The sequence below is a fragment of the Lithobates pipiens genome, unplaced genomic scaffold (genome assembly GCF_037356315.1).
Source record: "Lithobates pipiens isolate NorthernLeopardFrog02 unplaced genomic scaffold, aLitPip1_a1.2 Scaffold_16, whole genome shotgun sequence".
In the NCBI taxonomy this organism is placed as follows: domain Eukaryota; kingdom Metazoa; phylum Chordata; class Amphibia; order Anura; family Ranidae; genus Lithobates; species Lithobates pipiens.
In genome coordinates this window covers 113,374,921-113,435,868 of record NW_027507748.1, presented here as the reverse complement: position 1 = coordinate 113,435,868, position 60,948 = coordinate 113,374,921, and the positions used below count along the sequence as shown (strand labels likewise).

The window sequence follows — 60,948 nt, the reverse complement described above, 5'->3', positions numbered from 1 at the left end:
GCTAGTAGGTGTCCCTCATTCCCATCTCAAAATGTTGGGAGGTATGTTAAACCCAAGAATGTAATATATTACAGCTTACCAATCCTTAGACGTTTTATTTTTAATTTTTTTTTATTTATTACAGGTACTTAGATCACAGCTCCCAACTGTCCCCGATTTGGAGGGACTGTCCCTGATTTGAAGCAATGTCCCTCATTTTGGTCTGATCTATATAGATGTGTAGCGGATGACTTTGGACAAAATGTCATACGCATGTAAATTTATTTTTTGCTTCAGAACAGTAGGGGTTCTGAGGGTTAATTACGTAGGTTGACCTTGACATCAGTCTGGCCGGGCTGTGTTGGAAGTTCTGCCTGGTCATGTGAGCAGTGAGGTGCATGTGACAGGCCAGAACCAGGCCTGGTTGGAAGTTTTGAGCATCAACCTTCTCGGAACCAATCAGTGTGAGTGCCGGGCCCCGCTGGGGAGTCTGGGAAGGGGTACTTAAGATGTGTGGGTCACGTGTTTAGAGAGAGGCGTTCATGAGGCCCGTGTGGTCTGTTCTGGTTCCAGGACCGGGGTAGCCCCGTGAGGGGTCCCGGTTACGGGGTGTTCGACATCCCGCAACATGTTCCTGTTAGAGGCCCCCAATAGACCTGCCTGGTCTGGGGTAGGGATCCGTCTGTTCCTGAGTCTCGGAACTTGCTGGTCTGGGGTGCAATAACTGAGGGAGGATTCAAGGTGTCCGGGTGTGCTCTCGGCTTGGAGAGGCACCAGAGCTTGAAGTGACCGGTGGAGGACTCTTCAGAGGAGGGCTAGCAAGTGGCATCCTGGGAAGTGCCTGGTTACTGAGTTGGGAAGGACATTGAGGAATTCACCTTTTCCAGTACCATTGAGGAGACGGAAAACGTTCCAGGTACTGAGGTTCCTCAATACCTGAGGTTCCTGTACACCCTTAGTTACAATTTGTACACATTCATAGAATTGCTTCAAGTTTCGAGTCAATGTGCTGACTGCCATGATCTCTGGCTAGAGATCTGTTCAGCCTTGAAGTACCCAACTGCGAGTGGCTACTCTCTGGGTGGAATTAGAGACTTTGCTAGACCTAAAGTTCAAGGTGCCTGAGTTCTTCACCTGTGCCCTCTGTTCCCACAAGAGACTGTGTTATTGGATGTTATTACTGCAAAATAAAACCTTTCAAAAGGACTTTATTTGTGGCAAGTTGTTGGGTATCAACCCTGGGAACCCCTAGAAGTGGAAGAGCAGGCCTAGAGGAGGTAACTGGTAAGCCCAATAAGTCAAGGCCGCCCTGCAAGGGTTTCTGGCCGCTACAGATGTATATAAAATGCACGTTGTAATCTATCAGAAAGTGTTTTCCAGTGCTAAATTTTTCCTCTGATTCCTAAATCGCAGCATTTGTAGATTGCAAAAGCCAATATAAAAGAATAGTAGTGATAAAAAAATCACTTGTGGGTTTAACTAATCTTGTTTTTCTTTTTATAATTCTCCTTTAAGGGGGCGTGGTAAGGGGTGTGTCCTATGCCTGCATACTTTTGCTGATAGGTGTCCCTCATTCCCATCTCAAAAACTTGGGAGGTATACAATACAAATGGTACAGGAGGACCCTGCTCCTAGAGCTTACATTCTAAAGGGAGGGGGTGGTGATAAAGACCACTGAATGCAGATGTAAAGCACACAGGTACAATGAATCTGCCCTTGTCATGTTTCTCAGTGAAGCCAATACACAGCTCTGGGCACTGTTCAGCGCCAGATAATTGAAATTATATGTTCCATGGTGTCAGCCTGAGACCTTTCCCTGACTCAAGATGGCCGCATGCGCATCGTTTATGCAGAACTTTGTATTGGCTCCCTGATCACATGATTCGTCTGGCGGTCACGTGCACTCAGAAGCGGCCAGGACGATGAATGTCAGGACGGTGTGGAGTTTGGGGAATTTGTCCAGGACTGCCTTACGGGGAGCAGCTCTGCGCTGTGTACAGACTGCCGGCAGGAGATGGGGAGGAACGCGAGCACGGGGTCTACCAAGCTGGTACAGCAGGGGCTCACCTCTGTGTGTTATGGGCGCCGGTAGACGGGCAGGATCACGTGACAGCTACCTGCGCCCTCCCTTCATCCTAATGAGTGCCGCAGGTAAGTGCGGCGTGGGTGTGGCCCCCTGCTGACCATAATTGATTATGACAGGCTGCTGTAAAATGAATTGGAGTTACATTTGTGTAGGGCCCCTGTATACAGGAAGTCCATGGGGATACAGTGCAGGCCATGTATGTCATTTCTAGTTTCTACCATGGAGAGGACAGCATTGGCCTGCCATGTGCACGCTGCTTAGAACGTTCATAGATAGGAGGAGAACTGTCACATGACCTGTTCAAGGTCAAATGGCCGCCTACATCAGCAGAGGCCGGTGTTCTGGCATATAGCGTACGTCAATCGGATAGTGTCCGCCCCGTACGGCGCAGCGCTTGCACAGTACGGAGCAGAAGGAGATTCGGAAAATCTCCGAAGATGAACGGTGCCTGCGCTATGAGTGGAGGTGCTAGCCCCACCATCCAAGTGGACATAGGGCTGCAAATATTAGAGGGCCCCTCGTGGGCTCGCTTCTCTAGCCGCGCTTCGGGCACGGCCTTGCTGCGCTCGGCTCTTTTTATTCCAACTCTATGTCCACTTGGATGGTGGGGCTAGAACCTGGACTCACGGCGCAGGCGTCGTTCATCTTCGGCTATTTTCGGAATCTGTGTGTCCTGTGTACTGCGCATGCACAGTACACAGCGGACACTATCCGATGGAGGACACAATGTGATAGGACACCGGCTGGTCTCTTCTGTGTCCAGGATTCCAGCCCATGATCACACTTGTTATGTACACTTATTGGCTGCTGTAAGCCGTACGCCTGCATCCTCGAATATTACAGGCATAGCCCACTTTATGTACGCTCGCAAGTACGGACACATTGGCGTCTATGGAAAATCTTGGTCAGCTTGACATGGCACTGCTCCTGGTTTTAACATTGACGTTTATGGGAAATCTTTGGCAGCTTGACATGGCACTGCTCCCGGTTTATCAGATTTTGGGGTAGGCCAGTAAGGATGAGCTCAGGCGTGTTCACACACTCCACGTGCAGAGCCCGCCAGGAAGTCTGCGCAGTGCTGCGCTAATCACAGGCAGTGAGGCATTTCCCGATCTCTGGAACCGCACATCACGAAATGTCTCGCTGCCTGTGATTACCACAGCGTTGCGCTGACTTCCTGGCGGGCTTTGCATGTGGAGTGTGCGAACACGCCCGAGCTCATCCCTATCGGCCAGCTTGCCTAGTTAATCAGTTATGCCTGTAAATGACTATTGCAATGCAGTACATGCATTGAGAAGTGATAAAAGGTATTGCTTCACTTTAAGTACATTTTCGTTTTATATACATGCTCTGGTCCCATTGTGTACCTAGATTGGTGTATGCCTGAACACAAGTAATCCAGATGGAGAATGGCAGAAGAGCTGGACAAAGAAAAGGTATTACACATTTGGCGTTTTAGGGTCTTGGGCAGAATTGCTGCAAATTGCCTGCGATCTAAAATCGTACTGCAATTGCAAAACGCATGTCCGGGTACCATTCATTGTCAGTGGCACCTAAATGTGTTGCAGTTTTTCTCACAATTATTGTGGCAAGCTGCAAAACATAAAGGTTGTTGCCCAAAAAGGAACGGGATTAAAAATTAATGGCACCTGAACGCGTGCTTTGCGACTGCAGTGCAATTTGATTTGCAGCGATTATGTCCAAGATCCCAAAAGAGCCAAACGTGAATGGAACTTGAACCTCATTAGGACTGTCTGCTAGGGTTGCCACCTCATCCCTTTAAACCCGAACACATATGAATTACACAGGTTCTGAGGCTAATTAAATTTAGGTAAGGCACCAAGTGAGTTTAATTACCACCTTAATCAGCCACAGAACTTGTGTAATTAAAATGTGTTGGGGCTTAAAGGGATGAGGTGGCAGTCCTATCGTCTGCCCACATTGCACTGCGGACAGGTGGCTCCTACAGGTACAGCGAAGTACCTGTACATCACTGGCCTCTTCTGGCAAAGCAGGGAGAATAAACAAAGATTTTTAGTAAAAAGCAGCACATAATACACACGTTGAGCCCTCATTCACATTGAAATCGTGCGACTTCATCTGAAGTCGCAGAATTTCAGTGCGACTTCTTCAGGTATGTCTTGAAAGGCATTTGTGTGGTTTCATGCACAGATGTCTATGGAAGTCACCAAAAGTAGTGCTGGAACTACTTTTGCAAATCAGTGTGGCGCCTCAAAGTTGTCTCGCACCAGTTGGATTGGTGCCATTGCCGGCAGTAGGCTGCAACTTGTCATGCAATTTGACCTGTCAAATCGTTTCAATGTGAATGATGGCTAACACTTGTTAGGCACACATTTAACCCTTTGATTACACCGAGATGTTAACCCCTTTCCAACCAGTGTCATTAGTACAGTGACAGTGTATAGTATTATCACTGTATTAGTGTTACTGGTGATGTTGGTGTCAGATTGGAGTCATTGTGCCTCATTGTTAGTGTCATTGGGAGAAATTGCACCCTGTCATTGGGAGGAATTGAGACCCATCACTGGTGTCATTGGGAGAAATTGTTCCCCTTCATTGCTGGTAGTGAGGGGGATTATGCCCCATTGTTGGTATCAGTGGATGAAATGGTGCCCCAAGGGCTGGATAAAAGCAAGCAAAGAGAGCTGCATTTTGGAGACGACTGGACTATAGGAAAAAAAATCTTTTTTTTTTTTTTTTTTTTTTTTTTTTTTTTTTAGCATGAAGATATAAGGAGCAGATAAAGAATTTCCATGTGATTCCAATCCTAACTGTTTCTGTTACTTCTGACTTTCAGCATTTTCTATTTTCTCGAAACTTCACAAAGAGGAGGAGGAAGACCTTTCCGAGTCGGAACAACAGATAGTTTACCTGTTAAAGAAGGCCAAGGTAAGATTGAATTTAGGGGTAGCAGACCTTATATTACGGTATGAATAAAATAAAGCTGTATGTGATTGTGATACATGTTAATTTATGTATGCACGCTTTCATGCATCCACACTTCCCTGAGTTATACACCTAAAAGGGAAATCGTCAGGACACAATATTATGTTTTTTTTTTTTTTTTTTTTATGTTTTTTGGGACTGGAGATAGGAAAGTAAAACAGACTACACATTGGGGTTGATTTACTAATACAAGATTGCAAAATCTGGTGCAGTTGTGAATGATAGAAAATTAGCCTTCAGGCTTTTATGAATGATTCCCATTTAAGGATCGGGCATGGCTGCAGAGATCAGGAAATTTCTCACTGCCTGTGATTAGCACTGTGCAGTGCCGACTTCTGGCGGGCTCTTCACATGCGGTTTGCGAACAGGCCTGAGCACATCCTTAATTCCCATTAATAACAGCTCTGCTTCCTATAACACTGAGCTGTGATTGGCCCACAGAAATCACATGGTACCTTGGCCAATCACAACATCCTGTACCAGGGGATTAGCTGTAGCCAATCACAGATCGCTAAGTAATCGCAGCTGTCATTAATGTAACTTATTCATGACAGTTGAAAACATTGCTGTTAGAATGTTAAAGTACATTTTTTTTTTTTCAAAGATATTGATATATATTAGTAATGTGTGTATATTTTTTTTAACATACTCTCACTAGTGTGCCTTATCACTGCTACACCAGTCATATGATGATGTTGTACTGCGCTGGTGACAGTATGTAATAGAAAAAAAAATTGTGAAAGGGAAAAAAGTTTTATTTTCTTCATTTTCCAAATAACAACTTCAAAAAACTTGCCATGCCTTACTAAATTCGTCACACTGTCTACTTTCCAAAAATGGGTCATTTGTACTGTCCTGGAATTTTAACAAGTTGAAGATCAGGCCTTTTCTGGAACTTATTGTTTGCAACATTAAATTGGTATTTTTTTTTTTTTTCTAGAAAATTTTTTAGAACTAGAAAGGCACCAAAGATTCAGCCACTGGAACATATCGGCCGGAAATGGTGTTATCAGCATTTTGTCGATGAGAGAAAAAGGTGCTGATAATGGAGCTGAAAACGCACACAATTTTGCCGTGATTTTACTGTTCTAATGGTGTGTTCTAGGGCTGAAACAACTAATCGATTATGAAATGAATCGATTACTATTTTCATAATCAATCAGTAACAAAATGAGGTTAATGTTAATGAGTCTGATGATATTTACTAGATTGACCCTTTAATAGTATAGCTCTCCTCTAATAGTATATACACTATATCTCCTCTAATAGTTTATACAGTATATCCCCTCTAATAGTATATGCAGTATATATCCCCTCTAATAGTATATAGCCTCTAATAGTATATACAGTATATCTCCTCTAACAGTATATACGATATATATCCCCTCTAATATATATATATATATATATATATATATATATATATATATATATTACAGTATATCTCTTCTGACTGTTATTCTCAGAGTGGATTAGATATTTTGCTCCCTAACCATATAGTTGGTTATTTATATTTACTACTGCATAGAGATATTTAAGAATAAATTGCTTTTAAAACTTTACATATTAACGAAATTATACACCACACTTTTTTTTTTTTTTTTTAAGGTTATTAACCGATGAATCGATTAATCAAAACAATAATCTGCCAACTAATCGATTATGAAAATAATCGTTAGTTGCAGCCCTAGTGTGTTCTTCGTAGGTCATGTGACTCAAAACTACATAAAAAAAAATGTAACGGGTGGGTTCTTGCTGCGCTTTCAATGCATTTTAACAGGAAGGTGCATTTTTGTGGCTTTCTAACTGACCAAAAATGTAGCAGGCAAGATTTTTAACACCACAACAGACGCGCAATGGACCATTGTAAAAACATACATAGAATTTAAAGGGATGCATTTTTCTTGAGCTTTTCTTGCAGTAAAGGTGCCAATTACGACCAACAATGAATTCATATTCATTTAAAGAGGAAGTAAACCCTTTGAAACAACTTGGACCTATAGGTAAGCCTAGATTAAGGCTTACCTGTAGGTCCAAGCAATATCTCCTAAACCTATATGGTTTAGGAGATATTTGCCCGAAAATGGGCACCGCTGTCTACGGCGCATGCGCCGTAGACAGCGGCGCGCAGGCGCACTAAATGCGGCAAATCCAAGAATGGATTTGCCAAATTTGTCGACTCCCGTGCGCATGCGCGGGAGTGACGTCATCGCGGCTTCGCCGTATGACAGCGGCGGAGCTGCGAGGCGCGACTCCCATGCGCGGGAGTGACGTCATCGCGGTTGCGCCGCTGTGATTCGTCGGAGCTGCGAGACGCCACAAGCAACATGGATGCGGCGGACTACAGGGGACAGCGGCGACTTCGCTGGCTCCTGTGTCAGGTAAGTGACACATAATGAGCTACTATGCGATGCATAGTAGTCCATTATGCTTTACCTTTGCAGGGAAAAAAAGAGGAAGTAAACCCATCAGGGTTTACTTCCTCTTTAAATAGATTATATTAATAAAAAAAGTTGAATACAATAAATAAAAAAACCATAAAAACACTAAAGTTAGCCCAATTTTTTTTTATACAATATGAAAGATGTTATGCCGAGTAAATTGATACCTAACATGTCATGCTTTAAAATTGCGCACGCTCGTGGAATGGCGAAAAGCTACGGTACTTAAAAATCTCCATAGGCGACGCTTTAAATTTTTTTAAGGTTGCCTGTTTAGAGTTACAGAGGCGGTCTTTCGCTAGAATTATTGCTTTAACGATCACGGCGATACCTCGCGTGTGGTTTTATCACTGTTTACAATTGCGCGGTTGTGGGATGCTGTACCCAAACAAAATTGATGTTCCCTCCCTCCCTTGCACTATAAACAAAAAGAGAGACAATTTTGAAAAAAAATACTAACTTTTTTACTTTCTGCTATAAAACATTTCCAAAAACAAACAACAAATTTATTCATCAGTTTAGAACGATATGTATTCTGCTACATATTCTTGGTAAAAAAAATCGCAAGAAGCGTATATGGATCGGTGTTGTGATATTGATTGAAAAGTTATTGTGCCTACCAAATGGGGGATAGATTTATGGCATTTTTATTATTTTTATTTTTTTACTAGTAATGGTGGCGATCTGTGATTTTTTTTTATTTTTTTTTGGGGATTGCGGCGGAGAGATCAGATACCTAACTGACTTTTTTGTGAACCAGTGACATTATTACAGTAATCCGTGCTAAAAATATGCACTGTTATTATACTAATCACACTGGCAGGGAAGGGGTTAACATCAAGGGTGATCAAGGGGTTAAATGTGTTCCCTGCAGGTGTTTTCTAACTGTATGGAGGACTATGTGATTGGAGAAATGCACAGATCTGTCTTCCTGCTTAGCAGAAAGAAAGGATCTGTGTGATCTCCCCTGTCAGAACGTAGATCTGCCTTGTTTATACAGGAAGATCCCCATTCTATCACTGCGGGGAGCGATGGCCGGTGGCCATCAAGTTGGATCCGCTAATTGGCTCCCCCGCTGGCTAATGGGGGCACATGCCCACAAAAGCGAGTTCCCGAGCCGACGCACCCCAATGGTGATTTGCCATCTGAACATGCCACCTTGCCGCAGTATGACGGTGGCTGGTCGGCAAGTGGTTAAGATAAAAAGCCTTCAGTGTGCAGCAGCCCCCCTAATACTTGCCTGAGGTCCATCTCTGTCCAAGATTCTCTTTCCTGATTGGCTGAGACACAGCAGCGGCGCCATTGTCCAAAGTGAGCAAGCCAATGAGAGGAGAGAGAGAGGGCAGGGGCAGGCTGGGTCTAAATGGACACAGGAAGCTGTAACTTGGCTTGGGTGCCCACCCATAGCAAGCTGCTTAATGTGGGGGCACTGAACAAGAGGGAGGGGCCAGGAGCATAGAATAGGGACCCGAGAAGAGGAGGATCCGAGCTGCTCTGTGCAAATCCACTGCAACAGAGCAGGTAAGTGTAACAGGTTTCTTATTTTCATAGGGAAAAAAACGAGCCTTTACAATCACTTTAAGAAAAAAAAAAAAAAAATCCTTTTCTCTGTCTTAGAACCGGTGTTCTGTCAAAAGAGCCAACTCATCAGAATCTCCAATTGTCACTTCCTTTTTCTCTGCAGCAACAGTAATTGCAGATTTTGACAACGTGCCTGTTTACACAGAGCACAGCCACCATATACACTACAGTAGACAATATAAAGAGTGGGCATTTAGTACGCCCACTAGTAACCAACAAAATGGCCGCCTCCAAGGAGGCGACAACTTTTTTACTGGTTAGCCATTGTTGTATCAAAACAGCCAACTCGTTGTCTACCATAGCTTATATGGTGGCTGTGTTCTGTGAAAAGAGGCATGTCGTCTAAATCTGCAATTACTGTTGCTGGAGGAAAACCAAAAGTGACGTAATTGGAGATTTTGACGAGTTGGCTCTTTTGACAGAACAGAAGTGACGTCAGAGGTTGCTCCGGTCCTCCAAGGGCATAGAGCTGGGTGGGGGCCATCTTGCCCTCACTCAACTTCCTGACAACCAACGGCTGCACCGGAGCGTTTCCGGGTTTACCTTGGCGGTCGTCAAGTGGTTAAGGATCTCAAGAAATTAAATTGCCTGTCGGTACATCAGGATTGATTATATATTTATATACTATAATATTTCTCAATCATAGTTTATAGACATTATAACTTTCACACAAACCAATCAGTATACACTTATTGGGATTTTTTTTTTCCAAAGACATGTAGCAGAATACATTCTGGCCTAAATTTATGACGAAATTTGAATTTAGTGGATATTTTTTTAGAACAGAAATTAGAAAATATATTATTTTATTTGTTTTTTTTTTTTGTTTATATACGAAATAAAAAAATAAAAAAACTGTGGTGATCAGATACCACCAAAAGAAATCTCTATTTGTGTGAAGAAAATTATATATAATTTATTTGCGTACATTTATTGCATGGGTGTGCAATTGCCAGTTAAAGTAGTGCAGTGACGAATTGCAAAAAATGGCCTGGTCATGAAGGAGTAAAACCTTCCAGAGGTCAAGTGGTTAAGCTTTGACAAAAAAAAGTATAAGCTGATTGGTTTTTATGCAGAGCTGCACCAGATTGTGCACTCTCCAATTTTAGTAAATCATCCCCATTGTTGGATCAGCTGTCGCCCTACATTTCTAGAAGATGTCATGTGGTTTTTAATCCTGAAGTTAGTTTACATATTTTTCGGGTTTACTGAAAAAAGCTTAAAGCTGAAGGTTGGCTAAAACAAAAATTCTACAGCTTTAGTAACATTTCTGACCTGTAATGAAGTATATCCCACGCTGTGCAGGCAGCTGGATCCTGGAGGAATCTTCTTTGCAGAGATGCTTGTCCTCTTCCTGTCTCTAAACTCCTGGAGCTGCAATGGCTAGTAACTTTGATGGTCAGATCAAAGACCAGCTGTACTGCTGCTGTAGTAAATTCTGGGACTGATCAAGCTCTCCCCATTCACAGATTGTGTTACAGGCAGTGTAATCAGTGAAAGAACTTTTCTAAAAGGAGAAGGAAAGAGGATGATCATCTGTACTGCTCTTCTACCTGAAGACCCCAAACTGACATTCAGATATAGGAAGAGAACAGGCATCCCTGCACAGACAATTTCACCTGGATCCAACTGCCTGTACATTAGACACCCCGCCTGACTGGTAAGTAAGTTTGCACTAATACCGATATCAGTGGTGATACTAAGCATTTACACGAGTACCGATACTTTCAGGCTCGGTTCTTTCAACGGTCAGCGGGATTCCCCCACCGACAGCTGAAATGTTAAAAAAAAAAAAAAAAATAGCTGGCAATTACCGGTTGTTTAGGAGCAGGGCTGCTGCTTCCTTAACAACCAATGATTCATTTAGCTGTTAGTGGGTCCCCCTTTGACAACTGAAGTGTAAGAAAAGTCCCAGCATGTTGGCTATCAAAATATAAAAAAAAAAAAAAAAGCAGTCGGGCAATGTTTATAAACATTGCTCAGCCAATAAAACAGAAGGATAAAAAAAAGAAATATTGTTTCATTTTTTTTTGTCCTACTGTTTATTCATCTACGGATCAAAGGGATGAACTTCAATCTGCAGATGAAGTCAGTTTAAAGCAACCTTTTTTAGCTAAATGTTTGTTTAACCCCTTATTAACCATTCATTTACTCCTCGTTTTCCTTCCCCATTTAATTACTTCCCTGCTATTTTTATTTTTTTGTTCACTTCTATTTTATAAATAAAACTATTCATAATTAAAACTTTTATTTAAAATTTTTTTTTGCTTTAATATTTTTACATCTTTAAAAAAAAAAAAAGTGTATTTAATTTTTAAACTACTTTTCAATGCTTTGCTTTGTTTGCTAAACTTCAGCGTTAAAACAAACGACTTGTGTTTTTCCTATGTTAAGCAAAGCAATAGGTTTACCTTACTGCCCCTCCACAGCAGCACATACTCTCCTTTCCCTGTTATAATAGTGCTGGTTCTTGGTTTTTAGCCCAGTGCTGTCACATCTGAGGGTCCTCTGCCTTGTGTTTGCTCGGTTAACGTGACTCAGAACTTACACTGAGCTCTCTTTTCTTATTTCTGACAGCTAAAGAAGCAGTAAGGAAATTAAAGGATAGTTAACATATGTTGCTGGAGAATGGGGCATTTCCAAAGTTCTGTTAATTGGTCCGATGACATGGGTCTCATCCTATTTCAGTGGCTGCTGGGATGGGGGGGATCCCTTCTCATGCACTAAATGGTGCTCAGACATTGATGTGTGAGTGCCCTTCAGTGCGGTAATATTCTGAGCACAGGCCAGTAGGGCTGCAACTATTGATTAAAATCACATTAAAAATGCTGCGCTATCAAAGGTATAAGCATAAAGCCTCTGAACTGGTAAAAATATATCCTCTTCACCGTGGTAATAATAATCTATAAAATATATGATGAAAAAAGCCCCCCCCCCCCCCTTTTTTTTTTTTTTTTTTTTTATAATTTCACAATTTGGATCTATTTAGATTTCCACTGACTTATTTGATTTAATATTTTTCATCGCTATATGAATGCACAGTGTCACTTTATTATTTAGCTATTAACCTCCCTGGCGGTATTCCTGAGTCTGGCTCGGGTGAGATTTCAGTACCATAAGCGGTATTCCCAAGCCAGACTCGGGATCCCATCACAGGATCCATGGAGAGGGTTACTTACCTTGCCCCCTGGATCCAGCGATGTCTCCCCGCTGTGATCAGCGAGCCGCTGTGTCTCGCTCAATCTATCACCGTGCCGAGCTCCGTTCCCTGCGAACGCTGCGACGCAGGGGGACAGAGTTCGGCACCAAATTCTAAAAGTAAAAAATACAGTATACATATATATATAATTACACATCCCTTTTGTCCAGTGTCCTGCATGCAGTGTTAAATTATAAATACTATTCTTTATGCCAGGAAACTGGAGATTGTCCATAGCAACCAAAAAATGGCCGTTTACATCAAAAGTGCTTTTAGACCAGCTAGAAAACAGTGATAATAAATTATAATCACTTGCAGAATTGAGCGATAGTAATTTGTGGGGAAATTCGTCATCAAACACTGAAAGTAATGACAGCGACAGTTCTGCAACTCGTCACATTTCAGTGTTTTTAAATTCATTATTGAATAATTTTTATTATTATATGTTATAATTATAGTTATTTAATTATATAATTTATGATTTCGTATTTCAAATTTTTATCATACTCGGGATGCCAATTAGACTCTTCTTTGGATGGATTTAAGTAAATTATTTCTAAGAATTATAGGCCTACAATATAAAACGCCAAATTTCCATGCAAAATAATTGTACCGCTTTCAGCACCTAAAAACTGAAATAATCATACCGCCAGGGAGGTTAAGCACTTGTTGTTTTATATATTTTTCATCATATATTTTATAAATTTTTATGGTGTGGTGGTGTATCTTTCTTACGGTGTAGAGGATATATTTTTACCAGTTCAGAGGCTTTCTGCTTGTACCTTTTGATAGCGCCGCGTTTTTAATGCAATTTTAGTACTTTTACATGGTTTATGAGACATGTTTACTGCTTGCAGCTGATTCAAAGAGGATTTATTGGTTTATTATTGTTAGTAGAGGCTCACAGGATGTTCTATAATTGCAACTAACGATTATTTTCATAATCGATTAGTTGGCCAATTTATTCTATTAATCGGTTTATAATCTTAAAAAAAAAGTGTTTCATTTAGTTAATATGTAAAGTTTTAAAAAAAGGGCAATTTAGTATTAAATATTTGTATGCAGTGATAAATATATAACCAACTATATGGTTAGGGAGCAAAATCTCTAATCCACTCTGAGAATAACAGACAGAAGAGATATATTGTATGTACTATTAGGAGGTTGAGGTGTCCTTTTATGAAGCAGTGCAATCTATTCACTGCTTCATTCTCCGGCATTCACAGAGGAAATCTTTCTCCTCTGTATGCCAGTTTATAAAGCGGAGTAGATCGCTTCACCCTTGGAGGAGTGAAGCGATCTACAAATGCTTCTAAGACTGGAGAACGGCCCCTAATACTGGAATCTCGTGAGACTTTACGAGATTACAGTACTAGAAATTCACGATACACAGAGATGTCAATTTATTAAGCAGTGATAAATTATCACAGCTCAATACACTGACACGGTGTGATTAATGTTAGTAAAATAAAGAGTCCCCCTACATAATATATACATGTGTACACACACACACACACACACACACACACACACACACACACACACACACACACACACACACATTATATACACACACACACACATTATATACACACACACACACATTATATATACACACACACACACACACACATTATATATACACACACACACACACATTATATATACACACACATAAATATAAAAAATAAAAGTGCAGCGCTCAACCTCCTAAATAATGTGAAAATCATTTTTTCACATCATTTAGATTCACAATATTTAGATCCCCATTATTTGGGTTTTTTACTAAAATTTATACATTTTCTTAATAAGTCACATTTATATTCAGAGGTTAAGCGCTGCACTTTTATTTTTTCTGTTTCGTTGTGCCCAGTATCCTGGTTATAGTGATCAGCTGCTGATTTTTAAATAAATTTTTTTACTAAGCGCAGATTTCCTACTTCACACACATAAATATGACAGGGGGACATGGTTACAGTGTTGGGGGGGCTCTTTCCTCCTCAGATCCCCCCACATTCTCTCTTCACTCCCCGGTTCTCCACCTCTGAGCTGGTGAATCGGGGAGTGTGACACAGATCGCCAGTGAAGCGCTGAGATCCCAGCTTCATAAACTGGCCATTACTGTGTCATTCAATGAGGATTCTCAGCGTGTGGAGATAATCGGCGGCAGAACAAGTTCAAACACTTCTCCCCCCGATTATATCTGGTTTATAAACTGTTTATGGGCTGTGATCAGCGGCGATACTCTGGATCTCCACTGATCACTGCTTCATAAACGGACACCAGAATCTGGTAAATATCATTAGACTCAGATAAAAAAAAAAAAAAAAAATTATTTAAAGAAAGGAAAAGAAGTTTAAGACTGTTTTGCAGATTTTCAAACAGAACTGTAATATATTATATGCTGACCATACAAAAACATTTGTGTGTGTGTGTGTGTGTATATATGTAAGTGTATGTGTGTGTGTGTATATATATAATATATATATATATATATATATATATATATATATAATATTATTATTATTATTATTATTATTATTATTAATCATTAGTAGAGTCAAATCGATGTTTGTTTGTTTCCAACCACAGTGAAGTGAAAATTTGTAAATAGAAAACTTCTTGGTCAAGGCAATTTTTAGACAGTGTATGTGGTTTTGGTTAAGAAATTACATTCATTAAAAAAATAAAAAAAAGTTTAAATGCAAGTGAAAAATTTCAAACATTCTTTCAGTGAATGTACAAAGATCTCTCATATGAAAATTCTCTTTTGAAAATTGATCCGTGTGGCCAACATAAGGCTTGGTACACACCTATGCAGTTTGCTTTTGATCTGTTTTTGCAGTGCTTTTTGCTGTGCGTTTTTGATTTTTGCGCATGTGATTTTGCTGCAATTTTTGTTTTTTTCAAAAAAAAAATTTTTTTAATGCTTTTCTTTTGGTCAATTTGTTGTTGGGCAGATTAAAAAACACAAAGTGCTTCAAAAATGCATTACATGCTTTTCTGCAGCTTCTTCATTGACTTATATCGAACCAAAAAAAAGCACAGTTTTGCATTGAAAAAAGTCCTTGACCCTTTCCAATTACACAGCAGCTGAAAGAAGCCTTGATGTGAACTCGTCCCATAGTAAACCATGTTAAATGAACTGTAGTGTTTCTGCAAAAAGCACCAAGAAATACATAGGTCTGAACCAGGCCTAAGACGTTTCGTAACATCATGGGGTTAAAAAAACTAAAACGAGCCCTTTATAGTACAAAAAAGTGCAAATAATCACTACTGTAAGGGATTGAATTTTTTTTTTTTCTGTGGAACAGTGAAAGTAATATTTACAGTAGCAATTGTTTGCTTTTTTAAGTACTAATAAAGGGCTGATTTTAATTTTTTTAAATTTATTTTTACCTCATTATGTTACTGGCCGATTAATCGATTGTGAAAATAGTAATCGATTAATTTCATAATTGATTAGTTGTTGATTAATCGATTAGTTGGTTCGGCCCTACAGGCCAGTAAGATGATGTCCCCCTAGGAGGCAGGTCCATGACAGCCTGGGCTCAGAAGTAGGTTGAACAACGCTGGCTGTCATACAGCCTGAGAAGTGGTAGAATAGTAATATTGCTGAGGTCATCTCCAGAATAAAGGGGAGTATTGCGGCAAAAGCTGCTTTTATTTTATGTACTTTTTTTTTTTTTTTTTTTTTACAATAATGGCTGAGTTTTAAATAATAAGTTCTGCTATAAAGTGAATCTGTTGCTTTGCCTTGCTGCAACATAACCAAAAATGATTATATTGTTTTACTTTCTCTGTTATTTTGATTTAGCTCAGCATAATGAAAGGCGAGATGGATGAAGCAGAAGAGATTTTACATGGGACTCTTCATCTGGCTCAGGAAAACAAAAGCAAGCGTGCCATTATTTACACTTATGATCTGGTACGTCTGTTTTCTTTATACAGCTAGCTTAAAAAAATAAAATGTTATATCCCTAGTACTAGGAGGTCTCATTGTGTGAATGCAGGCTGGTGTACATCATCTTGCTCACTTGTAGAGCTGCCATGACGCGTCGACGTAATCGACTACGTCGACGTGCGTTCTGGGCGTCGATGCGTCACAGTGGTGGCAGTGCTTAGTATCTAGCGCTGCCCTCCATGCCGCCGTCCCCCCTCTCTTCTCCCCCGCCGTCCCTCTCTCTTCTCCCCCTCCGTGCCGCCGTCCCTAGGGGTGCAACTGATCGTCACCGATCCGTGATCCGAACGCACATGCCGCGCTCCGCGGTCTCGGCCTTAGGAGAGGCCGCAGCTTCGGCCTAGCTCCGAAGCGGCGGCCATCTTTCTACACCCAGGTGTTTACAATGTGATCGCTCCGACGGAGCGATCACTTGTAAGCAAACCGGCGTCATGACATGATGCCGGTTTCTCTCTCCCCTCTCTGTACTGATCTGTGCAGTGGAGGGGAGAGGTCGGATGGAAGCAGCCATCCCTCCATACCCAGCCAATACTCTGCCAGCCCGATATCTTGCCAGTCTCTGCAGTGCAATACTCTGCAATACAATACTCTCACTCTGCAATGCAATACAATACTCTCACTCTGCAATGCAATACAATACTCTCACTCTGCAATGCAATACAATACTCTCACTCTGCAATGCAATACAATACTCTCACTCTGCAATGCAATACAATACTCTCACTCTGCAATGCAATACAATACTCTCACTCTGCAATGCAATACAATACTCTCACTCTGCAATGCAAAACAATACAATACTCTGCCAGCCAATACAGTACAATACTCTGCCAGCCAATACAATACTCTGCCCGCCAATACAATACAATACTCTGCAATGCAATACTCTCAAGGTTATCCAAAGGATTAATTAGCTAATCAAAAAAAAACACTAGATTCATTAAAAAATAAAAAAAATAATCGGATAGTCGTTGACTAATCGAAAAAATAATCGATAGATTAGTCGACAGACAAATTAATCGTTAGTTGCAGCTCTACTCACTTGTATGCAGTGTCACCTGTGTGCTTACACCAGATTCCAGAAGACCTCTAGCACTTTGGTTGAGAAAAAAATTCCTCTAGTTAGGTTATATACACTGCAGTTGATTTAGCTGACCCTTTTCTTCCAGATCTTCCTCTGTACTAAGGGTTCTTTCAGACAGGTTGTGCTCAGTCCATTCGCACTGCTTCCAGCTTTCAACAAGAAAGCCCTGTATGGAGGTACAGGCAGAAAGCTGGAGGGCGAGGTGCAGGAGCCTGACATTGCACTCTTGATCCACTGATCGTGGGTGCAATACTTTGCATTCTCCTGTAGAAAAAAAATAATAAATGCATTTTTTTTTTTTACCTGTAAAATATGTGCATTTATTTTATCATCATAGTTGTTGTTTATTATTATTATTATTATTATTTTGTTAAAGGTAAACTCAATTTTTTAAGATGAATGCAATCGGTGACTCAAATCCTTCACAGAATAAAAAACATTTATTTAATGTAGGCTGAAAAAGGGTAACATCCAGAAAACAAGCAGCTTACATGTTTCAGCCCCCAGGGGGCATTAATCGTAGCTTCCTTTTGATTTTAGTTTAGACAAGGGGTAGGCAACCTGGGGCTCTCCAGCTGTTGTGGCACTACATTTCCCATGAGGCACTGCAAGGCTGGCAGTTACAATTACTCCCAGAGGCATGATGGGACTTGTAGTTCTGCAACAGCTGGAGGGCTCCAGGTTGCCTACCCCTGGTTTAGACCATCCTTGGTTATTGAGTGTGTCTTCAGGCTGCTGTGATCAGAACATAGTCCTTTTTGTGAGGCTGAATATTTTGATGAAAGGAATACACCTAACATATGAAGACAGACGATTTAACAAAAACAAATGCAGTTCCATGTTCTTTGGTACATAATCATTGAATGTATTTTTATAAATGCAAGCAGTGTAAGTACCTGGATTTGACTTGGTGCCAGCATTTTGCAATTCCCTGTAAGGCAGAGCACCTACTGGGAAAAGAAGAAGCAGCACAAGGAGCCATTCAGCTTTGTTGCAGTACACAGAGTGACAGAGCTAATCCATCTGCTGCTTCTTAGTTCCTTGTTGGCTTGCGAATGGGAAAGACCTGCTTGTTGGCATGTTACTTAACTGGAGCAGGGGAAAAAAAAATCAGGTCTTCTGCCCTGCCAGACAGGTCTGTGCAGTGTGGCATAGTTGTTTAAATCTCAGAACTGCATGGGTAGAGAATACTTTTTAGCTTTTTGGCCCAGGGTTTAGTTTAAATCAGAAATTATATTATGGGTTTTATTTCTATTTTCTCTTCTTTAGATGGCAAATGTGGCATTACTAAGGGGCCAGTATGACAATGTAAGTATACTGAAGGCATGTGTTTTTTTTTTTTCCTTTTTTTTTTAAATCTTTTTTGTTACAAAACCAAAGAAAATTAACTCGCACATTAGCTTAACCAGCCAGTCTGCAACCAACCACATTATCCTAACCATTTGTGTTAAAAACAGGAGTTTAGTTGGCACACGTTTGTAAATTCATGGGTAAGATGCAGAGCTGTAAGGCAGCCCAGTATTATCTGTAAATTTATGGGAGCCTCCATGGTAGAAGCACATGCGTTCTAATGAATAGATAGAGGGCAGGTGAGCCTGGAGGGAACCTAACCCTCCTTTTTAAAGGCCCAGGGGCACACTGGACACCCAGCACATGGCACAATGGCAGCAAAGATGTCCAGTGTGTTCTCTCACCAATATTGCGTCAGTAATAAACAACTGGCCACTGCCCCCATCTATAACTGGCCTTCACAGCAAGGAGCACATGGAAGGGCAACGCATGCAAAACAAACCCAAAGAAAATTCCCAGCTCAACTCGCCAGCCAGTCTGCACCCAAACCTGTGAGTGGAGGCTGTTGCTTGGGACCCATTCTTCTCTCTTTTTTTTTTTTTTTTTTTGTTTAGACAAATTTATAATTCACAAAGTAACACAGAGGAGCTCTGTGGTGTCATACAGTGTAATATGTTACAATTGGGCCATTTTATGTTTTTACAACACTTTACTTACCATTTCACCTATCCTAAAAATAAACACTCATTCCTATCTGGTGGTTAACTGAATTAACTGTTACATTTTGTTTATTTTTTAAGGCTGAAAAGTTGTTTAAGACCACCATGGTGTACATGCTTGAAAGTGGAATCAAACAGGTAAACATTTTTTGGCTGTCTTTTTTTTTTTTTTTTCCCCTTAAATCTCATTTTGTCTATCCATGCTCGATTTTTATCGGTATTTAGTATATTTTTTTATGTTTGTTTGCCAGGATGACAATTCATTTCTTGAGATCTCACTGAAACTCGCCAGTATCTACGCTTCTCAAAACAAGTAGGTAACTCCCAGTCTGCTACAATAAAAAAAGAAAAAGTGATTTCACATCAGCATGTTGAGATGAATGCTGGTGTGAAATATGGGGAAAGGGCTGAAAGGTCCGTTCTAACTGGGTTATACTTGCTTACTATTTGTGGACCATGTATATAATGATTTATTACAGGTACTTCTGTAGTGCTAACAATTTACACAGCATTTTACATTTACATCTGTCCTTGGCCTTAAGGAGCTTAAAATTGAAGGTACCTTTCTCACATGCATACATACCCAAGTTTTGGCTCCAGAGCATTTTTTTCTATTTTGGGCATACTAAGCTTAATTTTTGGCAATAAAATTACTTAAACCCCCAGACCATTATATATTTTCTGAAATCAGAGGCCCTGTATAATAAAAAGGTGATAGTTGCAAATTTATATGTCACCTGATAATTGCGCAACAGTGTTTTTTTCAGGAAAAAATATAATAAAATGAATTTTAGTGCAAAAACACACAATATAATACCTATATTTGGCTAAAATATAAAAGGTGAGGTTGCATTGAGTAAATAGTTAAAAAAAAACAAAAAAAAAAAACATTCCATGCATTCGTGATATCTCAAACTATGGTGTCCATAAATCACCATAGGTGTCGCTTTAAAAGCATTTTACATGGGGAGGGGGCGTGGCTATCATCGACATGGCTGGACATGTCAGTGGAGACCTCTGTCAGCCAATCATAGAATCCGCATCAATCCTGCATATTACTAGTAACTCGCGCTCCATAAATTGCTTCCTTGAGGTGCCCAGACATTATAGAAGCACCGCAGACTTATATTGTGGGCAAGGATACCCCCTGTACACCAGCCGATCGTCATAAAGAATTTCCCCACATGGATAGACAAGATGGTGTCAGCAGCCTTCCTCACACGCGGGGCATCACAGCGCCTACTGGAGCTACCTTGAAAGTCAGCACATCGGCGGAAGAGAAGACTGGTAAGCTGACCCTGGAGCAAGTACATGCCCAGCTTCTTCAGACAAGCACCTCCCTGACAGGCAAGATGGAGGAGATCAAAGTGGACATAGGCCTCATGAGACATGACTTGCAGCATGTTAGGGAGAGTGTGGCAGAAACTGAGAGGAGAATTTGCACCTTGAAAGATGATTTCTCCCCTTTCCCTGGTCTGGTGACAGCTGCTGAGAAACAAATCTCTTTCTGGTCCCAAAAAGCTGACGACCTTGAAAATCACCTTAGATGCAACAAACTCAGGATAGTGGGGCTCCTTGAAAAGGCTGAGGGCCAGAACATGGCTCAAAATTACCTTTCCTGATGCCAAGTTTTCTGCTGCCTTTGCTGTTGAGAGGGTGTCCCAGCAAAAGCCCCTATCCCTTGTGCAACTCCCAGGCCACTGCTGGCCAGAATGATCAACTGTAGAGATCATGATCTGGTGCTTCGTAAGGCCCAACAGAAAGGCATGATCAACTTTGAAAATGTGCAGATCTCCATCTTTCTGAATTTCTCGATCGAATTGCAGAAGCAAGAGTCAAGTTCAGAGGTTAAACGGAAGATGAGGGAAGATGGGATCATCTACTCAATGGCTTTCCCTGCTCGGTTGAAAGTGATTGATGGTTGTGTGCTCTTCCTCATTACCCCTGAAGCAGCTCAAAAATGGTTGAATGCAAAACGGTGTCCTTCCTGATTATTCTGAAATAACATTATTGTTGAGGAGATTCCTTTACCTTACTTGCCCTAGATCTACATTTTTCCTGCAACAAGTGCTTGATGACAATCCTATTACATACAAGTTCCATTTTTGTTTTTTGTTTCTTTTGTTTTCAAGTAAATGCCTTTGCACTGGCAGCGAATGTCTGCAGTTTTTCTGTTTCCTTTTTCCACTGTTTGGAGCAATACTGAACTATAGACTACCATTTCAGTTAAAAACTGGATTTTTTTTTTTTTTTGATTTTTTTTTCACCACTTTTTTTTTTTTATGCATTGCCTGTTTCTTGGTAGGTTTTCTGAGTTTCAGACTTGTTCTAGTCATGCCTGGTATGTTGCTGCCCTCTTCTGGACAAATCTGGAACTCCTTCAAATGGCTTCTATTGTCTACCTATTAACCACTGAGGGTGAAGGCTCCGAACTCTGGTAGTATTATACATGCTGCAAAAAGGGTATTATGTACATTTGACACTGTTCAGTCTGACACCTGTTTATTTCATTTAACAATAGCAATGTAGACTGTACTCCTTTCACATTCACATATGCTGCTGCAATGAGCAGGTAATCCCCCCGTTAATAATTATCTACTAATCAGTCAACAGTTACTAGCTACATCAGTTATTTATGGTTTGGCTGCAATTGTTACACCACTTTCCGTTTTGTTCATTGGTACATATATAGTTTTACTGTCATGCATTTTATCTCATATGCAATCTCATTCTTATTTCCTGATATGCTGAACGTAATTTTTCAAATTTTATTTTTTTATTTATTTTCTTGTTTGATGGCTAATCTTGGTACCTTTTTTGTCATGGACTTTGAGGGGGCTAGGTACCCCCCCCCCCCCCCCACAAGCATTCCCAAGTTCTTACCACAATACTTAAATCCAATGCTCACGTGATATGCCTTCAGGAGACGCATTTGGCTCCTGAACACATTGATCACCTCAAGAAGTCTTGGCTGCAGTGGACGAGCCATTCCTGTCATTCCTCTTATTCTGGGGGGGGGGGGGGCAGTGTAAAAGTATTGGTGCACTGTTCGGTATCATGGCAGTGTGTGAAGGTTCAGGCAAACCCCCATGGGAGGTATGTCTTGATCCGGGCACAGCTACATGCACTCCCATTTGTGATTATGGGTATTTACAACCCACCTCCTGCTAACCTACAGCTGGTTAAAGAGGCAATGGTTTTTGCTGCAATGTATCCAGAAGCCTATGTTTTAGGTGATTTGAACCTGCTCTTGGACCCAGTCATGGATAGACATGGTGACCCTCCAGCCACACAGTCCCAGACATTGTCTGCTTTCGGTTCCTTGGTCTCTGAGTTTGTGTTTCCAAGGGCATATTCATGGTCCATCCCCAGCAGAGGCCATCTCTCAAGAATTGATTTGGCATTAGGGAGTGATACATTTCTCACCAAATTGTCCTCTATTACATATCTGCCTAGGTGAGTGTCAGACCATTCACCTTTGTCACTGTCAAATGATACTGCGGCCACTGGAATCCACAGACCCTGGTTAGTTCAGCCCTTTTGGCTGTCCATGATTGGGTCCAATGACAGAATACCAGATCAACTAGCGGTTTTCTTGGAAGCCCGCAGCTCTGAACATGGTTCAATGTTTTGGGACACCTTGAAGGTGTATTTAAGAGGGGCTCTTAAGTCCACTATATAATTTATTAAACGTTATTCCTGACAAGACAAGGAAGATCTAGCAAAAAAGTAACAAACAGATGAAGCAACTTATTTGACAGCCCCAACTAACTAACTGTATCCACTGGGAGTTTGTCTCGTTTATAGTCGGACCATATGTCTGCCTCTGCAAAAAGGAAATCATTCTCAGCAGAAATATTTTGAATGTGGGAACCAGTCCAGTAAGTTACTAGCCCATATTGCTCGACAGCAGTTTGGTAGCTCTGTAGTGAGTAAAATTAACACGTCCTGATGGTACGGAGGACAGTTTGGCTGTAGATATACATGCTTGCTTTCCCGACTTCTATACAAGTATGTATGACTCTACCCTTACATTTACTAGTAAAGACATTGAGGCATACCTTTCCAATTTTATTTTCCCTACATTAACTCAGGAACAGGGGGAGATGCAGATATCACGGAGGATGAGGTCAGGGAGGCAGTAGCGTCTATGGCTAAGGGAAAGGCCTCGGGTCCTGATGATCTACCCTTGTAAATATATTGCAGATACCTGGACACTCTTGCCCCAGTTCTGGCACAAATCTATTCAACAGCATTTCGAGAGGGGAGACTGCCACCATCTATGTACTCTGCCACGGTGGTCCTTATTCCTAAACCTGCGATTGACCTGTCTGACTGTGTGTCATATCGGCCAATTTCTTTATTGAATATTGACTATAAAATACTAGCAAAGATCCTATCCAAACGTCTCAATGCAGTCATTCTTGGTATAATTCATCCAGACCAAACTGGCTTTATGCCAGGGAAGTCTACCTCTATTAACATATGTAGGACGCAACTAATAGCTCAACTTAGAAAATTTCTGCCTGAGTCCTGTGCGCTGGCTTCGCTAGACACCGCAAAAACCTTCGACTCAATAGAATGACCCATTCTTATGGCTGCATTGCGCTCATTTGGCTTTGGTGCTAAATTCCAACAATGGGTCTCTATACTTTATAGGGATCCTACGTCTAACCTTTTAGTCAATGGTCTCCTACCCCATCTATACAGCTTTGAAGAGGTACCAGGCATGGGTGCCCTCTGTCTCCGCTGTTTGTGGTCGCTATTGAGACGCTGGCACTAAGATTTCAGCCATCTCCTCTCTTTACTCTCTCACCCATAATGATGCCTTTAGACACTATAGGACTATATGCAGATGACATTTTATATGTGTAGGATACCTCTGCCTCATTAGGAATAGTGATGCAAATCATAGACCATTTTGGCACGTATTAGAGCCTTAAAATTAACTGGCAGAAGTCAGCCCTGATGCCCTTTTCCTTGCAGGCCCTTCCATGTAGTGATCCTCCATGTCTTCTTCAGGTAGTGACCTTGTTTAAATATTTGGGAATCATCATTACCCTGTCTCCTTTAGAGGCTTCCCAAGCAAATCTCGACCCTCTGGTTAGCATGATTAAAGCTAAAATTTCTGTCTGGGCCAAACTTCCCCTGTCTGTACCAGGTAGAATTAATCTCATTAAGATGATCCTTCTTCCCAAGTGTATGTGACTTCTCACATGCCTAAATAATTTTTTAAAACCCTGGACATGCTACGTATCGCCTTTTTTATTTTTTATTTATTTGGGCCAACCATAGGTGGAAACTTAAATTCTCCATTCTGTAGCACCCTAAGGCTGATGCTGGCATGGCATTGCCTAACTTATATTATTATATAGCTGGGCAGCTATGCCATCTGACAGACTGGTTGGGACTGGCTATGCTGGTGGTGGTTGAGTCATATCTCGCCTATGGGTGTTCTTTCCGAGAGGCAAATCCACTTTGCACTTTGTAGTGCAAACTGACATGGACAACCTCAGGAACAAAGTACAAAGATGAAATCTGTATATAGAAAACTGGTTGAACCATCTAATGAAGATGAGATGCATCAAATAAGCCCTACACATTTCATGGATTTATTCCACTCTTCAGGGGCAAATGCATTAAAAAATTGTGAAAAAAATAAATAAATAAATAAATGGATAAATAAATGGATTTTATCTTTATACTTTGTTCCTGAGGTGGTCAATGTCCTCTAGGATGGCTGTCATATATTTATTATACAATGTATTATCTTGATGTAGCGGTCCTATATTACACAATGGTATCATTTTGTTGTTGTTCCCAGTTCTACCTTCAAATGTTTGTTATATGTTGTCAATATGGACACAAACCTATGAATTAATTTTTCCAAAATGTTATGTAAACATTAGTAAGCAATAAACATTGTGTTTCTACACTGATTGCTTTTCTGTTGCCTCACATACCTCAAATAAAGTCCCATCCATTTCCTTTTTGTTTCTACTGAATCTGGGATGGAGACATATTCACATACATTTCATTTAAATTCCCACAAGGTTCCCCCCCCCCCAGAAAACTGCAGAAGATGCAGAAAAACTTGATACATAAATCTTGATGTTGATTATTGAATACAGAGTTGCCATTTCACTTATTCTGCTTCTTTTTCTGTCCTTCATCCAATACAGGAAGGATTTGGCAGTGGCAGGATATCAGTTCTGTATCTTAAGTTTGGAGGAAAAGACTAAGATGGAAAAAGATCTGCCACAGGACATATTAACAGGTGAAGTGATTTTGTCATACAATAGCAAACAAAACAGTATAAGACTGCATTGTATAATTTATCAAATGCTCTTCTGTAATAAGATAATCTAGATTATTACTCTTTATTTTTCTTAAAGTGGAACTTCAGTAATTTTTTTTTTTTTCATCTATTAAATGTTCTGCTCTTGTGTTTAATTTTGGATAGTAAAATATTTTTGTTCTGCCAGTAAATACCTTATACAGCCAACTTCCTGTTTCTTATGACATTGCATACAGCTCTCACTCTCATGAGAGTTTGCCAGGAAGGGAGGGGGGATGAGTCATAAGAGGGCAAATGAGAGCTTCAGAGCTGGAGGTGTGTGTCTGTCTAAATCCAGGAAGTGAATAGGCAGCAGCTTCAGCTGCCCACAGTTAAAATGGCTGCAGCCAGACTTGGTGGAGGGAGATTTCTTCAAAATATTTGGCAAATACAGAATCACAGTATTTATAAAATATGCAAAGTGGTTGGAGGGAAGCTTCAGAATAGCAAAGATGTTTTTATTACAAATTATGCAAGCAGACTGCAGTTCCTCTCTAATGTTTAATGGAAAAATTGCAACATTGCAAGATAGGAGAAAGGCACACTGTGAAACTGTGTTTTATACTGTATATGGTGAAGCAAAAGAAATGCGTATGTTCCATTCTTTCGGATGGACATTAGGTCCAATGCCCTATACTGAAGTAATCTTTGTGAAGTTGATTAACAGTCTAAGGAAAGCCAATGGGGTTGATTTACTAAAACTGAAGCGTGCAACATTCTAAACCAGCCAGCTACCATTTTTTTTTTTTTTTTTGTCAAAGCTTAACTGAACAAGCTGAAGTTAGAAGCTGATTGGCTATCATGCATAGCTGCACCAGATGTTGCACTTTCCGGATTTAGTAAATCGACCCCATGTATTTTGGAAATCTGCATTCCCTTTACCAGGGCTAATAAGAGACACTGTGATGAGACACTGTGATGGAGGCAACTGATACATGGGGGCTCTCTGATGGGGCAACTAATCTGAGTCCACTTTGATGGGGACAACAAATCTATGGGGCACAGTAATGGGAGCAACTAATCTTTGGGGGCACTCTGAAGGGTCAACTTATCTATGGGGTCATTGTGATGGGGCAGCTAATCTATAAGGACACTGATGGGGTGACTAATCTAACTGTAATGTAACCACTTGATCACCACACTAGTGCAATACAATCGCTTGCAGAGTGGCCTCATTCACTTTTGGGTTGCAATTGGCAGGTGGCAGTGGCCGCTGAAAGTGACAAGGCATATAATTCCTGCCGCAGACGCAGCATGTGTGCACCCTTGCCTGCTGCCTCTGAAGATAGAGGGGAAACAGTTGAAGGGGGGTGGTAAAAGCGTGAGTCAACCACAAGGTTTTTACCACCCACAACCTCATGTGTGAACAAGCATTTATGCTGTATGCATGTAAATGTTTGTGATAAACTTTTAGACTTTGTTCATGGTCATGGTGCTTATGGCTGCATACATGCTGCAGCTGTGATGCCATGCTTTACGGGCGTGGCAAAACTTAAACAGAATTTCATTTATGAAGGGCTACGCTGCCACCCGATTGTAGTTCTGTGGATCTGCACTGCAAGCAATGCATTCAACTGCGGCGTGGTAGTAAATCAAGTGCGCAATTAAATCAGGCAATGAGAAGGCAAAATATTGCCTGTCAAACACCTCTGAAAAGCGATCTGCCGCATTTGTGAATGAGTCCTTACAGGCCAACAACACAAACTCTCCATTAGCTGGCAGCGTCCTAACAGCAAAAGAACTCTAAGCAGCAGTGGCTACATGTGTTGTGAATACAACCTTAGGGTCACCATACACAATCTGACCGTACAATCTCCGTATAACCAACACACAGGGATCTGTACAGAGGGACAGATCAGTGTCTGTTTCTTTCCAAGCTGATCTTTAGTAAAAAGCTGCACATATTATACACATTAACGCTTGTTAGGCTCACACTTAACCCCTTGATTACTCCAAGATGTTAGCCCCTTCTCAGCCAGTATCATTAGTACAGTGACAAGTATATAGTACTATCACTGATCACTGTATTAGTGTTGGTGATGGCAGTGTCACAGTCCCCACTATAAGTCGCGTGATCACCACCATTACTGTATATAAAAAACAAAAAATCCTGTGTCTGTGTGTATGTATGTATGTATGTGTGTGTGTGTGTGTGTGTGTGTGTGTGTGTGTGTGTGTATATATGTATGTGTGTATATATATATATATATATATATATATATATATATATATATATATATATATATATATATAGTTGTTGACATTATAACTTTCACATAAAACATTCAATGTACATTATTGAGATTTTATTTTTTACACATAGAATACATTTTGGCCTAAATCTATCAAGACGTTTTCTTTTTTTTTTTTTTTTTTATTGGATGTGCTTTATAGCAGAAAGTAAAAAAAAAAATTTTTTCCCCAAAATTGTTGATTTTTTTTGTTTATATAATAAAAAGAAAAATCGTGGGGATCAAATGCCACCAAATGTGAAAAAAAATTTATACAAATTTCATTTGGGTACTGTACAGCACTGTATGACCACACAATTACCAGTTAAAGTATCTCAGTGCTAAATAGCAAAAAATGGTCTGGTCATGGAGAGGGGGGTAAAACCTTCTGAAGCTCAAGTTGTCAAATCTACCAAAACACGAGGACCTACTTAAACCATCCAATCAATCTGTATACAGTCAGGATCTTGCATTAAATACGTGTTGGTAGTTCTAAAGAGGATTGCATAATCCGATTGTAAGGGATGGTGGGGAGCTTTGGTATGAGATGAGCTTTCATACCATGTACACCATAAAGCGGGGCCCTCCAACCTTTTTAAATAATGGGCCCGTTTACTGTCCCTGTCCCTGCCATTGCTATTAGTGGAAGAATAGTGCCCCATTGTTGGTATCAGGGGAAGGAACAATGCCCCATCATTGGTGTCGGTGGGAAGAATAGGGCCCTGCAGTTGGTGTCAGTGGCAGGAATGGAGTTGAACAATAGAGGTATCAAACTTAATTATGCGATGAGCCAAAGAGAAATCCACTTTTTTAGAGTAGAAGAAGGTCGTTTGACAACTTCTACATTCTTTAAATCAACAGATAGGAATGCCTACATAACAAGGGACAGCTGTCACCATAAACCATGGATGGAAGGAGTCCCCAAGGGACAGTTCCTTCACATTAGACTAGATTGTATTTCATTGGCAGACTTTCAATGGCAAGCAGGAATTTTAACTCAAAGATATGTGGAAAAGGACTATTATAATGCAAAAACATTGGCATTTATTACAGAATAACAGAGTACTTGCTCCAGCCTTACCCCCTTAAACCCTTGGTTGTTGTATACAGAGGGGTTCCAACGTCTTAAAAAAATAAAAAAAAATAAAATAGGTTGGTACATAACATTCTAGACCCCTCCTCTCTTCCATAACCTCACTGGATTTTACAAATGTCTACCAAGTTTGTGGCCATAACAAGTTTAAAAAGAAAAAAAATATGATAGAATTCTCCTCTAAAGCTACCGCCTAAGAAATATTTAGTGAAATCTTTCATTACTTGCAGAACTATGTTTGTTTACTTCAGTGCCCATGTGGGTGACAGTATGTGGGCCGCACGACCCGGGTGTTGGGTATGAGGCTCAACAAACATATAGGGAGTATTCGTAAAAGATACAAAAACCATAGTGTCTCCAGACACTATGATTTGGCCCACGGTAGACATCCTGCAGGAACCCTGTTCATGGGTATAGACAGCTTCATGCCACATTGGAGGAACAGTCGTAAAGTTAGGGAATTGTCTAAGATTCATTTGTTTTCAATCTCCTTAAGTTACATGCCACATGGTTTAAACGTGGACTGGGATGTTGTTTCTTAGATGACTCTTGATGTTTATGAATTAGTTTTATATTGAAAAAACTTTATTTTTTATTTTTTTTGTTCAATTGCCAACATATTGAATGAGTATAAGTTTATATGGTATTTAATATACATTATTCAGGTCCGGTCTCCTTTCCATCCATGCAGTTGAAGCCCCTGATGCCGTGTCACCACACGGTAAGGCCCATATTTTAGATTGGGACCATGGTCTCTGACATCTGAGGATCGCACTATTGGGGGTGCTCAGTGAGTGAAGACACATGATCTTAGGGGGGCAGGGTTCCATTAGATACTGCAATGATGGCTTCGTTCATAACGAGGCTTAGTTGCACATTATGAGCCGCACGTAGTGGGGAAATGAGAACAAGGCTTGGATACTGCCGTGACGGCTCTGTTCAGAGTGAGGCTTGGTTTCTTTCTGTGAGCCGCACTGATTAGAAAATGAAAGCGAGGAGCTGGTGTTATTGCTCTCTTGGACACAAGTACTTTAGCTTCTTCTTTTTTTTCTATTTTTTCTCTCTTTGCTGATGACACCTTTTCGTGGAGTCTCACTGTCAACGTCACTTTCTGAAGGAAGCATAAAGTGAATGTGACGTTTTGGTGGAGTCTTAATGTGAAAGACTCTTTTTGCTGGAGTCTCAAAGTGAAGGTCACACTCTGGTGGAGTTTGTGTGAATGCCATGTTCCAGTGAAGTCTCAATGTAAAAGTATCTTTCTTGTGGAGGTTGAATGTGACAATCGCAGTCTGGTGCATCAAAGTCAACCCCTCTTCTTTAAGGACGCACAACGAGTTTACAATTTTTCGTGGAACGTTATAGTGAACGTCACTTATTGGTGGAATCTGAAAGCGAACGCAATGTTTTCATGAAGTCTCCATGTCAGCGTCACTTTCTGAAGGAAGTGTAAAAGGAACACAAACACAATGCCTTGGTGGAGTCTCAATGTGAATTTCACTTTTTGCTGGAGTCTCAAAGTGGATGGGACATTCTGGTGGATCGTCTATGTGAATGTCACTTTTTGGCAGTCTGAATGTGAAGGTCACATTCTGGTGGTGTCTGAATGTGAAGTTCACAATCTCGTGGAGTCTCAATGTGAAGGTCACGTTATGGTGAAGACTTCATGTAAATGTCACGCTCTGGTGGCGTCTCCTTGTGAAGGTCACGCTCTGGTGAAGCGTTGCAATCTGTTGGAGTCGCCATGTGAACATCACTTTCTGGTGGAATTTCAATGTGAAATTCACATTGCCACACAGTGACCCTAATATAGTGATCAGTGCTAAAAAAAAAAAAAAATGCACTGTCACTGTACTAATGGCTGGGAAGGGGATAACTTCTGGGGCGATCAAAGGGTTAAATGTGTGCCTAACCAGTGTTGCTAGTGTGGGGTAGGTGCTTTTACTAGTGGAGGACATAGATTGGGTTTTCTACTTTTCAGGAACACAGGATCTAAGTCTTTTGTACTGACAGAATCGCAATCTACCTTGTTTACATAGACTGCCATTTTGTCAGTGTACTGAATGATCGTGGGTCTCAGTGAACATTGCGTCTGCGGGACCCACTGTGTTAAATCACAGTGGGAGCGAGCCGGCGGTGGGGCACACTCGCACCCAAAATTCAGAAGTGCAGAATTATATTAATATGATTCTGCACAGCGCAGCCGCCCTATAGCAGTAGATCTGCTATGGGGTGGTCGGCAAGCGGTAAATATTTTCATTTCATCGTTGTACCCCAAAATAATCTACATTTTTACATTTATTTATATATTTTTTCCACGATCCTTCCGGAATTTTAGGAGGCTCAAACCTCACATTACCTTGAGAGCTCTGTGTGCGGTCTAAGCCCAAAACAAAGCTACAATAATAACAGTATGTGTAATATAACACTATCAGAGCTGCAGATAGGAGAGGCTGCTGATGTTGCAGCAATCATTTTTTCTCTGTATTTTCTCTCTCTCTTACTGGAAGTTGGTGTAGTCATTTGCTGTGTTCCTGATTTGAACTTTCAGCTGGTATGCAGGGGAATGGGGCCCCATTTACACCGCTGCATCGCATTTGTTGCACCTTTTTTCCACGTTTTTATTTGCTGCATTTTTTACACCACAGCATAGTGCAGCCCATTGTTTTTGATTGAGTTGCCTCACATGCGACAAGACTCTCCAGGACCTTTTCCAGTATGGAACTTTTGTGTGTTTTTTTTTTTTTTTTTTTTGGTAAAATGTTTACTAGCCTCATTTGGGGTGCCATTAACAATTGACGGCCCTGCGATGCGTGTTCTTTACAAAATTTTCTTGCATTCCGGGAAAGCACGTGGAAACGCACATTTCCGCAGATGTGAATGGGGCCTTAATGTAAAAGAGGATGCAGCAGATTACACATAGGGCTCAGCAGGGGAGCAGTTTTATTCGATTTTATGGTCGTTATAGCCCTTTTTACACTTTTTTTTTTTTTTTTTTTGTTCACTCACATGTTAAAGTACAAAAGGCAAATCTTCTATTTCTAGTTATGGGTGGAGTGGAGAGGTATTAGAACATTTTTTTTATATTGCTGTCTGTGCCCCCATTAAGAGATTCACCCTCTCTATTTTTCATGTTTACTGTTACCACCAAAAGTGAAAAAAAATCCCAAATTGTGGGTTGCCACCAGAACAGGAATAGAGAGGAAACCTTGCAGTGGGGACACTAGTTCTCGTAACAGCCAGGGATTCTGAAAGTTTGTGGGCTTTCTCTCACTTTGTTTTGACTAAGGCAGGAAGTGAATGGAAATCTCCTCCCCAATGGGTACAAAAAAAATTGCATTTAGTTCTCGTTACAGAATAGATTTACTAAAGGCAGACAGACAGCATCTCTCCACTCGGGGAGCTGAGAGAATGGAGCCATCGGCGATGTTCAGTGGCTCGTTTCTCAGTGAAGAGGTGGCGGGGGACAGATCAGACATCAGACTCTGATGCTGCATCCACCTAGATAAGTATGAATCTACAAGAAAAAAACTCTAATAATTGACAATACTGTAGTGAAATGGCATACAGTCATTTTCTCTGGTGTGTGTGTGTGTGTGTGTGTGTGTGTGTGTGTTTTGGTTATTTTCTTCAGTCAGATGTCCTTAGTCTGATAGTCGGCATTAACCAACCCACTTTCTCTGAGCACAGTTCATCTTGGACCCCCTGGCTTGTGACTGGACAGTGAACAGAGAAGCAGCTTAGTGATGAGCACATCTCCCTTTGTTGCTCTGCTTTCTCCAGAATGCTTCTTGTGCTGCTTCTTTCACTCATACTCTAGTCCTGCTGTAAGAAGCTGATACCAGGTCAACTTCAAATGCTTACAATGTTTGCATTTACCAGTATACATTTACTGATGTATTAATATATTCAGAGCTACATTAAAGTGTTACCCCAGCATTTCAAATGCCTGATATGTGTATGTTGTACCATGTACTTGTACAAAACGTATCGGGCGCTTTTTTTTGCTTGCTTTTGTGTGAATTCTCTGGTGTTCCTGCCAGTCCCTCTACTTTTCTGTTAAAAATGGACCACACTAGGCAGGAGAGCTCATCGTGGTCAGTTCCCTAGCTGTGCTGGGAACTCAGGCTGCTTTCCTCCAATGATCAGCCTTGGTCTTGCATGCCTAACTTGTCTACCAATATTTTCCGAGTTCAGCTTTAAAGGAGTTGTAAAGGCAGAAGGTTTTTCAGCGTAATGCATTCTATGCATTAAGAAAAAAAAAACTTCTGTCTGTAGCAGCCTCTCCAGCACCCCCTAATACTTACCTGAGCCCCATCTCTGTCCAGCGATGTCAACGAGTGTCTTAGCCATCGGGGACTCTCCTCCTGATTGGCTGCGACATAGCAGTAGCGCCATTGACTCCTGTGGCTGTCAATCAAAGTCAGCCAGTCAGGAGATAGGGGGCGTGGCCCCGTGTCTGGACACAGGTAGCTGTGCCTCGGCTCGGGTGCCCCTCTAGCAAGCTGCTTGCTCTGGGGGCACTCGACAGGAGGGAGGGGCCAGGAGCAGCAGAGGGGGACCAGTGAAGAGGAGGATCGGGGCTGCTCTGTGCAAATCCACTGCAACAGAGCAGGTAAGTATAACATGTTTGTTATTTATTTTTATTTTTTTAAACAAGACTTTACAATTTAAAATACAGCTTTGAACCAAGACACGGCTGTATGAAAACTATCTTTACCTGGATTAGAAAAAAGAACAGGCTGGAATCACACTGTGTTTGTTGCATTTTTTTTTCTTGATGCGTTTTGCATTGATATAAAAGGAAAAGCATGTCATTGTTTGTCGCTGCACATCTTGGCACCTGTTGCAATTAATTTTCCATTGCTTATCACCATGCATTATGATGTGTATTGACATTTGTTTGAATGCACCTTACAGTATATGTCTTGACATGCATTTTGATACATTTTCTTTTGATAAAAAAAAAAACAAACGAGCCCCCTTTCACACTGGAGCGGCGTTGGCAGTAAAACGGCACTATTTTTAGCGTTGCTTTACCATAGGTATTCGGCTGCTAGTGGGGCAGTTTTACCCCCCCTGCTAGCGGCCAAGAAAGGGTTGAAACCACCACCGCAGCAGCGCTTTGCCAGAGGTATAGCCGCACTGCCCCATTGATTTCAATGGGCAGCAGCAGTATATACACCGCGCCTTCACTGCTCCAAAGGTGCTGCTAGCAGGACTTTTTTTACCGTCCTGCTAGCGCACTGCTCCATTGTGAAAGCCCTAGGGGCTTTCCCACTGGAGACACAGCAGCGGCTGTTTTAGGTCGGTTTGCAGGCACTATTTTTAGCGTAATAGCGCCTGAAAAATGACCCAGTGTGAAAGGGGTCTTAGTGCCTCATATTAAAATTATAAGCCTTAGGAGACTAAAGAGGAAAATGAGAACAAAATAGTTGTTCTCAGGTTTCCTCTTTTTTTTTTTCTCTGGAAAAGTGAAACGCATTTCCCGATTTGGTAAGTATTGGTAGTGTTTTCTTTCCTCCAATTTTTAGTATATATATGTCTGCACATATTTTTATTTTATTTTTTTAACTTATTTTGTGCTTGCAGCAGAGGAAAAGACAAACACGCGGCTTCTCCTAGGTCTGAGTCTGGATTCATACGCACGTTACCTAGTGAGCCAATCACAGCTTTTACATGCACAGGTCATGTTGGAGAGAGCATTGCACATCTCTAAGGAGGAGCAAGGAGATCTTCACCCACAGGTCAGTAGAAAACCAGACTTACTTGGCTCGCTGGTTGCACAGTTAGGCTACCCATACCTTGTACAAGGGAAATCTAAAGGAATCTGTACACTACAGTAAATTGTAGAAGAAAATTGTATAATGTATGACCAGCTGTACCTGAACAAAACAAAATTGACTGTAAAATGCTGTATGTGGCATATGTCTGGAAAACCCCACGGGTACATTACTAAGGAATTCCTCTGCATTGGGAATCCAGGATCCCATGAAAAGATCCTTTTCTGTGAAGGTAAACTTACACTGAATCCCCTGCCCATCCCCTCTGGTCCTGCTGTACCTATGGCCGGTCATCACCTGCTAGGAGACATTGGGTCTCCGCTTTACCGGTACAGGGATTTGAAATTCCTGTGGCTTTCTCGCTTTCTCTCCCGTTCGTGTTCTGATTGGTCGGTGCCATCCATGTGATGATACCGAGTAATTAGAATGCTTCCTATATGTACCCTTACGAGGTAAGTTTAGGAGATTAAGCCACAGGGAATTTCAGTGGCAACCCAATGTCTCCTAGTGGGCGATTGCCAGCCTCCAGTACAGCGGGACCATGGGGAGGGGGTCCAGTGTAAGTTCACCTTACAGACTTTCTGTAAAGGTGAACTTACCCTTTAAAGAGGAAGCAAACCCTGATGGGTTTACTTCCTCTTTCATTCCCTGCAAAGGCAAAGCATAATGGACTACTGTGCATCGCATAGTAGTCCATTATGTGTCACTTACCTGACACAGGAGCCAGTGATGTCGCCTGTAGTCCGGCGCATCCATCTTCTCGGTGGGACTCGCTGCTCCGCCGCTGTCATTCGGCGAAGCCGCAATGACGTTACTCCCGCGCATGCGCACGGGAGCCGACGCGTGTGGCATCTTCGTCGTTGACGGTGCCGCGCTCAGTGCGTCTGTGCACCGCTGTCTACGGCGCATGCGCCGTAGACAGCGGTGCCTGTCTTTCGGCAAATATCTCCTAAACCGTGTAGGTTTAGGAGATATTTCTTGGACCTACAGGTAAGCCTTAATCTAGGCTTACCTGTAGGTCAAAGTGTGTTGTAAGGCCGCGTACACACGCGGGGACTGTTCGCCCAACTTTGTCCGCTGAACAGTGTTTCGGCAAACAGTCCGCTCGTGTGTGGGCTTTCAGCGGACAGTTTCAGCGAACAGTCCGCTGAACAAGGTTTTTCGGAAATTCCGAAAAACTGTCCGCTGAAACAAAGTTTCAGCGAACAGTCCCCTCGTGTGTAGGCTTGTTCGTCAAACTAAGTTCCGCGCATGCTCAGAAAGGATTTACACGCCGAAAGTTATAATGCAGTGTATAGGACGTCGTATTTTTCGTCCCGTCGTACGTGCCGTTCACGTCATCGCGCACGGTTTCAGCAAACTGTTCGTCCGTCGTGTGTGGCCATGTCCGTCCATGCTAATTTTGAGCGGACTGTTTGCTGAAACTGTTTGACGGACAAAGTTGGGCGAACAGTCCCCGCGTGTGTACGCGGCCTAAGGGTTTACAACCACTTTAAATCTTCTCTGACTTGCACATACAATTTATTGATGCAGAAGAATATGAACTTTTGGTGTTAGTAAACATACGTTTTGGTGAGTTTCATTTAAGATTAACAACTTGCATTAAAATGCTTGTAAAATTGTGTTTCAGAATATTTTACAGTCTTCTACATGTTGTATGGTTGATTGAATTATCCTGATAACAGTTCCTGGGTCATAATATTGGAATTACGAACATTGGAAACATAACTTTGGAATCATGACTTTCCTATCTTTCATGTGGTTTCTTTTTATTTATTTTTTTGCGACCTTTCTGGTTTTGGAGCACCTAAAGCAGGTGTAAAATATAAATGTAAGGCTAGTTTTACATGGGTGCTATATACCAACAATAACACTGCGCAGTACCAGATGTATAGGGAAAAGCTGCCAAAACTAGGATTTTTTTTAGCCACAAAGATATCAAATATAAAGTGTAGGCGCTAAACCTATGCTGCCACAATAATCAAATAAGAAGTGAAGGCAGAAGAAATAATGAATATAAAAAAGTGAACAACATATATGATAAAGAAGGATATAGGAAACCCTATACTATATATTCATGTAGCCATGAATTTTGTGAAATATGAACACAGATATGAAAATATAAACATAAATGGTGAAATATAAATAATAATTAAGTGGAGTCCATATTTTGTAATGATGGATACATAAACGTAAGTCCCAACCAAGGCTGGTGAAAACAGGGATCCAAATCAGATGTAACCCTGAAAATTCCACCGCAGTGCAGATCCCACCACCTTAAGAAGTGCAGGCTTACCAGATGGAAATGACCCGAATAGACATATATCTAAGGGGTCAAAAATCGCTTATGGTTCCAAATACTGAGGCACTGGTTCAGCGTTCTATGGTTGTATGGATCCCAAGACAAATGGTTCTTTCAATGTATCAGACTGTATGTAGTAATAACTTTTAAAGAGGCAGCTCCGACATCAACCCAGACCAATGTCTTTTGTCAGCTCCACTTACGTTTATGTATCCATCATTACAAAATATGGACTCCACTTAATTATTATTTATGTTTATATTTTCATATCTGTTCATATTTCACAAAATTCATGGCTACGTGAATATATAGTATAGGGTTTCCTATATCCTTCTTTATCATATATGTTGTTCACTTTTTTATATTCATTATTTCTTCTGCCTTCACTTATTTGATTATTGTGGCAGCATAGGTTTAGCACCTACACTTTATATTTGATAGTTTTACATGGGTGACCTGATCAGGTCTGCCTGTCAGTTTTTCAGGTGGACCTGATCGGAACCTCCACTGTCCTCTACGAAGCATCTGCTGGCATCGGATCTGATCCTGTCTGCCAAAAAACAGATGGCTGAGGGATACATTCTACCGTCAGATCAGATGACAGTCAGAGTCAGAGCAGACACGGACCTGTCATCTGCCTGATCAGCAGAGATATCCCCTACTGAGCAGGTGGAACAGTTTTACAGAATTTGCCCCGTGTGAAAAGGGCCTTAACGCTTTTTTTTTTTTTTTTTTTTTTTCAGTCCACCACCCCATCCTCTATCCAAACATCTCATGTGCCAAATAATATATAAAAAAAAAAATACAGTATGTGTGTACCTACTCAGTCTGTACAGGAGTCAGATTTAGCCACTGATGTGGAACTACTTAAAGGATAAGTTCACCTTTTGGGAACATATAACTAACGCTGCCCACTGCTGATCGCTGGTGCAATGCTTTCCAGGCTCCTGCAACAAAAAATAAATGCAAGTTTTTATTTTAGCTGCAAAAAAAGTGCATTTATTTATTTTTAAAGTGAATTTATCCTTTAACAGATGTTATCCTCCAAGACATATTTTCATTAAGAGTCTGGTTAGACAAAGCTTGGCTTAACAGAGCCTCGAAAGGTGTTGGGTGAGTGTAACAAAGTAATTTTATTAATGCAGATTATGCGCTAGACAGGAAAAGGTAGTGAAAAAGCGTAACTAAAATTTTTTCAGATTTCTTTAGCACAAGAGGCAGTTAGAGGGTTGAGACAAGCCATTTAACACTGACAAAAGTGCCCACAATGGTTGGCTTTTATTCATTTATCTAAACCTTTAACCCAAAATGAAAGAAAACATTTGCTGTAACTGCTTAAAATGTTAGCTGGAGTCTATCTTTTGTTAGTTAAGTCCATGAAAATCTGCTAGTGCATCTAACACTACCCTTTCCCCTGACAAGGCTGCTGTTCACATGTGTCTCCATTTCCCCCCCCCCCCCCCCCCACGTGCTGTTTGCCGGTCAGTCTGGCACTTACCCCATGTGGCAGGCAGCGTGGTGCAGCAGCTCAGCTCCGAGTCCGCTCTCCTCCATGGCAGCTTCCAGCTCCTCCCCTCCTCCTCCTAGGTGTCCAATAGGATTGCCTGTCCTTTCAGCCAATCAGGTGACCGGTGTCAAAACCTGCTTTGTGATTGGCTGGTAGGAGGATCAGTGTTACAACAGCGAATATTAATTTGGCTGTTGTAAGACACCTGGGTGGGCTGAGAGCGCACTTTCTGTGACACAAGCCCACCCTATATTGAAGCCTCTGGCTCTAACTGGTGCTTAAATAAAAAACAGTCCCTCCCCATTGGAATTCATGCTCTGATGTCCTGAAAGGGGCCAGACACATGAATAGGGGGAGATGGCAAAGGACAGGGGGGCAGCACCCTTAATGAAAGGGCCGCCCCTGCAATAGTCCAACTATTCATGCATGAAAATTGAACATCATTGAAATCACATTGCCTGAATTCTACTGCTTTGTTCATCAGGAAGCAAAAAGAAACTGAAATGACCCTTGATGGCTTCTCCGTGAAAATATTTGTATAGCTTTATAGTTTGAGTCACTGACTTGTAACAAGTATGCTAGTTATGGGTTAGTAATGCAAAGTCAGAAATGGCAGCCTCCATGTCTCTCTTGGGAAAGGGTTCCTTTAATAATTGAAGCTTGTAAAATGCATATAAAGGCATGAAAGCATATCTGGATCCTGTATCTTCACTTATGTTGAGAAGACACAACTTTGTTTTCTTAGGATTCACCACTTGTTTAGTAATTATTGAATAAGACTAACTGTGTAGTGTTTTTTTCAATCATGTTTTATGTCCTGCAGACCATCACCCTGCTGAATGACCTGGCCACAGTGATGGAAGCACAGGGCCGCTATGATGAAGCTTACGGCTTTGTCAGCCAAGCACTTCCTCTAGCCGAAAAGGCAGACCATCCAGATTACCATATCTTGCTCACCAATATGGCAACGATTCTCATGCATCAAGGTAAACTATAGAAATTTTGGTGTTATATTGGAGCAGAAAGCACGTTTTGTAGTCTTAATGTGCTCCAGTATCAGGTATTTGCTTTCTTTGAATATGAAAAGACCGTCATGAACTGAAAAAACTTCAGGTAAAGGCACAGAAAAATCTATTTTTTATATAATTTTTCGTTGCAGTGGTTTCCTTTCCATTATTGATCTTTATGCTCTTGCAATTTGAACTTGCTGGAACATTTGACTGCACCAAGAAAAGTCAGTTCCCTAGCACAGCCCCCTCACTCCTTCACATCGTAGCCCTTTTCTCTTCTGGGAGTGTCTAATTTTTGCTGGCCCAGCTCCTCTGCCCCTTCCTTTACTAGCCTACATAAACTTTTATGTAGCTGCAGGGGAATGTTAGGATATTATCATTATGCTGTGTTGTGTTTTTTTTGTTTTTTTATATTTATATATCTCTGAATTATGTATTGAGTGATCATGTTATAATATTAGAGTATTTTTTTCAGGGAATACATTGTAATCATTTAAAAAAAAGCCAAGAGTTCTGTTAGGAGCTATCTAGCACCACATCCCATAATTAATTAACTCAATGTCTGTCTCTCAAGGCATCCCAAAAGGTAGTAAGGGACATTTTTGGTGCATTTCTACTAAAGAAAAGACAAACCTGCATCCAGTAAACTCATTTTATTAATGTCATTTCAACCCGACAAACCAGGTTGATTTGATATGAAAATCCAAATCCAACCGCGACATTAAAAAATGTGTGCGTTATTATTCATAGCCCCATCCACAGCATGTCCATATCAATAGAAAGGGCCATAGTATTAGCCAACCAGATGTACAGTGCCTTGAAAAAGTATTCATACCCCCTTTCGATTTTCCACATTTTGTCATGTTACAACCAAAAACGTAAATGTATTTTATTGGGATTTTATGTGATAGACAAACACAAAGTAGCCCATAATCGTGAAGTGGAAGGAAAATTATAAATGGTTTTCAACCTTTTTCACAAATAACTGAAAAGTGTGGTGTGCATTTTTATTCAGCCCCCCTGAGTCAATACTTCGTAGAACCACCTTTTCACTGCAATTTACAGCTGCAAATCTTTTTGGGGATGTCTCTACCAGCATTGCACATCTAGAGAGTGACATTTTTGCCCATTCTTCTTTGCAAAATAGCTCAATCTCTGTCAGATTGGATACAGAGCATCTGTGAACAGCAATTTTCAAGTCTTGCCACAGATTCTCAATTGGATTTAGGTCTGGACTGTGACTGGGCCATTTTAACACATGAATATGCTTTAATCTAAACTATTCCATTGTAGCTATATGTTTAGGTTTGTTGTCCTGCTGGAAGGTGAACAACCGCCCCAGTCTCATGACTCTAATGCCCTGTACACACGGTTGGACATTCCGACCACAAAATCCGTCTGATTTTTTTCTGACGGATTTTGTCTGAAACTGGTGTTGCATACACACGGACGGACAAAGTTGTCGGAAAATCCAATCGTTCAGAACGAGGTGACATTCGTTGCGTATTGTTGTGCTTTTTAAGGAATTTTCCCGCACAATATTTCCTAAGTAATTTTTAACGAAGATATTTTTAAGATACCAAATCAGTCTATATGACACAGTCTATATATGTGAAACTTATTCACGGAGACGAGTGATCATACAAAATAGCTACATTTATTGGTTGACAGAAAACAAATATTTACATGAAATATTAAAATACAGATTACATTACTTGATCATTTTGACAATTTCTGGGAACACCCTCAAACTGGGCGTAGTAGTACCTTGGACACAATTATCACCATTATCATTTCTCGGTAGAATCAATAACCTTTTGATAATTGACAATTAAACAGAATGTCTGTATTTCACACATCCAACCGTTACTATACTGCAGGTAAGTAAGTGGTTAACAATGTGAAATAAATTAGACATTTGTTTGTCAATAAAATTGGCATCTATGCAAAAAGAAATGTATGAAAAATGTAATTTAGAGAAAAATCTAAAAGGCGGTTATTGATTCGGGAGAAGTATTTCAATAATAGAATATTCAAAAACATCAATATTTAAGAGAACATAAAATAGATGATAAACATATATTTACCCATTTCCAATATGGCTATTAGTGTGGAGTATTAGTTACCAGGAATTTTAAGATGGCTGCCGTGGCTTCAACATTCCAAGGAGCAGGGATCTTCATGAATGTAAAATGTGTATTCATGCATGTCTTCCAGTGTCCCTTCTCAGGGGGGGTCCCTAAGCTTCCCCCTGACTCTCTCCCCCCAGCTCTCCTCCGAGCTTCCTTTTCTTTTCCTCCATCTTTCTAGTTTCTTAAATATCCTTTTAAACAAAAGGATCATAAAATTATACTAAGTTCTGCCCAGAGGGTATGTGTTCCCCCCTCATTGGCCGGCAGACTTAATGGTTAGCTTTCCCGGGAGTCTCGTGATTTTAAGGTAATAGCACCTTCCACCACCAGGTGTCTCACCTATGTTTGGTGTTTTATTTCTTTAAGTGAATATTTTTCTAATTCTGTAATATGTGTTCGTTATTTATATGTTCTAACGAATATATTCGAGTGTTCAAGAATTATGGCATAATGTAGAATACGCTTTAACATAAATTTCCAATAATCACTTGCATAAATTGGTGATATATATGCATATCACTGTATATCTGTTAATCTTTAGTCCGTTTAGAAAGGACACAGGTTAGATATATATCAAACAAATCACATACAATTATTATCTATATGGATACATGTATAATTTGGGTATCCAATCAATATTTGTTTATCTAAACATAGGTTAAATTCTTATACAATTCTAATCATGATTTATGTTTTTTATAATACTAATTTGTTGCTAAAACACTTCTACTTATAATCATACTTTCATATATAATTTCTTTGTGACCAAGTTCTTTAGATCATTAGATACTAAAATTATAATCTCAGTTGTGACCTATATATATATAATTTGAATGGCTTAGAAAAATATTTATGTTACTGGTATATGAATCTGTCTCCAACATTGTGACACAACACCCCAGATATATGCACCTGTCATTCCACTCTCGGTTTTTATAGCTGTTATCATCCTAGCGTGTGAATCTCTCCTGCCATTGTTTCATGAGAAGCTAGGACAATACTGACTACTTGGCTTATTGATCTCTCACTTTCTGAGACAATGGGATATTTGTTCTGGTCATTCAGGTTTAATGGCTGTTGGTCACAGGTACTCCTGAGTATAGCCCAGACCTTGCCATATATATTTGCATGGCCTTCCTTGGCCATTAAATGAGGTAGATAAGATTTCCTCTGGTGTTTGTGACCAAACATCCCTTTTGTTCAGGCCCCACATTTTTCAGTACAGACTTGTAAAATTGTAAAAGATAGCTAATCCCTTTAATATTTAGAAAACCTGTGAGATCTTGTACTTTGCATTTTAAAGTTCTCCAAGAGGTCCTAGTCCAATAATATCAACATTGTAGTTCATCTGTTCCTAAAGCCTAAACAATCTCACCTCTTTGACAGTAAATATGAATGTATTATTATTATTTTTTTCTTAATGAATTCACAACAGTATGATGGAACTACGAAGAGGCTAGTAGCCAATAGCTTTGGTCTCGTAATTTGATCTGAGCATGCGTGGCACGTTGTCCGTCGGAATTCTCTACAAACAATTGGAAAGAGTCTGATTGGATTTTTTTGTCGGAAAATTTTAGATCCTGCTGTCAAATTTTTTCAGACGGAAAAAGTCAGATAGAGCCCACATACGATCGGATTTTCCAACAATATAATCCGATCGGACCTTTTCCGTCGGAATTTCAAACTGTGTACAGGGCATAACAGGTTTTCTTCTAAGATTGCCCTGTATTTGGCTCCATCCATCTTCCCATCAACTCTGACCAGCTTCCTTGTCCCTACTGGAAAAAAAGCAAGCCCATGTGATACTGCCACCACCATTTTTCACAGTGGGGATGGTGTGTTAGCTTTTAGGCCAAAAAAGTTCAATTTTGCTCTTATCTGACCAGAGCACCTTCTTCCACATGTTTGTGTCCCCCACATGGCTTCTTGCCACTCTTCCAAAATGGCCAGATTTGTGGAGTGCACTACTAATAGTTGTTCTGTGGTCAAATTCTTCCACCTGAGCTGTGGATCTCTGCAGCTCCTCGAGGGTTACCATGGGTCTCTTGGCTGCTTCTCTGATTAATGCTCTCCTTGCCCGGCCTGCCAGTTTTGGTGGATGGCCAGGTCTTGTTAGGTTTTCAGTTGTGCCATATTCTTTACATTTTAGAAAGATGGATTGAACAGTGCTCCGTGAGATGTTCAAAGTTTGGGATTTTTTTTTATAACATAACCCTGCGTTAAAATTCTCCACAACTCTATATCCCTGACCTGTCTGATGTGTTCCTTGGCCTTCAAGATGCTGTTTTCTAACAAACCTCTGTGGGCTTCACAGGACAGCTGTATTTTATACTGAGATTAAATTATGCACAGGTGGACTCTATTTACTAATTAGGTGACTTCTGAAGGCAGTTGGCTCCATTAGATTTTAGTTAGGGGTATCAGAGTACAGGGGGGCTGAATACAAATGCACGCCAAACTTTTTAGAAATTTCCATTCATCATTTTCCTTCCACTTCACAATTGTGTGCCACTTTGTGTTGGTTGCATAAAATCCCAATAAAATACATTTATGTTTTTGGTTGTAATATGACAAAATGTGGAAAATTTCAAGGGGTATGAATACTTTTTCAAGGCACTGTATACTGGTTCAGTATCACACATATGGAATAGTTGAAACAGAAGTAGGCTGTGGAGGGGTTACAATATTTCAACACGTTTTGCAGATCTACTTCTTCAGGAGAGGGGCATTCTAATAAAAAAACAAAGAACAAATTCAGTATATAATAAAGACATTCTACAATACATATAATTTTAATGATATCCTAATATAAGTAAAATACGTCTGGAATATATTTACAGGATATGTTGTTACTAAATCTGTTTCCAAAACATTATGTATGCATAATTTACCAGAAGAATATGTAGAAAATTCTTCAATAAAAATCCTGAATAGAGACCATTACCAGAAGCCACAGGAATGAGGGACAGGGAAGCACGAGGCAGGTGCCAAATCTTTAAGAAAAGGGGCAAAAAGAGTATACACAAAAACTGCATAACATTTAAATCTAGCATGTATATAGCGAGTACACCTTATCCCCATCCATAGCAGCAGGACAAACAAAAGCACATGGGAAGCAGGCCTTCAAAGGAACAATATTCAAAATATTCCTTTCCACACCCCCTGTAATGATGTGTATACAAAGTACAAAAGATAACACTTGCAAAAATCTACATAAAATACATATACAGTAAGTATGGCCCTTTTTTGAAAGGCATATAAGTACCCGGTGTAGGATGAGGGACCATGTGCCTTCCCATATGTGTGCAGCATGCAAAGAGAAAAAGACAAGCTGTATGGGCTGTTTAAATATGGCTCCTGTCAACTGTGCCACATCCGCCCTCACCCACCCATGCTCTCCCCCAACCATATAGTTTGGAAAGGAAGGAGGTGGTGAGATCAAATTTGCCCTACCACTGGGCATGGGTGGCCCCACACATGTACATTAATCCCAGCCACCAAACACAAGACACCCAGTTATCCGCCAGCCCACCAGGATGGACAAGGTCAGGCATGCCCAGTATGGTGGGCTCTACATCCCAGAAGTAATCTGAAGCACCAGGGACACACACACTGCCACATCCATCCTCCCCACATGGTCGTCATACACTAGCTCCAACCACCATAAACCACCCTCAGTGGGCAATAAAGGGTAGAGCAAAGTGCCATCCCTCATGTCCTGCCAAAAATATTGGTTGGCTTTGGGTTAACCTACAAGGATGAAAAAATTTTTATGTTTAAAAGATGCCGCTTTGATGCAGTTATCCTTACTACAGCTTCACTACTATGAGTCCCTGGGCTAGAATCGGCAAGCTGCCATTAAAGCATGCAGCCCTGTTCTGAATCAATTACAGGCAGCATGGCCTGTGACCCAGAAAAAGTGTGGTACAATCTTTGCAGATAAGGTTCCTGTAAAGTGATTTTAGAAAGTGTAAGCACCATTAAGGTAAAAGTGGACTTTGATTTTTGTATGCTTTGTGGCCTTTCTAAAGGAGGGATGAAACATCTGGCAGATGCTGAAGGGATCTTCAGGGAGGCGCTGAAAAAGGCGGAGGAGAAGAAGGATGCCATATCTGTTCAATATATCCAAGAAGGACTTTCTAAACTCAATTCCCGGAAGGAGGAAAAAAGCCAAAAGATCTGAGTGTCCATTTTATAAAAAATACAGACTTCTGTACTACCTTCTGCCAGTATGCTGGATCTTTTGTTAACTATGATAAAGAATGCAGGTTGGCTGTCAATGGACTTTTTTTTTTTTTTTTTATTGCTAAACTGTAGATCACGTTTTTAATGTGAAACTGTAAATTAAATGTTTTAAATGATTTCAAACTCTACATTCAACTGTTTCTTGTAAATTTTCTGCATTTGTAATGGCAGTTCTGCACCTTTAATCACATCAGCCCTGGAAGCTTTTACCGAGCGATACCTCACTCTGTTGATTTAACTGACAATTGTGCGGTCGTGCGACACTGTACCCAAACAAAATTGACGTCCTTTTTTTTTTCCCCCACAAATAGAGCTTTCTTTTGGTGGTATTTGATCACCTCTGCGGTTTTTATTGTCTGTGCTATAAACAAAAAAAGACCAACAATTTTGAAAAAATAAATAAAAATTTCTTTTTACTTTTTGCTATAATACGTATCCAAAAAAATATAAAAAAACATGTATTCATCAATTTAGGCCGATTTATGTTTTCTTCTACGTATTTTTGGTAAAAAAAAAAAATCGCAATAGGCGTATATTGATTGGTTTGCGCAAAAGTTATCGCGTCTACAAACTACGGGATAGATTTAGGGACTTTTATTTCTTTTACTGGTAATGGCGGCAACTGCGACATTGCGGCGGACAAATCTGAACCCAAATGACACTTTTTGGGGAGCAGTGAAATTCTTACATTGATCAGTGCTTTAAAAAAAAATGCACTAATCAATGTAAAAATGACACTGGCAGGGAAGGGATTAACACTAGGGGGCAATCAAAGGGTTAAGTGTGTTCCCACAGCGTGTTCTAACTGTACGGTTCACGATGACTGTGAACAGAAGATCTGTCATGTCACTAGGCAGAACAGGGAAATGCCTTGTTTACATATGTAGTTCCCCGCTCTGCCTCTCCTCGCCACGATTGTGGGCTGCCAGTGGACATTGACCCGCTATCTTGCTTTTGCAGACTGACGTACATGTACATCAGTTTGTGCTGGAGAGACATTCTGCCACTGCATCTGATGTCAACCAGCCCTTACTAGCTGATAGAGGGGTATGGGGGTAGTTTCTACTAATCCTTGAATGTTTTTTCCAAGGTAGTGGTAAATGTATTAAATTTGGAAACTAGCCATCTTACTCTAAACTTATGGAGGAAAAATGCATTTGCCTTACCCCCTAAAAAAAAAAAAAAAAAAAAAAAAAAAAAAAAAGTCTCTTCTCTGCTCAAGCCGACAGCTGTCAAAAACAAAAAAACTAGGCAGCCTGCCAAGTTTATTACAAAATGCTCAGGGTAGATAAAGAGAAACACTGTAACATTTACTTTTTAGATCAAAGGTATGAACTTCGGTCTGTAAATTAGGTCAGTTTAACCGCTTCAGCCCCGGAAGTTTTTACCCCCTTCCTGACCAGAACACTTTTTATGATTCGGCACTGCGTCGATTTAACTGAAAATTGCACGGTCGTGCGACGTGGTTCCAAAACAAAATTGACGTCCTTTCCCCCCCCCCCCCCCCCCACACAAATAGAGCTTTCTTTTGGTGTTAGTTCATCACCCCTGCGTTTTTTTTTTTTGTTTTTTTTTTTTGTTTTTTTTTTTTGTTTTTTTTTTGTGCTATAAACAAAAAAAACTTCAATTTTGAAAAAAATTCATTGTTTTTTTACATTTTACTATAATATCCCCCAAAAATATTATTTTTTTTTTTTTTACTAGTAATGGCGGTGATCAGCGATTTTTATTGTGACTGCGACATTATGGGAGACACATCGGACATTTTTGGAACCATTGTCATTTATACAACAATCAGTGCTATACAAATGCACTGATTCCTGTATAAATGACACTGGCAGTGAAGGGGTTAACCACTAGGGGGCAGGGTAAGGGTTAAGTGTGTCCTGGGGAGTGTTTCTAACTGTGGGGGGCGTGGCTACGTGTGATAAGTCACTGATCTCTGCTCCCGATCACATGGAGCAGAGATCAGTGACACTGTCATTAGGGAGAATGGGGAGATGCTTGTTTACATTAGCATCTCCCCGTTCTTCCTCCTTGTGAGACGGGCGTGGGTATCCCATCGGCAAACCGTGACCCGACTCATGGAGGTCCCAGCCAGCACGCACGTGATGGCACAGTGTCAAATTTAAAGGGACGTACAGGTACACCCATTTGCCCAGCCGTGCCATTCTACTGATGTACATCGGCGTGCGCCGGCTGGGAACCGGTTAACCAATTAGATTGAGATTCCTCCACTGATGCCAGTCTGGAGGAGAGAGCTGATTGCAACCTCGGCTCTTAAATTGGGTATTTTACAGCATTTATATTTATAAAAATCAGAGGGGCAGTGCTGATGGTGTATACAGGTTAGTGTTATGAGAGCAGCAGGAGGGGGGAGGGGTGGCTCACAGACAGACAGAGAGGGGAGGGGGAGGAGGACACAGGAGCAGAGAGAAGAACAGGTAGCAGGCTGCTTAAGACGGAGCCATGTAAACTGACCACGGCGTCATGGCTCTGCAGCCATGATGCACCATAGTCAGTTTATAGAAGGGTGGGGAGAAACTGGCAGGATCAGCCAGGTTTTTTTAGGTGTTACAGGGGACCAAATGACACAGGACAAGCACTCTCATATAACATGCTTTAAAGGAGCAGGATCAATTTTTTTTGGGGGGGGGGGTTAAAAAATACTTTAAAGACAACCTTTTTTTCTGACACTTGTTGCTTACAAGTTGAAATCAGTATTTTTTGCTAGAAAATTACCTAGAACCCCCAAACATTTAGCAGAGACCCTAGAGAATAAAATGGTGGTTGTTGCAATGTTTATGTCACAGTGCATTTGCACAGCAGTCTTTCAAACGCAATATTTTTGGAAAAATACACTTTAATGAATTAAATTTTAAAAGGAACAGTGAAGGTAGCCTAATTTTTCAGTATAATGTGAAAGATGATGATCTAATACACACACACACACACACACACACACACACACACACACACACAGTACAATACAATCCTTCCTTCCACATGGTAGACGAATAAAATTGTCAACTGTCATCTCCTGGGAGACACTGTTTGCAGACCACACAATAAGTGACATATGGCCTTCCAAGTACGGTAATGTATGAAGCGAGAAGTGGATTTCCAGGCTTAACGCATCATGGAGATGAAATAGACCTTTATCCTTCAGGACCTTTTTTTTTTTTAACAGCCAAGCCATTAAAGCCAACTAAAGCAAGTTGGAAGATCTGCGACTAACCAAAATGACCAAGGAAGGAGCTAGGGATGGTGGGGGCTAGACTTGTATAAAGGCTTACTAGTGTCAAGAAGCAACCAGAGGATCTGATGCATCACCCAAGGGATTCCTTGATCTGGCCACAAACTTGGGAACCTTGAAATGGAGTCTAGATGCAAAGAAATCAATGTCAAGAGTGCTAAAACTTTGACATGTCTGGAGAAAATAAAATAGTAAAAGTCAGCACTAGGTATTTCAATAATTAGACAACTAACATCAAGGTTTGACATACAAAAACCCAAAATAATGTTCGAGGGGAAACCGCGCCAATAAATGCTTATACAAACAAAGTAGTGTGCAAATAGTCTCTTTCAAATTCAACATATTTTCCTTCTTCACCATAACATGCATCAACCGAAGGTCCATAAAACTTCAATAACTGATCAAAGTAAAAACTCACCAGAATCAATGACTGCTTTAGGGCTCTTTCACACGGGACAGATCATTGATGATCTGCACCGTGGATATCCGCTTGCTCCGTCGATCGCCGCTGAGCAGGAAGATGACAGGTCGCAGGGACGGACCTGTCAGAGCGCCGCTCTCCCCTATGGGAGATCGTATGACGACAGACCGCAGTGTCCGTTGTCACCCGATCCGATGACAGATGGAAAAGTAGGTTTTTCCTCCGTCATACTTTTTCGGGTCGGATGTCAGCGGACATGTCACCGCTGACATCCGACGCTCCATAGACCTCTATGGAGCATTCGTTCAGGTCCACCTGAAAAACTGACAGGTGGACCTGAATGGATCGGCTATCTGAAAGAGGCCTACAGGAGGAGTATGATCACCTGTTTTTGGACATACTTCTCCTATGGATCACAGGAATGTGGTTCATTCTGCATTCTTGTGACCCATTTTAGCACACTATTGGCTGACGTCCCTTTGCTGGTCCATGCCTGGATCGCCAGTTGGCGCAGCCTCTCAGCTGCTCCCTCCCCAGCCTAGCACTCCAGTGAGCACTGGAGGGGCAGAGCAGAGGGGAAAACTGAGCGATCAGCTGTCTTTGATCGCTCAGTTCTCACTGCAGAGACGGTAGGGGACAGATTCAGCATTGGATCAATGCTGCATCCACCTAGGTGAGTATAAGGTTTTTTTTTTTTTTTTTTTTAAACGTCTCTTTTAATCCTTTTCAGCCAGTGCCTCCTGGCCCTTTAAGTGGTTTAGGATCAAGTGACCGCTCTGATTGGCTGTCACATGATCGGAAAGCTCCTGATCGCAAGCAGCAATTGTGAGCTTTACCTTAGCCACCGGTAACTGTGCCAGGAGCGTGTTCTGCACAGCTGTATACCACAAATTCACACAAAAATGCAGCTGTCCAGCCCCATGGCGCACCCACCGAGAGGCCACATATATTACTTATTGCCTGCAGCTGGCACCAAGGGGTTAAATTACAGGCAGCATAAAAGCATTTGAGTAATAAGTGGGGTTTGCATTTAAATCTGCTCCAGCCTTTTTCCAGCTCTGCCACAGGTGTATTAGATTGCTGTGTAGACAAAGCTCACATACAAGAGCAACAAAAGGGGGGCCACATTGTGTTAATTAATTCAATAGTGAATATACTAGTTACCCCCACTGCTCACCAAATCTAAAAGTGGGTATGATCACAACACACACATATCCGTAACTCACCAGAGATATGCCAACCAAGACTTTCAGTTCCTGTACCCCTTCTTCTGAGAAGGGGCCCTCCAGCATATTATTATTTTATTTTAATTTATGTTCTTTTAAGTTATTTCCCTAGCCACATTTGTTTGCAGAGCACTTTCCATGCTCTTAACAACATTTTGTTGCCATTTGCAGCCCTCTAGCCCTTTTCATTACTTTTTTTAGAGCCATTTTAGTCCTCAAAAGTTTGGGTCCCCATTGACTTCAATGGGGCTCGGGGTCAAGTTCGGTCCCGAACCTGAACTTTTATCCGAAGTTCAGCCGAACCCATCGAACCCCAACATCCAGGTGTCCGCTCAACTCTAATGGTGTGAAATGCGTTAGCTGTGCAGTTGGTCTGTATCTACATATGATGCTTTGATTCAATTTTTTATAAATAAAGGTGATTTACAGCATATTTATTTCTATGTCTCTGTTGCAAACAGCCGACACCCAGCTTGATTGTGGAGACGGCTGATTCCAAGAGAGGTAATTGCCTTGGAGTGGTGAACTCCCACGACCAATGTCACCTTGACTGAAACAGAACTAAAATTATTAATTGACACCAGAACAGGAACCAAGGAGAAACATTCCAATGAGGTCACCTGTTCTGCCAAAAACTGCTAAGGAGGGGATTCTACTCACTTATTGTGTCTACAGGACAGGAAGTGAAAGGAATCTGACAGATTGGGCAAAGTTTTGGCTTTTTGGTGTACTGACCCTTTAAGGCCTTTTGGAGCCATACTGTGTCTTTGCCCACCCCCAACCGATCTCTATAACACGCTAAACAAGAGTAGTGTTTCACATATCTATGACTTTTGTAAGTATGAACGTTCCATAAACTGAGTTTCTCTTATTCACATTGTAGAAGAAAAGACTTTAGTCCTTCTGACATTATACCAGTAGGGATGGCCTAACTGTTCGCCCGGCGGTCGCTTCGCCGCGAATTTTGCGTGTTCGCGATTCGCCCGATCGGTGGACTATTGCCGCTGTTCGCCCGGCGGACATATGTGTTTACAGTGTGAAAGAACTTTGACCCATGATGACACATCCATCATGGGGTACAGGACAGCCAATGGAGACATTTCAGCACATGGACAATTGGACATTCCCCCAAACTTATAAATAGACCAGATCTGGCGGCCATTTTACATTCTTTCTTGTGTCATTATAGGGAGAGGTTGCTGTGTGGAGCAGGGAGAGACTGCAGTGACACAAATCGCTAGCTATTAGGTCCACAAAAGTCCTTTTAAGGACTGGTATGGTATAGGTGTAGTATAGTATATAGGGTTGAGTGCACTGCTGTGCTAGTGATTGTTGCAGCAGCCTGTCTTTTGTCGGTGCAGAGAGGGACAGGACGCTGTGTGCAGCAGGGACAGTCAGTTTAATCACTAGCTGTTACTATTAGGTCCACAAAGGTCCTTTTAAGGACTGATATGGTATAGGTGTAGTACAGTATATAGGGTTGTACACGTATAATATACTTTCTTCCAAATATAGAAAGAATATTATACTTGACTGCTGCCCTATTCTGCAGCAGTCCTTTATCAGTGTAGGGACTGAGGTATAGTCTGCAAATCACTAGCTACTCGGTCCACAAAGGTCCTTGTAAGGACTGGTATAGCTGTACAATATATAGGGTGCTGGTGCAGGGCGGTGCTGACTGCTGCCCTATTCTGCAGCAGTCCTTTATCAGTGTAGGGACTGAGGTACAGTCTGCACATCACTAGCTACTCGGTCCACAAAGGTCCTTGTAAGGACTGGTATAGCTGTACAATATATAGGGTGCTGGTGCACTACTGCCCTATTCTGCAGCAGTCCTTTATCAGTGTAGGGACTGAGGTACAGTTTGCAAATCACTAGCTACTCGGTCCACAAAGGTCCTTGTAAGGACTGGTATAGGTGTACTATTTGGTGTGCAGTATATAAGTGTGGTAATACACGTATAAAATACTTGCACATATAGAAAGCATAGTATAGTGCATTTCCACTGTGCAGCATTGTGACTGCTGAGCAGTTCTGCAGCGATACTACAGAGAGCGACAAACGCAATAAAAAAAGGTATTATAACTGGTGTGATAGACCAGTGGCCCCCAAAAACAACAGATTGAATCAGGGTGTTATATACCTTCTTCCACATACATACTGCACTTCTCTAGAGACTTTTGTCACAGGGTCATTTAAAATGACAGGCAGAGGAAGAGGCAGGCCCTTCCGCAGGGGTGGTAGGGCAGGAGCAACAGACTTGAGCCAAAGTAGCAAATTGCAGAAGGTGCATGCGATTACATCAAAGGAAGCACCAGACTTGGTTGAGTGGCTCACTCAGCCTTACTCTTCTGCACCCTCCTCATCCTCTCGATCTGCACCCTCTTCTTCACTCTCTGCTATGTGCACCCCCAAAGACACTACCACCAACACCACCACCACCACCATATACCTTCCGCTTGAGTCACAGGAATTATTTTCTGATCCATATCAAGACATTTCCGATGTGCAGCCACTCTTGGCATTGGATCAGGAAGAGGAGGTAGCAACAACCGCCGCTCAGCAGTCTGACGACAGTACCCAGATCAGCCCAAGGAGGAGGTTTGTCCCCGCTGTTGCTGCCTACTCCAAGATCTCTAATTATAGAGGTGGGGAAGGTGATGTCGATGATGACGTGTCTAGTGATGCCACGTGGGTGCCCACAAGAGAGGAAGAGAAGGGGAGTTCAGAGGGAGATATGGACCAGCAGATAGGGAGGAGAAGCCGGAAGACTTAGATTGCACAGGAGGGACAAAGCAGAATGCGAATGTATAAGGAGCGAGGCATCAACCATGTACGGTCACATCTGGCGCACCCAGGACGCCGGCACATGGCTCCGCAGTGTGGGCTTTTTTTAACGTGTCCGCTAATGACAATAGTGTTGCGATCTGCAATCTTTGCAGTCAACGCATAAGTCGCGGTAAGCCCAACACTCACCTAGGGACGACCACCTTAAGAAGGCACATGAGCTGCCATCACCGAGCCCAGTGGGCGCAACAAAACACACAAAGCCACACTCCAGGCTCTCACCGTCCAGCCTCGTCTTCTACTTCTCCTCTCTCCTCACAATTGTCCTCCACTCCACCTTCCATCACGGCAAGCTCATGTTTTTCTGCAAAAAGGCAGGCTTCCGTGGGCCAAATGTTCGAGCGTAAAAAAATGATGACGGCGGATAACCCTCTTGCTCCAACGGTTAACGGCTGGCTTGTCAGAACTCATAGCCCGCCAACTACTGCCATATAAACTGGTGGACTCTGAGGCCTTTTGAAAATTTGTGGCCATTGGAACACCACAATGGAAGGTCCCAGGAAGGAAGTATTTCTCACAGAAGGGCATCCCAGAGCTATATGACCATGTTCAGCGGCAAGTGAATGGATCTCTGGCACACAGTGTCGGTGCCAAGATGAATGGATCTCTGGCACACAGTGTCGGTGCCAAGATACATCTGACCACAGACACGTGGTCTAGCAAACACGGTCAGGGAAGGTATATCACTTTTACTGCCCACTGGGTGAACCTTCTGATGGCCATCAAGCATGTAACCCATGGCACCCGTGTAGATTTGGTTTTACCGCCACGGATTACATGCAGGCCTGGCTCTTCTTCTTCTTCTTCTCCTCCTCCTCCTCCATCCTCCTCCCTCTCTTCCTCGACTGACTCCTCCTTTTCCGCTGCTACCGTCTCTTCCGTTGCGCCGCCCAAGCTCCCCAGAAACTATTCGACATGCCAGGTGAGACATTGCCATGCCGTGCTGCGTCTGTTGTGCCTGGAAGCCAAGAGCCACACTGGCCGGGCACTCCTTTCAGCTTTGCGTTCACAGGCAGATCAGTGGCTAACACCTCTCAATTTGACAGTTGGTAAAGTGGTGTGTGACAACGGTACCAATCTGCTTAGCGCATTGAAGCAGAGAAAAATTACGCACGTGCCATGCATGGCACACGTCTTAAACTTGGTCGTGCAGCGATTCGTTGTCAAATACCTTGGGGTCCAGGACATCTTGCGGCAGGCAAGGAAAATCTTGGCCCATTTCAGAAGATCTTACACGGCCATGGATCGCCTTGCTGACATTCAGCAGCGACACAATCTGCCGGTCAGATGTCTTATTTGCGATTGCCCGACGCGATGGAACTCAACCTTCTATATGCTTGATAGGCTGCTCCAGCAGAAACGTGCAGTTAACTTCTACCTGTATGAACTCTGCGGCAGAACATATTCTGGGGAGCTGTTTTTTTTTTCACCGCGCCAGTGGCTGCTCATGCGCGACGCATGCAGACTTCTGCGGCCATTTGATGAGATCACCAAACTGGTCAGTCGCAGCCATGGCGCCATCAGTGACATGGTACCTTATTGCCTTCTTTATGGAGCATGCATTGCGTCGTGTCATTGATCAAGCCGTGGAGGAGCAGGAGCGGGAAGATGAGGAAGTCGCAATGCTGGATGAATTCCCAGGGGGGCTACTCTATCTGAGACAAGTCAAAAACAGGAGTCTGAAGAGGAGTCAGAGGAGGATGGTGCCGGGGCAGATGAGGAGGAGCAAGAAGAGCATGCTTTAAACCTTTCTGGGATCCCTGTTGTTGTGCGTGGATGGGGAGAGGAGAAAGAGGACGACATTATCCTGGATGATGAGCAGGAGCCTGGCCACCTCACCGCTTCCAGTTTAGTGCAAATGGGGGTCTTCATGCTGCAGTGTTTTAACAGGGACCCCCGTATAAAAAGCATAAAGGTCAAGGACCAGTACTGGGTGGCAACGTACTTAGACCCCCGATACAAACACAAAATGGCGGAAATGTTACCATCGTCACAGAGGGCTGTCAGAATGGAGCACTTCCAGGCCTTGCTTTTAGAAATGCTGCATTCTGCTGTTGCGTGCGCTGGCAGAGGAGCAATTCCCACTCCCAGAGAAAGTGTTTTGCGGGTACCAATCCAACAGCGCCTGCAAGAAGAGGGCGGTTTGAAGATGTGTTGGTGACTTCTGATATGAGGTCATTCTTTCACCCGACCCATCGACAGGTCTCATCCGGATCCAGCATCAGGGAACGCCTAGACCGACAGGTGTCCGATTACATCGGGTTAACAGCCGATGTGGACGCTCTGAGGAGTGATGAACCCCTGGACTACTGGGTGGGCAGGCTTAACCTCTGGCCAGAGCTTGCCCAATCTGCAATGGAACTGTTGGCTTGCCCCTCGTCCAGTGTCCTGTCCGAAAGGATGTTCAGCGCAGCAGGGGGGATCATGACCGATAAGCATACTCGCCTAGCTCATGACAGTGTTGACTACCTCACATTTCTGAAAATGAATGAGGCATGGATCTCGGAGGAATTCAACACATGTAGACCATGTATATCTCTATAAACAATTTATTTAATCGAGCACACAGACCTTTTTTCTACATTTGTCTCACTTCCTTGTACAAAAAAAGCACACCGTACTATATGCTCGTATTTTTGGGGCCCAGCAGCGAGTTGCTGGTATCAGTGCTGATGTCAGTGCACTCTATCACGGTGCTGGTGTCAGCGCTCTGTATCACGGTGCTGGTGTCAGCGCTCTGTATCACGGTGCTGGTGTCAGCGCTCTGTATCACGGTGCTGGTGTCAGCGCTCTGTATCACGGTGCTGGTGTCAGCGCTCTGTATCACGGTGCTGGTGTCAGCGATCTGTATCACGGTGCTGGTGATCATCTTCTGCACCCTTTTCATAGCCTACCCTGACCTTTCCTCTCCTCCATTGCCTTCATGTGCTCCTGAGTCCTGATTTGTCAAAATTTCACATATAAAAAAAAAGAATGCTTGTAGTTGTCGATCCCAGATTCACTTCATACATGTTATGTCAGTGGCCATGTGGTGGGACTATGTGTGCACAGCTAGTAATTATTTTGTGGCTGGAAATATGACCTGTAGGTTTTCAAAGTTTGCCTGCCATTGAAGTCAATGGGGCCCGCCGCAAACTTTGCGGTCCGTAAACTTTCGACCGCGTTCGCGAAACGTCCCATCGGAAGTTCGTCCATCTCTGTATACCAGTTTCCAAATATACTGTATGGTTGATTTAGATGTAAGCTGTGCTTGGTTGAGTTCTTTCTGAAGGCACACTCTTGATTTTAAATCTTGGTGTTCATATGTGTGTGTGTTCATATGTTCTACAATACATCAAATGGATGGACATCCTTAGTTGACCTAAACCACTTGAACTCCAGAAAATGTACCCCCCTTCATGACCAGGCCATTTTTTGCGCTATGACACTGCGTTACTTTAACTGACAATTGCGCGGTCTTGCAAGGCTGTACCCAAACAAAATTGATCTCCTTTTTTTCCCCACAAATAGAGCTTTCTTTTTGGGGTATTTGATAACCTCTGCGGTTTTTATTTTAGTGCTATAAACAAAAAAAGGCAAACAATTTTGAAAAAGAAACAACATTTTTTACTTTCTAGTATAAAACATATCCAATAAAAAAAAAAAACACATTTCTTTATACAATTTAGGCCAATATATATTCTGCTAAATATTTTTACAAGAAAAAAGAGATGCGGGAACACAAAACCATTCACAAAGAATTCTTCAAAGAGGAAAACACCGGTATTAACCACTTAAGCCCCGGACCAATATGCAGCTAAAGGACCAAGCCCCTTTTTGCGATTTTGGCCCTGCGTCGTTTAACTGACAATTGTGTGGTCATGCGACGTTGCTCCCAAACAAAATTGGCGTCCTTTTTTTCCCACAAATAGAGCTTTCTTTTGGTGGTAGTTGATCACCTCTGTGGTTTTTATTTTTTGCGCTATAAACAAAAATAGAGCGACAATTTTGAAAAAAATTAAATATTTTTTACTTTTTGCTATAATAAATATCCCCCAAAAATATATAAAAAAATGTTTTTCCTAAAAATATATAAAAAAATGTTTTTCCTCAGTTTAGGGCGATACGTATTCTTCTACATATTTTTGGTAAAAAAAAAAATCGCAATAAGAGTTTATTGATTGGTTTGTGCAAAAGTTATAGCGTCTACAAAATAGGGGATAGTTTTATGGCATTTTTATAAAAATTTTTTTTTACTAGTAATGGTGGCAATAAGCGATTTTTATTGTGACTGCAAAATTATGGCGTACACGTTGGACAATTTTGACACATTTTTGGGACCATTGGCTTTAATACAGCGATCAGTGCGATTAAAAATGCACGGATTACTGTAAAAATTTCCCTGACAGTGAAGGGGTTAACCACTAGGGGGCAGTGTAGCGGTTAAGTGTGTGTGTGTGTGTGTGTGTGTGTGTGTGTTTTTTTTTTATTGTAGGGGGACGTGGCTTGGCGTGTGACATCACTGATCGTCTTTCCCTATGACAGGGAACAGACGATCAGTGACAGGTTCACTAGGAAGCATGAGGAGAGGTTTGTTTACACTTAACTCTCCCCGTTCTTCAGCTCTGTGACCCGATCGCGGGACACCGGCGGCGATCAGGTCCCGTGGCCACGGTCACGGAGCTCAGGAAAGGGTCACGAGTGCGCCGCCTGCAGCGCATGGGAGCGCCACCCATGGCTGGGCACTTAAAGGGCAACGTACCTGTACGTGCTTGTGCCCAGCCGTGCCATTCTGCCAACGTATATTGGCGTGAGGCGGTCCTTAAGTGGTTAAAAAGAAAATAGTCAACACTAGTCAATTAATGGCTAAATTCATACTACTAACCTCCACATGTACATTAATTATAGTCAGCTTATATATTTCTCTCTTATAGGAAAGGCTGTCTCACCCCTGAATAAACATTATATAGGGAACATTGATCATATATATCTCACCACAAGCTGGTTAAATGCAGCCCAAACAGTACATATGTTATTGTTATTTATTAGAAGTTCATTAGGACCAGCAACTTATCCATTTCCCCTTTAGTATTAGAAAGACTATCATATGTCTAGTAGTGCATATGAGGCCATAGGAAGCCTTAGCCACATGTATTGTTCCCAACATCATTCTAAGTGAGGCATAACCATCTACCAAAAGTTAGGCATTATAGTTAGTGGTTCATTAGGGCCATCAGCTTGTCAATTCCTCACTTAGTGTTGGAGGAATTGTCACATACTTGGTTGCATCTAGCAAAGCATGCAAGGCCGTGGCCGTGGCCACAAGTAACACTGCAAGCTGGCCACCATGGCCACTACATACACCCTAACAAGGTAGATACTGTCCTGGCCTTAGTCTACACCAGACATATTAAACCACCAACAATTAGGCATTATTCACCACAAGTATACATCAATTAGCCCAATGGGAATATATACAGTTTCATCATTAATCCAGGGGGGGCGCATCATTCCACCAGATTAAGTATTTGATCACCATAGTCCTGCTTCCACAGATATACATCAATTAATCCCTTACTTAGCTGCAACTAGAGGATGTAATAACCCATCAATAGAGAACAAATAGAAAAAGGTAAAGATCAAGAATGTATGATATAGTGAAGGTCAGAAATCTGCCTCCATTGGAGAGTAGGAGACTACAAAGGGACTCAAGGTTCAAGAAATACAGACAAGTTACATTCAGTATTGAGCCCCAAGGGCTATAAGCTATTCAGATTGTAAATCCACATCTTTTCTTTATGATAGTGAATTCTATCAAAATCTCCTCTTCGTGGTGGTAAGTTAAGTTTGTAGATTGCTTTGAAGATGAGGCTTTTGGGTTCAGCATTGTGAAATTTGCTAAAGTGGAGAGCAAGGGGAGGGTCTGTGCAAATCCCCGGTGATTCCAATTAGTGAATCACCTGGATGATATTTAAAGACATGGGGCAGAAGTCCGTGCATGCGCTGATGAAATACGTGTGATGAATGAAACGCGTCAGCATGATGCCATCACATGTGATGCGAGGACACGGTCTGTCCATCCAACAGACGAGCCTTCAGACGTCGCTCGTTCTCCCACTGGATACCCTGCAAATACCACGAGATCTCGCAAGGTCTCGGAGTTTAACCTGGCAGCAAAACAGCAAGCACATACGAGACCTGTGTATCTTCTGGACAGGTTAACTACTGCAGGAAGTGTTTACTCTATACCCTGCAGCCCAAATGGCAGTACCAAGACATCTATACCATCTGTTATGATCCGGACAAGACAGCCTCAGTATGAAGGTGGAAACGGTGAGACGTGTCTACTCTACTTATAAAGTGATGTAAATATCTTAGGCCCACCTGCAGTGGATGGAATCCACTAGCCTGCCCTGAGCTGTTACCATTTAAAAAGCGGTATAGACACGTGCTGTTAATCCCCAAGGGGAACTTTTGTCCATTAAGTGCTCTGTTTCTTTGAACTCAATCTCAGGAAAAATGAGTGTCCCTTTGGAATTACACATAGTGCTTGCTATTTCCTAAAGGGAACTATACCGTTCTCACCAAATACTCAATCTATGCATATGCAACTCTGGATGAACTTTGTGCACTTTATTTTGCCAACTGCCTAGGTTTATTGATACAGCAATCCTTCTAAACTGGAGATTACATGCACTGATCTGGTGCATCTTGTTATTTTTAGCTCCGATTGTTTAGTGTTTGTGCAGGTGTAACTTTTCTTCCATTAATAGGCTACCATCTTGATAAATCAAAGGGGAGGGATGTCTGTGAGGTTTGTATGTTTGTGGTGGCCACCTATGTTCCTAAGACAAATGTCTAATTTTTAATATACATGGTGGAGGTTAGACGTACAAATTTAGCCATTAATTGACTAGTGTTATGTTAATATCTTTAAAAGTCCTATTTTCGTTTTTAATACTGGTCTTTTCCGTTTTGAAGAATTCTTTGGGAACTGTTTTGTGTTCTCGCACTTCTTTTTTCTTGTATGCTGAACTAATTCAGAGGAATACACCCCTATGGTTGATTACTTGTGTATCCCTGGGGTGACGGTACAATGTGCCTTAGAGGGGGCTCAATTATCTGAATAAGTATCCCCCGGCGGTGCCCTTGTGGATGTAGTCATAGTGTCCATTTTAAATTGTGTTTTTGCTAAATATTTTTGGTTAAAAAAATCCCAATAAGCATATGTTGATTGGTTTGTGCCAAAATTATAGCGTCTACAAACTATGGAAT

The 60,948-nt window shown here is 41.6% G+C and overlaps 1 protein-coding gene across 4 annotated transcripts; it reads left to right on the top strand.

Annotated features, from left to right (window-relative positions):
- Positions 1 to 1,855: 1,855 nt before the first annotated feature.
- TTC19 (tetratricopeptide repeat domain 19) lies at positions 1,856 to 46,072 on the top strand. 4 transcript variants are annotated; one of them, XM_077480302.1, is made up of 11 exons: positions 2,092 to 2,130; positions 4,884 to 4,975; positions 10,524 to 10,714; positions 16,071 to 16,181; positions 18,568 to 18,606; positions 19,389 to 19,445; positions 19,559 to 19,620; positions 25,490 to 25,584; positions 34,558 to 34,712; positions 39,381 to 39,543; positions 45,731 to 46,072. In XM_077480302.1, exons 4-11 carry the CDS (start codon positions 16,080 to 16,082, stop codon positions 45,880 to 45,882), a joined length of 825 nt encoding a protein of 274 aa, XP_077336428.1. In that variant the 5' UTR covers positions 2,092 to 2,130; positions 4,884 to 4,975; positions 10,524 to 10,714; positions 16,071 to 16,079; the 3' UTR covers positions 45,883 to 46,072. The 4 variants fall into 4 exon arrangements, with proteins under 4 accessions (XP_077336427.1, XP_077336428.1, XP_077336429.1 ...); XM_077480303.1 differs by lacking the exon at positions 2,092 to 2,130 and adding an exon at positions 5,973 to 6,068; XM_077480301.1 differs by lacking the exon at positions 10,524 to 10,714 and having other exon boundaries at positions 1,856 to 2,130.
- Positions 46,073 to 60,948: the final 14,876 nt, after the last annotated feature.

What these genes read in the sequence shown, in the direction of transcription:
- TTC19 (XM_077480301.1), top strand. Translation starts at nt 1,902, where the DNA reads ATGAATGTCAGGACGGTGTGGAGTTTGGGGAATTTGTCCAGGACTGCC. An exon ending in ATCTACGCTTCTCAAAACAA is followed by an intron (nt 19,621 to 25,489) that starts GTAGGTAACTCC and finishes CATCCAATACAG; the next exon opens with GAAGGATTTGGCAGTGGCAG. An exon ending in GCCACAGGACATATTAACAG is followed by an intron (nt 25,585 to 34,557) that starts GTGAAGTGATTT and finishes TTGTGCTTGCAG; the next exon opens with CAGAGGAAAAGACAAACACG.